Raw genomic sequence first — 51,941 nt, 5'->3', positions numbered from 1 at the left:
CTCCCTTTTTGAAAAACACGGCCTCGTGTTTTATACCTCTGCGCCGAGAATAAATGCATGCGGAAAACCGGAATATTCCTCGCCCCCTCATAACTACCCAGGCAGGCAGAACGTGAAATCAGTGCATATGAAAAAAAACAGACGTATGGGTCAATCGCTTTCGTGAAACCGACGGGACGAAACACGCACATTACCAAACAACGAACGGGGGCCCGAACCAAAAAGACCAAGTCGGTGCAATGCCTCAATTTCAGTAGCGCTGAAGGCTTAATCCTTTTGCTTCAGGAAAATTGAGGGCAATCAACATGAACAGGGGAATCAAAACCCACACTAGTGCAGCAGAGCCTCTGTGCCTTATAATGGAATGTCTGCATGGACAAACAGCCGGTGCATGCAACATTGTGGGTTTCAAAGCCCCTTAAAACACGCAGAAGAATGTAGAGACAACATACGTGAGAGTGCCTGCGCATTACTCTGTCTACAGGAACCTTCCACATCAGAAAGTGGTGATTTCCAAGCAGCGTCCACACCTAATTTAGCTGTTTGAGGCAAGGCATGCATAGAGAAAGAACAATCATCGCGAGGAATACCATGCCTGGTGACTAGCGTAAACGAAACAGAGCGGCGAGTCCTCCCACATGCAAGGAAGCCCACATATGCTGTTACGTCAAACAGTGCGGTAAGCCTTTCTCACCCTATTGCACTAGATAAACCCATACATTGTATCCTCGGGGCTCACTAATCCTACAACCCAGCACCTCTGCAGTTCCCTATGGGTCCTCCGCCTCCACATGGGTCACCTGTGCAGGTTGGAAGAGTCTCGAAACGGCTTTAGCAGTCCAATATTCATAGTTCTGTGGAACCCCCAACTTCTGAGGGCAGAAAATAGAGTAAGGAAGAGCACTGATTTGTGCAAGGATAAAAAATGACCCAAGTCACTTGGCAGTAACATGTCCTCGTCTGGTCACTTTCTGCACACCTTACAAAGACGGCCGGTCAACCAGGACCACGTCTCCCAGCTCAAACCATACCGCCGACCGCCGCTTATTAAGATCTCGTGATTGCCTTCCTCGACCTCGGCACAGACATTCACATGCATTTACCATCTACATTTCAAACAACCTCCGCTGCTGCAGGTGGCTGCTGACCCTGGACCATCAAGTCTACGCCCGGACCGGAGGGGAACTTCTAACTGTCAAACACGTATGCGGAAGAGCAGCAAGTACACGAATGTACGACTGTATTGTCAACCCATGCTGCACACGAAACAAGCAATTATATTGTTGTGAGCACGGAAACTAAATGCCGCAGAAGAGTGTGGCTGGTTCGTTGTGTTTGTTCATCTGCCTCAGGGTGGTTCGCAGGGGGCACATTGTGGCAATGTGTAGGGGAGTCACGAAGGCACGCCAGAACGCATCAACAAATTTCAGCTTAATATTTGCAAGAATACTTCTGACCACCCCCTTAAGCTTACGCGCATAAGACAAGAGTTATTGAGCGAATTTCTGAGCCGTGACAGAGCGGGAGGAAGGAATGAAGTGGGCATGTTTTCTGAGTCGATCAGCAACGTTGCACTTGCTGTTCTGACTCTTCACCGCTGCAGTCAACTAAAGAAGTCCATAGTCAAATTAGTAAAATCGTTCAAGAGCCCGGAAGGCTACGCAGAAGCTTCAGGTTTAGGAGAATTGCGTGATTTGAGCTGCTAACAATATCTGCTTGACACTGCATACTCCTCTCCCGCAGGACGCATCCCAGGCCACCGGATAAACCATGAAATGTCTCCAGTGTACAGTGGACTCTGTCATGGCACGAAAGTTGAATGCAAAGGCATTTTGTGCCAAACAGAACTGCAGAGCGAAGTCAGTATGCACAAGCGACGAGGTCGTCGCTATTTGAGCCATAAGCTGCCAGTTTTCACGGGGTAGAGCTTTACGTTTTGGCGTTCTGGCTTTTTACAATAGTTATGGATATGTGGTGCACAAAGCACTAGTGTTACACAATTCCGATAGAAGACGTGAGTCATTACATGCCAGAGCTGTTGCACTGCACAATAGTTAATTCATGTACCTTCGCTAGAGTGCCTTGGAGACCGTTGGGAATGCTCTTGACAGTTCACTACACAGAGTGCTGCAGGGAGCACCTGAGGCGGCGAACCACTAGGTTTATCAAAGTCTTAAAAACGTTTTGTAAAGTACATCAAAGACTGGTCGGTGTGGACAGTGCCGTAGCCCCCCTGTAAATAGTGACATATTCCGTGCCCCGCCACAGCGCGCACAGTTCCTTTTTCCGCACTGTATACCCCTGCTCGGTTTAGGTGAAGCAGTGAGAAAAAAATCAACAACTGGGTATTTTGAACATTTGGTAGCCTGTAAAGAAAAAATACCTCTGACTGGTGCGCCAATAAGTTTGGTTGAAAGGAAGAAACGACACTGATGAAAACGGGCAGCGCAAGTACTAAAGGAGTTGTGGGGTGGCCGTTAAGCGTGTTTGTTGCAGCATCAGCCTCCTCTGCCAAGGTCATTAACTGCATTTTATAACGTGGATTAGCCAGAAGAACAGCGATGCAAACAAATAATCGGATAATTTTTGTGTTTTATGGAGCTTTGATGTGTCCGTGGGGCCGTGTAAAGGTGAAAGCCCCGCCTTGTTTTGGTTTCTGCCGGATTTGGCTCATTTCATGCATCCGAAAAACGAGTCCCGGAGACACAATTGTTCTGACTAGAGGTACACTTGCGTTCCCTCGCGCACCACTGCTTGGCCCTTAGCAGCTGAAGCCCGCGGCATATTTAATGTTGCTGCTCGCGAGCGTTTCGGCTGAATACTAAGACGTCTTCCATGTACACAGCCATCTACCCACCCTTGATAGGTGCATACGGATTTCTTTGAACAAAGCGTTATAGTGTATCTGGGTTGTTAAACGTCTAAACGGCATAAAGGTGAGCTAGAGAGCTAGAGTTTGAAAGTGCGAATACTAAACGCTGTTTTATACCTGCAGTCAAGGTGAATAGGGAAATGCAAGAAAGTGTCTGTGAAATCAAATGCCGAGAAAACATTTTATCCGTGTAATTTTTCGGATATTTCGCTGATATGAGGCACCTAGAGCGCTTGATTTGGGGTAATCTTGTGCAGTGGCGTAACGATAACCCATGCGCCATTTTTCTTCCTTTTTCGGCACGGACGCCGGCCTGTGCCCAAAAGAGGCGTTGCTCAATTCCTGCACTTCGTCTTTCTTTAGAAAACCAGCCAACTGCCGCTCAGTTTCCTCTTTATGCAGTGGAAGCTTTTGATATCGCGAAACACAGCTCTGTTCTGACCCGGGAACCAGCTTAACACGAAATACTGCGCGCCCAGCAGCTGGCCAACTTGCTGGCAGCTCGTCATTATTTAGCGCAGTGGCGAATTCATACCGGACATTTGCCCATTCCTGCCGTTTTTGCCTGTAGGCCCTATCAAATATATGTATTTAAAAATCAGTTATAGAGCCAGTATGACGGGATACGTGCTCGAAAAATCTTGTTGTAATTTGCTGCTAAGCTACCCGCATAAAGACGCTGCCTCATCTTGTTAGGGCACCGGCTCTACGCCCCTCGCCATATATTAGAAGTGCACTGCTGACAGGACCAGCAATTCTCTTTCTAGCACTTAGCGGAACACTAACCTCCACGGAGCGCAGTGATACCTGCATGAGTGCCTTCCATTGGGCCACATATGGCGTACCTTAGATTACGCCATGGTGCTGGGGTCCACCACAGACATCACAAACCATTTTGCTTAAACCCAAATCCGGTTCAACGCTGTAGATAAATGAAGATGCTAGTTCATCATTGTGTTCAGCCGCCCGTCAGGAAGCCTGAGTCTTAGGGATCGCGCTGGCAAACGAAAAGGCAGACTGCAGTTCTGCGCCGTCTGCTCGGACAGCTGATCCACTTTGCATTCAAAGCCAAGTCCTCGCTAGCGATTCATGGCAATAAATACGAACTTTTATCGCTGCATATTCGTTCAGTAGTGGGTTTCCAACTGGCGCTTCGTCTTCTGTAGTCCTCTTTCCTGAGCCGCAGCCTGCGTGGGGAGCTTGCTGTTTCCTTGATGATCCTTCGTTGCTCGCCATTTAGCCTACTTCTGCTGGGTTATCTGCTTTTGAAGCACCAAGTACAACAACGCATGTCGAAGGCCCGCCGGTTGATTGCTTACTTGCTGAGTCACCGCCAACCCTGTGACCACCTGACGTGACACTTCAAGTAGACTTCAACCCCGCTAAAGCGGCTGCTCGTGTAGGTTGTGCCATTTGTAAACTAAAGTTTTATATTTCACAGTATACCAATCAATCGAGTGTATACCTTCAGCCCCACTGATCCTCTCAAAACTTGTTTTTTGAGATATTCCAGCTGTAAGGTATTGAGTGACGGCTTGTATTAACGCTTGAACTGTAGTAATCCATCCAGGCAGAAGCCTTCTCCTACTTTAGTGAATCCAGCATTGAATTACTTATTCCCCCAACATATACATGCCGTAAAGAGCATGCTTCTCTCTTCGATTCCGGGGTAGTCAGGGAAGTACAAAGCGATGAGTCAGAGCTTGCATGCAGGCTTAAACAATAACGATCCCTTCATGCAGGAGATTCTTTCTAATTCAGCATGATTTCCATCGATCTCTATTTAACATATATGCCTTAAGGAGTATTCTTCTCTCTTTATTTGCAGGGCACAAAGAAAGATCCATCTGCAGGGGGCTGTTAAAATCCTTGAGTACTTCCCTATCTTCACGGCCATCATACTTTTATGCTTGGCATAACTTCATCAACGCGTATGTAGGCATTTTATTGGCTAAGAAGGCATGCCTTTCAACCAGCTGAGGGGTGGATGTGTTAAATCTACTGCCAAGCCGGCCTCCGCTGCCTCATGAAACCTTGTGCCACCTTTTACGTCCATCGTCACATATTTTCCTTCAGGCTGATGCCCCAAAACAATCCGTTTGTTGACGATTGAAGCCATTTATTTCTTTTGCGAAGCCATGACATGAAACCGCACACAGTGGCAGTGCGTGAGCGGGGAGCAGCATCCCCAACAAGGTCTCCGACGCATTCTAGCAATGCCCCAGCAATTCACTATTGTGCAGTGCAGCAGCTCTTGCATGTGATGACTCACGACTTTTATCGAAATTCAGTCAGGCCAGTGCCTTGTACGCCACACACCGGTGACTATTTCCAAGACACAAAACACCAAAAATGTGAAGCTTTACCTCGTGGAGGATGTCCTCCTCTGGCAAAAAGAGCGACGAATCCGTCGCTTGTGCTTTCTGACTGCGTTTCGCAGTTCCTCAAGCCATGCGATTCTCCCAAACCCAACCCTTTTGCAAAGCCTCCCAGGCTCTGGGACGATTTTGACTAATTCGACCATGGACTTTCTTGTTTGACTGCCAGCGGTCAAGAGTCAGGAGAGCATGCACATCGCTGTTGATCGACTCAGACAAGATGGCCATAACATTCCTTCCTCCAGCTCTGTCACGGCTTAGAATGTCGGACTTCACTGCCTGTGGTTAGAATGTTTTGGTTTGAATGCTTCACGCTAGGCGCCAGGCATGGCATGCCTGGCAGTGATTGTTCTTCCTCTATGCATGTCCTGCCTCAAACAGCTGCATTCTACCGTGGATCTTGCTTGGAAATTAAAATTTTCTAATGTGAAAGTTTCCACTAGATAGATAATGCGCAAAAAATCTCAGGTATGTTGTCCCTACATTCTTCCGCGTGTTTCTTTTGGGGGCTTGGAAACCGACGACGTTGCATGCTCCACTACAAGGCACACAGGCTCCGCTACACTAGTGTGGGTTTTGATTCCCTTGTTCGTGTTGCTTGTCCTCGGGTTACGTGTAGCAAAGGGATTAGACACTCAGCACTCCTACACACTGAGGCATCGCATCGACTCGATCGTTTTGGTTCGGGCCCTTGTTCGTTGTTTGATAGTATACGCGTTTCGTCCCGTCGGTTTCACAAAAATGACTGACCCATACGTTTGTTTTTCTCATGTGCACAGCTTTTACGTTCTACCTGCCTGGGTAGTGGTGATAGGGCGAGGAATTTTCCGCTTTCCTGCATGCATTTATTCTCGACGCAGAGATACGAAACATGAGGGCATGTGTTATGAAAAGGAAGAAGATATAGATGGCCAAGCTACAGTTTAATACTCTATCTTGCATTAGCTAGTCTAGCTGAGAACTAGCAAAATATTGACTAATTGGCCTGTACCGAGTGGCAGAATATTGTTTGCTTGAGGCAAAGAGGCGCTACGTTGCGTGCGTGAGCGCTAAATCCTCTGTGCAACTAGCTGTGGATGCTCGAAGTGCTTAGAGGGTGCGGCAACGCGGGCACTAGCTGTCCCTCCCCCGTCACGTCGGCAATGCTGCAGGGCACGGGTAGGGAAACGACGGACACCTTTCCTGAAAACACCTCAACATTCCAGTAAGTTTACATTGAGATTAGGGTAAAGAGTCGTCCTATGTGGAGCTTATTCGACGTGGACTGTCAGAACCGTGAATTTAGTGAATCTTTCTACAGCACTGGCCTCGAGAGTTAATCGCTGGCAAGGGCCTGAAGCAATGCATGCATGAGTAAGATATGGCTTGGGATAGCCACGCAAAGAAAGGATGGACGAGACCAAAAGCATTGGCTGCAGCCAGGAAGGCGGTATACGTACGGTTTCTCACTGTGTACCTTCGGCTAGTCATACGTGCCTTATTTTGCAGCTTCCACTAATGGATCCTCACACACAGAGCGCTGGCTGGAATGCTCGACAAGCGATGGCTGAATGAGCAGCCGATAGTCTGTAAAAGATGAAGCGCCGAGTGCTGTCTGCAATAGTCGAATGCTTCCGATAGACCTTCGGTTTTGCTTGACTTATTTGTGAGCGGGGCTTCTAGGCTTCCGCCTCCTCTGCACACTGAAGAATGACTCGAGACACTTCAAAAATGTTACGGCACTATCTCGTTCTACCATATATCGTTGGCATGTATGGGTGGGTCGGTATTTTAGGTGCTTTTCTACCCGCAAGGTTTAAATGCTTGCGCTCAAGAATCCTGCGGAAACGGGAGACACAAGCAGACTAAGAAGTCTCCCCACTGCTAGGGGACTGCCGATTGACCGCTTGCACGTCGCTAAATGGTCCTCCAGCGCTGCATTTTATTGGACTTTTTCTAGGAAAATGTAATTGCCTTTCTAAATAGCTAATTCTTTCCACAGGAGTACCACAGTAACAATTGCAGTGATAGACACTACTACAGCCACGCCCAAATAATGACGCGCATATCCATTGTAGTGCTCGAAGTTAAGACGGAGGTATGGCAAGTAATTCATGAGTTCCTTTTATACCAGGACTACACTAATGTATGGAGCCTAGATAGTCCTGTTGGTGCACTCCCGTACAGCTCCCCAATGATACCTCCTGTTGCTATGCTTGAAACCACAATTCTTACATGAGTTGGCTGTGGAATCAAATACACCAGCAAACCCACGAATTGACACAAAAGCAACTAAGCACTTGGCATCTACAGAATAGCGTAATTTGAGAAGACACGCTGCCTCCTCTGTGCGCACGATAGCGACTCGGACCCGTTTAGCTCACGTACATTCTAACATAGCGCTTTTTAAGACAGGCAGGTAGAGCTGCTCTGCTATAATACTCGCGAGCCGCACTCATTAGTTTGATTGCCCAGAGGCACCTGAACGTGCTACTTTATCGCTGCAAAACTTGAAGTGTTATTTGTGGTGTCTGGTAGCCAGTGTCACCCGGCTCTACCAAGCTGAAATACGCTAGCAAAGCAACTGACACTACACAGGCCTTGAGCATCACGCCCTAAACTTTCCGTCTGCCTGTTTCTCCACCTCCCCAGAAAAAGCAGACGCCGAATGCATCATGACACCGAACAACACTCCGTCAGAATAAGGTGAAAAAGCCGGAGATCGAGGATATGCGCAGAGCATTCACAGTTCGGTGGTGAGGGCAGGATGGGGGGTTCGGGGAGAGAAAAGGGGGAAGCAAGGAAAGCACGCGCAACGGTCAGTGAATGGTGAGCTGCAAAGAGGAAGCGCTGGCCAACATGTACGTTAGACACCAGCGAATTGCATTTCTATATACTTGAGCTTCATTTTTCGTAATTCGCATGCACCAGCTGGATAAGCAGGCGGCGTTAAAAATGAAGCAAGGCGAAGATAGCCGGCCAAGCGAACCAAAGCCAGAATCGTAACCACATTGTAAGTACATAAACAGACGACGGACTTTACACGCTGTGACTTCAGTTACTGCCCTTATGTTCGAGTACATCTCAAACTATCCATACTTCAGAGTACGGCCAATGTGTATCCTTATGAACATTCTTATAAACGCCCTTACCACGACTACCAACGAAAGGGGAAAGAAAATAAACGAATTGAGTCTAATTCACCGCGGTGCCTGGACGGTCTCGGGCGGCTACTGAACTGCTGCGCCGAAACATAAAGTCAATGGGTCCACGAAGTCCTAGGGGGCCACTGAACAACTATATATCCGCTGCTGTGGTGCCAACTCCTGAGCTTTGCAAGGGAGATGAGCATTGACCAAAGCGCTGCAACAAGTGCTCCTCTTTCTAACACTGCGCTTGGAGGAAACTGCACACTGATCGGGCCTTCCAGCATCAACGCCGCCTTGCTATTCCGGGCCATGCGCAGAAACCTCCAAAAGGAAAGCAAATACTGGGGGGAAAGAATACATCGTATCGACAGCAGCATCTCAACGCAAACTTTCCAGGCGATCGGAAGGACTGCAAAGAAACAACAAAAAGGGCGCACCGGCGACTCGCAGCAATGGGCTCTGAGTTTCCGCAAAACCTGTCAGTATGTGTCATATCGATATCCTTACATAATCAGTCAATCACAGTCGTACGTATAGAGAGTACAAAACTTGCAGGAACCCCACCCCGTGTCCACCAGACCTTTTGTTGTAGAGGATAGCTGCTCAATATAATCCCCCACTCGAGACACCGGTAAGCTCCACTTTTCGAAGTCAACTTCCCGCATAAGCTTTACTGTCTACACTTGTATTCATATAAAGCCCCCAGCCGAACCCTCCCCACAAGCTCGTCTCTCCCGTGAAATCTTCACCTGGTATGTACAACCATTACTGCTAGACCGTGCCAAAGCAAAATAAGCCCTTTACCCTGACAATTGTCGGCTAAAGGCAACAGTGAGGGCACGGGACCAGAGATGAGAAACGGAGATAGAGGAGGCCAGGAGTCTCACCTACGTCAATACAAAGTTGCTCGCTTTCAGCATGCGGGTTGCAAACCCAGAAGCCGATCCTGTCCATGCGATATTACTGCAAAAAATATCATCCAGTTACACAATAAGAAAATAAGCGATTTAAAGCTCACGGTCAAATGCGAATTATCGTCGCAAGTATACTGAAGACGCAGTACCCGAAGATGCATGCGCATTGCCATCACGTGAAAATCAGCGGCGGCCACGACTAAATACATCGGAGAGACGTATTAGAACATACTAGTGCTTCAGTATTTGTACAGAAAATCGCTCCACCGTAGAGGGAAGAAGCTTTGCAGACATATTTCTGGTAATGGCCGCAGGTATCCAACCGCCTGAATCGGATTCGTTCACCAGTGTCACTTCGCTCCACACTGCGCACAAAAGCACACGAACAAAGCCGAAAGGGAATGAAAATGCAGCCATGTAAGGCGACAGTGAAGTCAAGGTGGGACCATGAAAGCGAAAAGCGCTCATACACACAAGCAATGCTCCATTTTCTGGAGGCGACCCTCTCCTTGTCAGCTCTTACAGAAACACGGAAAACAGCTAGTCGTCAATGATTTCTAATAGACGCTTACGGCCAAAAGGAGTCCGCACGGGCCTCGCGAGGTAGGCGTTGATTCGAATATCCATCCGAACTCGGCCAGGGCTGCTCGCAACAAGAAAGGATGTAATTTGAGAAATCGGATTTGTAACGCTTAGGATACAACGCTTTAAGCACAGAAAATTCAAGAAACACGTCTTTCCTCTGATGCATTCAAGAATGTGGATCGAGCCTGACTAGGGGGATGTGCAATTCCTTTGAGTATATATATATATATATGCGCCGAAACGCTTGCATTGCTGCGCACGTTTCGGGTACATCGGGGTGGTGAATCGAGCAGCTCATCGAGGTGTATGCTATTTTGTCCTCTTCGGATGGAAGCACTTTCTCCGTCATGCAATCATCGGAAATAAAGTCCTCATGGCTGTTCCTCGTTGCCATAGGCGCTGTTTCCGCAACAAGCGGGTGCAGGTGCAGTCTGCACTTAGCGCGCAGCGTTACGACGTCTCGCGGATACACCGTGGCGATCCGTCTAAATGCAACATAGCAGATGTCGTGGCCGACGTCAAGCTGCTCAACCACATGCTGTTCAGTCATGTTCTTGTCCCACAAAGAGCGAAGCTCTGCGTTGCTCGCGAACATCGCATAACGGCGCGGCTCCAGCGGCAAAAGGAACGAAGCTGCGTAGCACATGCACACCCCACCCACGCAGGGCATTCCTGCATCCGCCAACCAAGCTAGCCAACCCCGCAATATAAAATCGCCATCAACTCTGCATGCATCCTGCGCATAGCGCACAGTAGTCGAGCTAGAAACCCGCCATTGCCTCCACAGGGCCAAGCAGTCGAGAGGCCCACCGGTTTCCCACTACGCAGCAGCGCCACATGACCACCGTACACCGCTAGGTTGCATGTGCGAATTCAATCATCTATTGCGCGCATGCACACTTGGTGATGACTAGGGCCAGTTTCAAGCCGTGCAAACACTTCTGCCCGGCCCATAAGGGTGCAGCTCCTGCTCACCGCGGCATGCGAAGTTTCCGACTCCCGTTTCGCCTTTCCAGACCTGAATGCCGTCGTTCGAGTGTACACATGGCATCTGACAATCTGCACTCAGCATTGAATGAATGGAAGCTCTGATCAAGAGGCCTGACAGTTCTTCCACTTCACCTCGGCGATCCCACACATGGCCTTCACGCGGGGGTCCAGCAGCCTGGCGCTGCAGCCTGTTGAACCGCATGCGCTGCTCTTCGAGGCTGTCCAGGAGCACGCCGAGCTTGTTTACGCCGATCGGCTCCAAAGACACCAGGGGCCACATGCCAACTTGAATGGCGAAAGGCAGTGCAGCAGGATCGCACGCGGCTCCAGGAACTGTTGCCAGCGATTCTGCTGCTTCTAAAGCTTCGGGTGTATCCGCGTCCGCCATGAGAAGCGACGGATCGGTCTGCGCCCTCGAATACTGTCCCTTGTCCGATGCTTCCCTCCCACCAGCTTCACATGCCAAGGAGCTGCTGATGGCAGCTCGTTCAGCCACACCATCGGAGGCAACATCCTGCGCATCCGGCACTGGCCCCTCTGCGTCCGCTGCATCCCCGAGCGAACGCGAATGGATAATGCACAACGGCTCGGAAAGGACCCCGCCGATCGCAGAAACACTTGTAGTTCTGAAGGGAGAGGCGCCATTCAAAGGAACTGCGCTGTTTCGTTCAGTTTCCCCCCCTCTCGAAACAGGAAGCTCTGCCGCTCGGGGAGCCACCCCTGCCGAGGATCTCCCTTCTGGTCTGCCATGCCACTGTTTGCCAATCGGTTCGTCCTGCGAAGCGCGCCTACGGTGTCTCAGAGGCATGCGACGACGCCGACCAGAGTGAATGGTCCCTTGGGAAGTGGAACGTGACTCACGAACGCGATGCTCATCGCGCACATATATGCACCGAAGGCGTCGCACTAGGAAACGAATCCATTTGAACTTCCGCGTGCGGACCAGAACTTGTGAAGGCTGCCCCTCGGAGGAGCACCCTGCAGATTCTGCAGCGGTGTTGCCTGCACTGATGTGGGGTGCTAGGCCGGTCGGAAGTACCCTGCTGTCCCTCATCGAGCTGCGGGGAGAGAAGGGCCCCTGATTCCACGATGTTGGTAGTTTGATGCCGGGGAAATATCGTTTCCAGCTGCTGCTGCTAATTGCCAGGAGTGACACTGCCTGGGATGCGGATAAGGCCCAGGCGTCGTGTGTTGGAGACCTCGCTGGAGTTCAATCCATGTGCACTTTTGACCAAAAGACGCATTCGGCTTCTTGAAACCTGAAGACTTTGCTGCAGTGTAGACACCTAAGGCTGCCAACTCGCTTTCGCGCGGGCTGGACCAGCGTAGCCTCTGCGTAGTCAGTTGCTGGAGAGTCGCCACGTTCTGTGTGTCCTACAGTTCCTTCTTCAGCACATTTTCTGCGCGCCTCCACGGAGTCGAGTGAGTCGTTCAGCTGCTGGCCCGACTTTGGAAGATCCGAGAAGGCTAGAGGGCAAAAAGGCGCAAAAATACCCGTACTTATGCACAACCAGAGGCGCGGCTGAAGCGGTGCTGTTTGGCTGTGTTGCGGACAAAAAACCGTTTTCTCGCAACGCTGCCTTCCCTCGCAACACGCAGAGCGCTGGCACATAGAACCGGACCACAAAACTCGAAATACGGCAATTAGTGTGGGAGTGGAAGACACACTGCATATCAAGGCGCAGCCAGGCGGCAACGCAAAGAAGCGTAGGGGCCCCAAGGACTGCGACAACAACTAGCGACAGGGACTCGCTGTAGGCTTCATCGGATAGGTGGAGCAACCATTAATGAACGGTGGAATGGTCGAAACTTTGGAAGCACAGATGCATCCTGCAGCAAGGAATGCAAGAAATCACCATTCGCATCTGTACGCGCGCTCGCCAATAGTGCGTAAGTAAAATGCGCACTATTTTAATAAAGCGCCCTCAAAATGGAAAGAGCTATACGGATCAAGAGGCGCCGCTTTCGCCATATTATTTGTGCGAGGTTGTGTGCAGGCCTAATGAGCAGACGTGCCAAGCGGTTGCTGAAGGACTTCAGCGCATGCACAGAGTACCAGGCAAGCAGTACGAAAATACGAAAGGGCTCTACCTGCTCAGCATTCTGACATGAAAGACGCAAAATTCAAAGAGTAGGTGAACATATGGCTAATGTCGCTGCAATAGGGCGAACCATGTAGCCGCCAAAATCCCCTGTGTGCCTGCTCTCGAAGTGGCACATGGTGATCCTGATGCAGCCCCAGTGATACTTGGCGAAGCTTTCTGTTAAGGCGCAATTGACGCTGTCTGTCTTCCAGTTTTCCAGTTGTTTGGAGTTTATTCACGGAGCGCTCCATTGTTAGCGGGCAGCGCCGTGGGGTGGAATCCGCTGCTTCTTGGCCGCAGATTCTGCAGCGCGGCACATCGGCCAGTTATTAGGGCTTCAAAGTCGCAGAGGCTTCTCTTCATACCCTTGGCTGACCAGTCTGCGGCACCTTGTGGATTTCAGCAGAGCCACGCAATCTTCTTGGATAGCCCTGCGCCATCCTACTTGCCGTATCCTGCATGTGTACTCTAGCTGGGGTGCGTCAAAATCCTGTTAGTCCTCATTTTTCATCTTCCGTTTCATTGAAGTGTGTATCTGGGGATTGGAAGCTACGAAGAGCACGCGAGAGCACTTACAAGCCGCCCCTGCTGACTCCACTTTGCGACGGGCGTGCCAAGCGTTTATAGGTTTCTGACAAATATTTAATCGTATGACCGTAATCTAGACCCGAATCTGCCTTGTCGAATGCATGCTGTTCGCGTAAGCGTGTACAGGCTCTTCCGTTGATGAGTCTTCCCTTGGTAACTTTTAGCTTTAGGCAATGAGAAACAGTGGTCGTGCAGCGGCATTTCGGCACTCCTGCCCCTGAGTGGATGCTGCGGGCTAAAGATGGAGTTCCTGCATTCGGCAATTCTTTTGTTGGTGGCCTTATTTGTTCCGCTCGTGAGGGTTGCAGCGGCGCTGGTGGAAGGGCATAACAAAACGACTGGGTCGCATTCGCGAGAAAAAGAGTGGGCAGGATGGCCAAACAAGCTACCAGGGCAGGAGCCTTCGCAGCTTGGTTTTGAGCCATCAAGGATAGCGGCCTTAGGTTCCGAGTCAAGGAAGGGCGACTTATCAGAGGCCTCTACGCAGCCACCCAATAATCCCGTGCCGCCTCCTCTCGTTGATTCCTCGCCGATCCAGGGGAACTCAGGCCCCCGCGAGACGCCCTCTGAAAGCATCTCAATAGATCAAGCAGGAGATGGTGGCATCTGTTTGAATGGTGAGACGGATAGCTCCTAGCTCGAGCAGTGTACTTGTGTTTGCTTGTGCAGCGGTGGATTATTTTGACGGGGTCATTCATTTATTTGATAGCCGGCGCTCGTATGTGCTCGTCTGCTGCGCAGGACTAAGGCTTGCCTTTGACTGCGCATTAAGAAGGGTCATAGCTTTTGGCGTGCGAGACCACTTGATTGAGAAGTACAAGCTGCCGATGGTGCCGCTGGACATCTGTCAGGGAGACACCTTGATTGATGTGGAGCAGTGCATTCCTGGCGATTTCGTAGACTCATTCCCGTCCGATGCTTTGCTCGAGGTATACGTGTATACATATATAGATATATATGTTAGCATGGAAGTCTTTAATCTTGCCTGTTTATCTCATGGGTGCTGCCTCGTGGCACCTTCTTGGTTCCGGTATTTCTCGTGGCTGGCATTGTTGCGAGCCGGGTGTGTTAACTCTCTGTGGTTGGAATCTGCGAGATGTTTTTGCAGGTGGTTCGAACAAAGCAGCTCATAGTGGGAACCATGGATCTGAGTGCATTCCCACAACTGGCATCGGACCAAGGCTACACAACCGGTTTCTACCCAGAGCTTCTCCAGGCTGTGGCGCGGGAGCTTACGGTGATTGTGCTGCAGAATCCTGGGTTGCGTCACGAGCTTGTAGGTGATCGTCAACTGGATATCGACATCCTTGACCAGCCGTTCCACAAGCGCCTCCACGATATAAAGGCCGCTGTTGCGCAGGAGTGGCTGTACGGAGCCACCTGCGGGGGAGAAACAGGCGTGGCCGCAGGGGGCTTACGCCGTTTGTCAGAAGTTCACGATGCTGGAGCGCCTGTCACGTATCCCAATGATATGATGCTCGGTCAAGGGGGTCCGGTATGGCATGATGGCGTACTGTGCGGAGATGCATCTGCCGGGGCTTCCACATGCGAGTTGTATGGCTGCTTATCGCCATGGAAACAGATTCCGAAGGACATTTTTATTGGAATCACGCATGTTACATTCAGCACCCCAATGAACTTGGTTGCGGCGGTTTATCGCGGAGAAGTCCATATGACGGACGTTGGTACCATTGCATCAGCCTATCTTCCGGAAAAATACAATTTTCTGCCGTTGCGAGAGATATTGGAGCCGTCTTGTACTATTGGCGCATGGAAGAGCTTTTTTCTATTGCGGGAAATGTCTTCGGGCCGGCGTAAGCGCGAACGCAAGACTTCAAGTCGGTTGTCAACATCTCTTGACAACAACGCTGCGAATCTCTCGTCAGCCCCCGGGTTGCCCGGAAGCCGTTCAGGCGGCGGAGATAATAACAGGGGCCTTCCCGCGGAGGGCGTCTCTCGGCCATTGGCAGGAAAAGACCTCCCACAAGAACGAACACACGCTGCCGCTTACGAGCTAGGGAAGCTGGAGCAGTTGGAGAGCTGGGAAACGCGCATGAGCCAGACACGAAAGCTCTTCTTCAAGCTGTATGGCGTCCAAGAGGAAGCCGAGTCGGCAGCAGGCGGTCAGAGCCAGCAGCCAACAGCATCACAGTCTGCAGGTGGGAGTAACGGTCATGGTTCCGGCCGCAGCTCAGATGCTGAAGCGCCCTACGAAGAGAAAACGCTCGTGAAACTCCATCATGTTGACCATTTCACGTTTTCTTACTTGTTTCCTGAGGATTTCAGGATCTGCAGCGTGAGAAGGTGCGTTAGGATTGTGGTGGGCTCTGCAGTTCTTGTATGTTTGGCGCATGAGCCGTGGCCTTACACATGCATTTCACACGTTTTAGGAAGGGGGGTCTACAGGAAGGTGGCTGGCGGCCCGTTTGAGCGTGGGCAGAGTGTTTTCCGTTGCAAACGATTGTATGAAAAGTTGGCTGCTGTGGGCTTGTGCTGCCGTTTCAGGCTAACAGACTTATCTTCAGTACTGAGTGTCGGTGAGCCAATAGGCGCATTTGGCTATGGATTGGCAGGACGAGGCGGACGGCGGCGAATACCGTCGAACTCAGCATGGCGTTGCCCTCCACAGCAAAGGCGTGGCCAGCGCATTCTCGGGTTTGGAATGCGAAGAGCAGAAATGGCGCCTATAGTGGATTCAATTACGCGGCGGAGGTTGTGCGGCTTGCACTCGACGCCTTGGCGTGCCGTCCGGGACGGCGACAGGCAGTCAAACATCATGGAATTCCCCGGACCACTTGTGCCGCTAGCGGCATTCTTTATGAAGCGCAGGGATGGAGCCTGCAAAGTATTTCATTCGCGGGCGGAGGCAACGATGATGGAGAAGCAGGCGCCAATGAGCTCTGCGGCAAAGTCATCGTTTGTGTTTCACCGTGCAGCTCTGGTTGTCTCGCTTGTCATGATTCTGCTTCAACTTTCGTGAAGCATGATCCACTCCGTTGTGGGGGGCATTTCCTTGCATCCGCTGGTGCAGATGGCACTTCGAGCTCGCCTGCGGTCCTTGGGGCAGTTAGTGATCGGCAGTTTCCTCATGAGGAGATCTTTTAGCAGTTTAAGCACCAAGACAGCACGTTGTTATGTGGCGTTGTAGCGGGGAGCAGAATTCTTTATATGCTCAGTGCCTTCGCCTTGCAGCACCGCGTATAGTCTATGTGGCAGGCTTTTAAGCACCCAGTAGCAGGCAGGAAGAGCAAATGCTGTACTTTGTAGTGTAATGCCTATTCAGTGGGGCCAGGAACCTTGCCCTCGGTGGCATGAGGCAACCCTTTCCTTTTCAGGGTGGCGCAATGGCCAGAGGGGTAGGCCTACATGGTCCACCTCTCAAATGATTGCACGGACAGCGTGAAGGCTCTAGAGATTACTACAGCTCTGGTGGGCTTTTCAACGAAGTTTAATACCGTGGGTTGTTTGCAGTAACAACTATACAACGAACGGAATTTGGATGCTAAAAATGTGAGATTGAAACAAGAGAAACGAAGCCGTGTGACATTGTCACTGGCCTAGCAAATGCGCAGTGAATTATGAAAATGCGTGCTAAAAGCGAAGAGGTCTGCACGGAGCGAAAGGCTTCCGTGCCCTCAAGCTTTCATCCACGGTCTAGTCACCTCACTCGGTACAGCTCGACAAACTCTTTCTCTATTTCATGGAGTTCAGGGGCGCACAATACCTGAAAAGGGGAAATCAGGCAGCAGCAACGCATTTATAGAAGCTGTGGCAGCGGGGCGCATCGCTGGAGACTAAAATGCAGCCGGCGAAGGGCTGGCTCACCAAACTCTGAAGCGGACCGCCAAGTTCAGCTTCTGCAAGTTCTTCAAGGCTCCCTGTTCAGTCACAATATTCATATCATAATCCCTAGAGGTTCTACAGAGACACTGCACTATTGCCAGTTGGAATGTGTCTCTTGTGTTTTCTGCTGGATTTTAGACAATACCGGGAGTGACTGAAAAGACGAGGGTCGGTTTCCCTACCTGAGACGATTGTCTGGTCATCAGCGCCAATGCGTGCTAACCCAAATGCCAGGATATCTCCAATCTTTTCTGAAAATGTACGCAGTGCGGAAGGCAAATACTACAGGCCTTCGGAACCGTAAGGCGGAAAGGTCTAGTAGCCAAAAGCGGCCTGAAGAAAGCTTTGTTTGCAAAAGGCCTATAGCAAGTAAGAGACAAATAAGCGCGGGCACTAGAGTGGACAGGAATATAAGCTGCAGTCCCACACCTCCGTTCTGCATCTCAGAAGCCTCAATAAGCTGCTTGATAGCTGTACTGACAGTCATGAACCTGAGACATCGCAGTGTTAGAGTGACAGAAGGTTTTAGGCAAAGCCGTAAGCAACGCTACATAGTGGATGCAAGAGGCAAAAGTAGCATATGCGGCCACGATGAAAAATGTGGCAAGCTCTTTTACCTTGGAGGTTCAAATATGTTGTTCCCTTTCATCATGTTTTCGATCGATTGTTCCTTGACTTTGATATCTGCGTGGCAGAACCAGTAATGTGGAGCGCTGAGCAGGAGCTCCCATCTCCCCCTGGTACGTCTACAACAAGGCAAAGGCTAAAAGTGTGTTGCTTACCAAGAAGGCATAAAGTGTGCATGTTGTTCGCCCTGTTCTTCTTGATTTTGTCGTAAAAGCTCACGGGTTTCCAGTTGCCATCGAAGAAGGGAATTGAGACTGTTTCTCCAAAGCGATACAACTGAACCACGAGACACACAAGCAAAATGATTATGGCCCTTCGCTCTCAGGCACCATAAATTATGAACACACTCTACTGCGTCTGTTTCCATGGGCTTGGAGCGAACCTGTAGGCCGCACGTAGCCACAGCGTTCATTATGGAAGCATTATGAACAACCTTGACTGTCACGCCTTTCTGCCGTGCTCGTAGGAAGAGGTCAGTGTGGGTCGTCGCACTGATCAGAACAAAATCCGCAAACGTATCATTCATGCTTATTCATGTGCTCATTGGGTGTGCATCAAGCTGGAACTCTACTGAAAATGCTTGTATGCCTCACCAAAATGGGTCTCCAACGACAAGACAAACAACGTGTTTTGATTTTGCTGCATCAACCATTGCTTCAGAATACTTCTCTACAAAGTCTCTGTCAGCAAGAATGACAGGCTTCTCAAAAAAACGCTCCTGCATGGCAAAACAATAGCTACCTAGCAGTTCGTGGGGAGTGCGCAAATGACCAGCTTCTCTACAAGCGACTCACCAGCCACAAAATCTGCCGCATGCATGTAGACACTTGTAAACGTACCAGTCGTTCGGCATTCACATTGAGTGTTGCTGTATAATTCTCTAAATATACAATGTCGCCCTCCCGAATCGCCTCGAGACCTCGGAGAGAGGCGTCGCGCTCGTCGTTTAGGCCGAGTCCCACGAGTGTCAGCACCATTTTTAGGCAATGAATGATTTATTCGTCTATTTGATAATGCGAAAATTGGTGGGGTGCGCCTCTCCCGACAAGGAACTCACTAGCCGTTCCCAGGGGAATCGAGCCTGGAACTGAGCAGAAGTTTTTGGAAGAACCCTGCATTCAGCTAATCGGACGTGGCTGCGATGGCTTTTTTACTACGAAACATAGAGTGACTTGTTTGAATCTGTTGTTAATATGAACAGCAGGTTACCAGCAACCCACTTCGGAAACTGCTGGACGAATATCAATAAGAGCATAATTGCAGAAACGAACCGAGATCCAAAAATAGGTGCCAACTGGACAAAACTATAGCTGAAATGACTCATTTTTCTATTGAAGCTGCATTAGTGACAACACTCAATTAGTTTTATGAAAAAGCCCTAGAGACCCTGCATGTCGAACACTGTACACAGCCCCGCACTGATTGACCTGCTAAGCGTTCTTTATAAAAGTGTTGCCTTGTTTTATCCTACTGTGGCGTGTTCTGCCTTTTGTTTAGGGTGTTCTTCGTCCCTCTCTTGTGCCTCTCCACGGCACGGTATGTTGGGGTCCCCCTTTCGTTGTATTGTGAATGACTTAATGACACCGCTGGCCTGTTGCTTGCCAGCCAGTAGAAGGGCGGGGACCGCGGGAAGAACCTGGATTTGACGCAGTGGTTGGTCAGCGTCTCCAATAACAGCGTCATCTCGTTGGAAACCAGCATTCGCAGTTTACGGTCGTGCCGACGCTCCGCGTGTACATGTGAAGATGTCGACATTTGCGGCAAGTTATTTGTTTTGCAGTTTTCACCACCAGCAGCTCCCCTTGGCAGCTCGCTAACCAGCGCTCTTGTCTTGACTCTTGACGAAGCGCACTCGCGTTGCAGCTGGCTACCGCTTAACCACCTAAAGTGACGTGAATTGGCACAGTAAAATTTAAGTGTTATGGCCCTTTCTGACTACAGCTGTCGCCTTTTCAGCATTCAGAGTTAGACTTTCCCGTGCAGGCTGTTGAGTTATCCTGTGCCACTGCGTCTGTGTCTCCTTGTACACAACAGCGCAGAAGAATAGTACAAGACATCTCGCGTATAACGCGTGATCCCCCACATGGCGTAAAAGCGTCACCGTTTTCAGACAACATGATGTATTGTCATGCAATCATAAACGGGTGAGTCCTGACACTTTAATCTCGTGCTTCATAGGGCTTGTGTAAACTGTCTCCTTATAAGTATCAGGCCATCATAACACCCTTGTACGCGCTTTACGCTTGTGCAATTGGACCTCAGACCAGAAGACACAATGTGGGAGAGTGGCACGTTTCACCTGCTTATTAAGTTCACGGAAGACTATCCGACGTCGCCTCCTCATGTTAGATTCCTTACACGCATGTACCATCCAAACATATATTCTGATGGGAAAATATGCTTGGACATCCTTCAAAACCAGTGGAGCGCGATGTATGATATTTCAGCAGTCTTGACATCAATTCAGAGCCTTCTGAATGACCCCAACCCGGACTCTCCCGCCAATCCCCAGGCGGCTAAAACGCTCGTCAACAACAAGGTTGAGTACGACCGACTTGTACTGGTATGTGCATTGCGTGGCTTCTGTGTGAAACCCTCCTGTATTGGAGTTCAATTAGTGACTCGCTTTTGAAACCTTTTGAGGTTGTTCGGTAAGGGTTTTCTGGGACAATCAAGTGTAACGCCAAGCTACAAGGTGCTGCACTATGGTAATTTCTCAGGAATGCGTTGAGGACAGCTGGTTCATTCCATCCCTGCCTGAGGGGACGTTTGACGAGGATTAAGTCTATTTTTCTGGCTTGGAGCACCACCAGATCCTCGCAATTCTCCTATTTTCCATACAGGTTCCGCGCTTACAAGTCCGGAAGTTCAAGGAAGTGACGCGAAGAAACCGCAGCCCCCTTGTGTAGAAGACCTGGTCATAGTGTTTTGTACGCTCATGTTGGATTTGCGCTTTATTAGCATTTTTCAATACCCGTCGTGATGTGTGATCGTCGCATCCACTGTTCGGCTGGTTGTGGCGGGTCCAAAGGCAGTTGGCTGATAAGTATTGGTCCTATGGGGTGTTCGCTGTGTCTCTTAAGTGCGCATTGTGGACGGCACCAGGTAAGATCAACTGAACAGCGTTAATCAATTGTTCGAGGGTCTCGACGAAGTTTTAAGTGTATATCTCCGCAGTTGAATCATCGAATGGATTTGTTTTACAAATCCTACGAGCACTTTGCTGACGGCGTAAGCATACCACATGATGGCTAAGCGCCGTGTGAAGCAACGATGCATGATAGTTTTTTTTGTTTGTGCTACTCTCTGGGTCATGACAAACTGCTGCCTGCAGAGGCGGTAGCAAGTCACCAATGCGATCATAGTAGAGGTTGCGGTTTCTTTTAGCATCGCTTTCAAGAAAAAAGACTACAAAACAACAGCTCTACAGATGGTGAAATCTGGAGTTGCCCACTAGGCTACAGAATTATTCAATTGGTAGTGGAATGTGAGCTGACTGATTGCTCCTTGTCTACCGAATGCAGCTTGAAATATTCTTCTAAACGAGGAATCTGCACAAACGCATAAAATAAGGCACTGGTGCTAGAATGTTGATGCGTGGTAGTGTACGAAAAAATGCTTTTGAGCGCGACTCGAGTACTACTCACTAGTTTTTCAAATTCGGCAAGCTCTTCACCATCCATCCACATCAGTCGTTTTCCTTGGCTGCACTTCATAGTTCACAAGCATATCGAATTCATATGGTCTGAAACGAAGGAATTCTAAAGAAGCAAGTGCTGCTCTGCGTAGTTCCCATCACGTAGAGTTAGCTGTACGCACCTATCGACAAAGCAGAGAACCGGCTCTAGTTCGCCGTCCTGATCCCTTTTCACATTAAGAACATAACACTTCTTTCCTGACGGAAGCTGAGGCAAGCACGCATGAACTGGTCCTATCAATCACTAAGAAGTCCCGAAACTCTAGGTATCCCGCCAGCCGTCTTGTTGGTGCTCCACATATGTTATTACTGCCCCACAGGAGCACCGTAACACACTGGTACTCGCAGATGTCTCGAAAGCAAGGGCGAACAATATTCTAACTCAGTCGTGAGCCATACAAAAGTCATGTACCTCGATGCTTGGGGATTTGGAGACCGTGTTGAACCAGTAGCCGCGCTGCGGCTTGTCGGAACGAGATGTTCGGTTGTCCTGGACAACTGTTGATACGAACTTACGCACAGGCCGCGCAACTGATGAGTCGAAATGCAGTAACTGGCCTGTATGTCGTCCTATGACGACGACGCTGTGACCTTTGCACTGAAGGGTAACAGCACTTGGGGTGATGAGCCGATGAATACCGAGCATTTTGCTTTGTGAAAAGTGCTTCAGCGTTCTCCGCTTAAGATTCCGCGTTGTATGATGTGTGGTAGAAGGCACCACTTAAAGCTTTTAGCAGGCACTCGACATATCGTCACATCAAAGTTCCAAGAAGACATGGCACGCGAAACGGTTTTGTAGACTACTGTGTCCCTGGAAGTATAGAGCCCTGTATGGTCTTTTAAACAGAAGGGAATGACTGAATCGTACGCCAAAACCGCAATGAAGAAAAGTTCTGAGCTGAAGACCGACTGTCGGGCTTCAGGTGTACATGCATCGCAGTGGTGGTAAGCGGCGAAGTCGGTGAGGAAAGCATTGGTTTACCATCTGTTTTCGATGTGGTCCATATTTCTTTCACACTGCTGCGCACAGTTCCAGCTGTGCTTCTACTCAGGAACGCCCTGAAATGTCGGATATCGAGTCACAGCGAGACCTCGGGGCTGGGCTTCCGAGGACCAACAGGATAATAGACGTTGGTAAGACACAACATGTGTAACTCGAAATAACTCTAAGTTCAGACAGTTCCTGCTCAGCCTTCCCTGGTCTTTCAATGGACAAGCAAGTCTGACCTTCAGCATTCAACTAGCAAAGTGTTCATGAGCTGCCCTGCAGATCAATTGTCTTGATTTCACTGGCACAGCTTGGTTTCTACGTCCTTTCATGTGCAATGTCATCGGCGTTTAAGGTCAGCCCTCTTCAACCTTCTGATACAGACAATTTGGTGAACGTCAAAAACAGCCATCTGGACGTGTCCTCTACCAACTCGGAGCCACATACGGACCTGCGATACGGTAGCAGATAACGCTTTGCGTTGCCGCGAGCCCATTGACAAGTGGTGTTATTTCAGTCACTTCCAAGCATGGAGACTGTTAATGCCAGTTTTTCTCCATGCCGGAATCGTGCATTTCTTGTTCAACACCCTCTTCATTTTGGTTAGTTAGCCGATTGTATCCTCTTTGCACGCATGGCGAATCTTTTTGTAAATCACAGCACATGGGGCTTGACAAGGAAGCAAAGTACGGCAGGAGAAACCTCCTAATTCTCTACTTCTCCTCTGGTGCGTCGGTAATGCTTTGCTTAAACATGAGACGAACCGCACAATACCATTGGAATCTCAGCACTAATTGGAAACATGTTTACTGTATTGATGCACCCATGTTCGCTGGTACAGCGTTATCGGCTTAGATATAGCCCTGGACGCTCCTGAATTCTGCTTCTTCAGGCTGTTGGTGCGAGTACCGCTGGGTTTGGTGAGTTCGCCTTTTCCGTCCGTGACTTGCAAGCAGCCAAAATCCCTCATTATAGGCCTTGTTGGTTCAATACTCGCGGAAATATTGATTGTGTGGCACAAGCTTGACGATATTACGCGGAACTCGTACATGCTGGATGTAACGGTGTTTGGAGCTCTCATGATTTTGCTTTCGTACGGACAATCTGGTAGGGGACTTTGCCTGCCGACGAAGTTCGAGCAGTGAGCTATCCAATTTACAGTTGACTTCTGGGGCCACTTGGGAGGCTTCGTTTGTGGAATTGCATTGACTTGCGAGTTCAACAAACATATTCGAGACCTGCCGTCGTAAGTGGTTACGGGGATTTCGCCCTGTACTGACGTATCTCATGCACGCGGTGCTGCTTAGCTGGTTTGGCCTAGTGCTAAACGGGGCGCGGACGATATGCCTTGGTATTGCCATCCTTACCGTGTCTAGGGTATTCTTTGGCATACCATTGCCGATGGTGAGAAAACTCAGCCCCTCTTTATGCGCCCATTCTTACATCTTTGCTTCAGGGTTGCGCCTAATTGGCGGCATTTGACCCCTACACACGGTGGTGGCAACCTTACAATTTCCAAATGCGTGGCCCTATAAACTCAGATTAGCATCGGAAATATTGTTTGGTTTGATGAAAAAGCTTATCCAGAGTGGAATTGTTATCAAGTACAATATCCGCCAGTGACACTTTTTCTTTCAGAGGAAGTTGGCACCTGATCATTGACTGCAGTGTATGCTTGGGTGAAGACGTATCTCGAGCAACCAGTCGCCTTAACTGCACCTCCTCTGTAGCCGCCACCACTGTCACTGGGCCGCAAAGGAGATTTAAATGCGTTTCAAATAGTAAGGGGATGTCAAGCACAACGTGTTGACGCCACAGACACAATCTAAACTTGACAACTTCCCACAGAATAGTTACAAGAATCCATGGATGTGTAATCCTATTAAGTAGCCGTCGCTTGCTAGTGTCGTGGAATACAACTTCTCGAAGGCGAACCCTATCAATATCTCCGCTTGATGGATCGATAATGACATCGCCGAAGACGTTCACCACTTGGCGAAAAGCTGGTGTACCGCGCTTTAGGACACCTTTTGCTATTGCATCCGCGTCAATTACGGTCCATCCGTTACGTTTTAGATACGATGCTACTGTAGACTTCCCGGTTGCCAAGCCTCCGGTGAGGCCAGGAACGAGTAGTCGAGCCCCAGCATATGTGGAGAGTAGTCCTACGAAGAAATGTAAAGTAGAAGCTGTGTAAAGAGAGCACAGCGAAAACATGAGAAGCAACACGAATGCAACTTTGTGTACTGGGCGGGGCTGGCGCATTGTAGAGTACTTCGCGAGAACGAACCCGGTCACGAAGTTGACGAGAAAAAGGGAACATCCCAGCAGGGAGCGAAAGATATTTGAATGTAGCATGGTTGACGGTCGCGGATATTGGGAAGTCAAATTAGTTCGTGGATTCCCAATTCAAATTTCCTGAGGGATAACCTCTCTCCTGAATGGCATGCCGCAGCAGAATACATATAATAAGTGCCGGTATGAATTACCATATCAGGCATCTTATGGTCCCTCGGTGATGTTCTTAACACTCAACAAGCAAAGCTTGTAAGTTTGCTAAATGATGGTGTTGAGGAGAGCTTCCACTAGAAGTTCCACGCCTTTCCAGCACCCGTGAAGCGGTAATGGGAGCTTCATCTGGAGATTACACCATAGCCTCCGACGGAATACGTGATGGGATATCCGTAGGGTGTATAGAGTTGCAATTTATTGATTTTAGATAAACATCACCCAATCCGCTGGTGCATGGGACTATCTGCTTGGTACGGAAAGGTTATGCGTCTCAAACAGAAAAAGGCTCATGCATTTCACTATTACTGACAAGTAACAGTGAAATTTGCGTCACACTTGGTACACATGCATGGCATTTGGAACAAACGCCAAGGACAGCCCTACACGGCTACCATTCTCACATGCGGTCTGGTCATGTTGAGGCAAATATCGAGGCATAATTAAAAATGTCATGCTGTACTAACTTGTTTATTAAGGGAATAATGCCTGCATTATGGGACATTCGTACGTCTTGATCCCTGATGGGATTGACGCGTCCGATGACGCCGCTACTCATATCCAACGCTTGCTCCATCTCTCAACCCCAAAGGAGGCAGATCGTGGCGGTCTCGTGAGTATTCCCCCAGACATATTTCAACTGCTGGTGGCTCCTAATGTGCATCACACACAGTGGTGTCAGCTAAAGTGAGTGCCGGAGTCGTAGTAAGGGGGATTTGTGGCCTCAGACGATAGCTCGTATTATTGTATTAGCGTACCTTTTTCTGTGGCTCCCCATTGTGCAGATCTTTTGCCTTCAGGTTTCGCTTCTTCTCCTGGTGCTTCTCGTTCTACTGATTCTGGTTGCCTGGGAAACATACGGGGGACTGCTTCGGGATTTTTATGATGCTCACGGCGCCCCCTTGGAATTTCGTTCATCCCCAAAGCGCCATTAACATATTTGTTACGGCTTTGTTTTACTCCTTTTCCACCTCGTAGGGCTAGTTTTGTTTCCAGCTCTCTTTCAGGGCCCCCCATGATGCCTTGTGAACTTTCTGTAGAGTCATCGCCAGCTGTTGCAGCTTAGGCAGAAAGCAGGAATCTTTGCCTTCCATTGTCGTACAGAGCGATTGCGCTAGGCTGGATCGCGTGACCTTCCTCGGCGGCGGGCGTCCTCGCGTTTGCACACATATGTTCTGGAGTTTTACTGGCTCGCATTCATGATGCTGGCATCCCAGCACGAGGCAGCCCCCGTTTCACCAGACACTAGATGTAAATCTGCCAGCGTGGACTTCGACGCCTCAGAGCGCCTTCAACTCATGCAGAGCGGCTTGCCCCTGTGCATTTTTTTGGAGTCTTCCGAGGTGGTGGCGATCAAACCGCCTGCTCCCCTATACATATTCGTCCCGCGCGTTTCCTACTTGCCAACGCTGATCGACAAGTGCCACGAGCACTTCAAACCGTATATTCAGCCGTCTTTTGGCCAGCCAACGTCGCCGTTCTTCGATTTCGGCGGAATCCCCATTGATTGGCGTCTACCGATAGGAATCGCCTTCGATATTTTGAGCTCGTTGAAAGGAGGGCTTTCAAAGGGCCCGGGGGTTTCTGAAATGCGGAACTCTCCAGCCGATACCGAGATCTCCGAGCTTGCGGCATGTGGCTGCGACGTGCAGCTTCCTTGGTGCCTAACTATTCATTTTCATGGTTCAGCGTCCAGCTATCTGGGTGGAGGGGCAACTAAAGTGTTCTCTTTTCAAGAATTTCTTGGTTGGGCAAGCTTCGAAAGCTTTTTCATGAACTCTCTCAAGCAGGCAACCTATATCATCAACGGCTCCGCGGTTCCGTTTCAGCGACTCCCCAAAGCAGTGGAGATGCAGCTGCTTACCGCATCTCGAACAGGGGCAATTGCGCAGTTTCTGGATAGTTGCCAGCAACTCCTACCAACTATCTCGCCGATGCATTACAAGCGTATCCCTGTGCGTTTGTATGTTTGTGGGCCACCCTGTTTCCAACTATCGCTAAGCTTCCCTTGCTTCAAGACAAATAAGGCATGTTCCCCAGCAACAACTTTGGACGATGGCCACTCCCTGCGTTCCAGCAGCGAGCGCTTGGACAGTGCTAGTGGGGTTTGTCGTGCTGGAAGCGCATCGTCCGCTACGTGTTCCGGTACTGGACCTGGATGGGATGCTTCTGAGGGAGATGCCAAAGCTCTTTCGACCCTCGGTGACTTGATGCATCATGTACTTCCCCAACTGTTTCCTAAGTTGACGCGGCTTAAGGAGTGTGCTGCACAAGGCTTGCTTAATAAGACCGACGAATGTCCGGAAGCCGTGGAAAACGACTGTATAGATACAATGCCGGTGAATTTGGAGCCTGGGTGCGAAATCGGGAGGAGATCATGTTATGTGGTTGTTCATGGCATACAGCCCCTTCTGCAAACACCGCTGTTTTGGCTGGCTACCACGGCCCCGCAGTTGGACATGTTCCTTTACATTGTAGTAATCGTTGAAGAGGCTCTAATGGGAGCTGCTTAGCCCAAATGTGCAAGCCATTAACTATATGGGTCATGCATATTCGTACACTGATGTTGATTGGGTGGTTTGAGTCGATGCCGGTACAAAGTGGCAATTCCTATGAATGTAAAATAAACCGACACCACCAGTGGAGTCATCTGCTGAGCGAACATTTCACTGAAGAGCGGGTTTTCGCCTTTCCCGCTGGGCCCGCGTATGGCTGTATAACTGCAAATCCTGAAACATTCTTTTGATAATTCAGAGGACTCCAGCAGGAATAGTTCCTGTTGCAGTCATTGCAGCTACTTGCTGTCGCTCAAGACAAAAGCAGGAAGGGCCACCAGCCCCTCGTTGTCAGTTGGGTAACCAAGCGCTGAACTCCTTCGCTTTCCTATATGAGCGGCGTGGCTAGCTGGATCAGAAACTTGTCGCTCCTCGCGCTGCACAAGAAAAACCATAAGCACCACACAAGATAAGTGGATCACCCGCTTGGGCACATTATCACTGCGAAGGGAAAAGGCAAATGGTGACTTCTGCCGTTACAGCTGCTTTTTTCACAACTGCATGCAAGTCTGAGTAAATAAGTCCTGTAAGGAGTAAGCCACGCGGTAGCTGAGCATGCTGCTGTACTCACAAAAAGACAACAACAGATCTCACCATTTTTTCTGCAAATTCCACCTGGGAAAATTGTGGTAAAGGAATGAGGTCGCCCCTATCGGGGGGTTTTGTAGGTTGTGTTGAGAATGCGGGGAGAGCCCTGGTGGACTTGTAGGACAAAGGATATGCGCTGACCAATCGTGAGTCGACTGTTTCGCCGCATCTCAAACACACAGCGTCTCCTCCAGCGATTTGGTACGCACAAGTGGGGTGCTGGGCGTATTGGGTGGGAGAGACGATGTCCATGTCGCAGTTGCAGGCCCGACTAATGGCTGTAAACAGCGTGTCGAGGCAGGGAAGCACCCATCTCTCACAAATTCCTCGGTTTCTTCCCATGAACGCACTTCTCCTTTTCTTCAGCTTTCCCTTGGCTGGTAGGTAGTACTGCAATTTGACAGGAGGCGCAGGACTATGAAGTAGTATTGGTGATCAATATGTCTGCAATACGGCACACGTCATCTTTGAGCATTGTATACAGTCCCGAGGCATGCATCTAAACATATGGACTGCGTCGGCGTCCAAATGACGCATGAAAAGACTTACCGTCGTCAGAGAGGGCTGGATTCCGGGTGGTTGGTGACTCCCATGCAGACTTGAACAATACTCGACTTCCTTTATGGGAAGCAGCACTTTCGAGGAAACTGAGGGCGGTAGGCGGTATCGAGTAACGGTCGTCTTCGCCGCATCATAAGCAGGCGTAATAATCCGATACTCCGAGGTTGTGGCACTTGGGAACGCCAGAGGACAGGGGGTGGAGAGGGGTGGCCCCTCCACACTTGATGTCCATGATGTGGCGTGAGTTGGAAACAAGTGGCTCTGTGAACTCTGTGCCCCTGCGCCTGTGTGTGCGCTTTTGACAAGTTTGGGAGCGCCGTAAATACTGGCTTGGGGGTCCAGAGAAGGGTGTGTCAAAGTTGTACGCACAGTATGGGACGAGCCCAACGCCGACAGTTGAGCTGTTACGGGGCCTGGAGGAGTGTAGCTGACATACCTGCCTCCCGACAGTGTGGCAGGAAGAGTTGCTGAGACCGGGCAGTTACTGGAGAGAAGAGGCGGGCCGAAGGGTGTATGCATTGCGGGCTGCTGAAGACGAGGCGTATCCACGAACTCTGCGGGGATACGCTTGCGTGCTTCTGGGCGCCCGCTTATTGCATCTTTCTGGTAAATTTTTGAAGCACAGCTCTTCTCACATCCATAGTCTGATGAAAGCCCAGCTTCTGCAGCAGTTCCCTTCGAGTCAGTTGCCATTGTAGCGCTCCGCTATCGGAGCACGGCAACACCCGACGGACGAAAGCGACACTGGCCAATAGTTGAGCCCGATGAACGTAGGCCTCTTGAATCGTCGCTGAATGTAGCTGCGATTCTAAGGTAGCTTCACCGCATTCTCATTTCTCCTCACGCACCTTCGTCAGTGTAGGCTGTACTGGGTGCTCTCGCGTGAGCGGAGCCCTGTTGTTGGCAGCAGCTCCTGATTTCAAATCATGCGAACCTGAATGCCTTCGTTATGGGACGGACACAAAAGTCAATTTAATTGGACTTTTGAATCGTGAGCTTGGGCCAGGCGCGCTTCAATGCATGGCAAACAGTGTCCGCCATGGGGCGATTTTGACCGCTAGCCAGGCGCCTCATGCAAGGCACACTTCGAAATGAACCAAACCGGCTTTTTCACAAGCCATTACCAAACAGAAGGAGTAAAGGAAAGCCATCAAAGTCTTTGCGAGCCAGTGGAAGGAGCATGAGCACCGTGCACATTGGGGGCCCTGTCTACTGCCAGAAGATTTGATGCTGCCATGCGTAGCTGCTCGACCATTCCCCAGATCACCTTGTATCCCCGAAGCTCTGACTCTATCCTATTGGGTGACAAAGTCTGTCTGCTCATGTCTGAGCGTGTTGTTAATCGCGTGCGTTTTGTTGCAAACACCGCGTATTGCCAGGAGCGCGATAGCCTAGGATCGTCTTCGCCTGAAAACTCTGCAAAACAGCGAGTAAGAAGTACTGGACGCAACTGTTACCACAGGAGTGCAATACAATGCGAAATATAGAGTCAGCAAATGACAGAATGCGTTGACTCGAATATAGTGTAGATAATTGGATCCGCGGCGGTGGTGGCAGTCGAGAAAAAACTATGTTCTTGCGCTAGTTTTTATGAGGGACCCATCAGGTAAACTCTAGGGACTTCCTCTGAGATAAGCCTCTCAGAGTTGTCTGTAGCAGTCACTCTCAAAGGCTATCAAAGAAAGCGGGCCCCAAATGCCACGACGAGCAACTCAATCGTAAGGGATATCAAGACCAAAGTGAGTGCAACCAACTTTCCTGGGTTCCACTTACTTATGGTAAGGCATTTCGCACACCATGCCTCCATTTGATTACTTCCTCGATGTGCGCCTTCTTAGGAAGCCTTGTGCACCAGCGCAGGAAGGGCGCTCCGTTAGAATCGGCTGACCCCTCTCGATAATTGTTCCTCCTATTTCATGATTGCACCTCCGTTACCTGCCTTGCCTGTGTAAAAGTAAAGGCACGGTTTCAGTCGACGATGGTACAAAAAGGCATTGTTTGTCTACAACCACAGCCGATGCGAGAGGTCCAAATGCCAGTCAACTCCAGTTGCCAGCCTGCATTCATTTGTATTACGTACTACGGGAATGCTTGGAGCAGTTGGCACACCTAAACTAGCATACTTTAGCATTGCCTTCTAATGTTTCCTAGCTGTCTCATCCTGTAATCGTATCCACGTGATGTTCCGGTTCGTTCTCCTACCTTCGGCGCACCTTGGGTTAAGATCATACGACACGATGCAGGACCACTACAGTCCACGTCGAGAGCGCCATTTGACCGCGACTAGGGATCCGGCGGTATTTGCCCACCCCACATCTATGATTGGTTTTGTTATATTTGGGCTCAACAGCTAGCTCTAAACAGAATCTATCAAAACGCCAGACACCTGATGCACATCCCATTTCCCCATAAACTCAGCGTCTGAACCATGAGCCAAGACCTTTTGCTTCCAAACCAGCGTCACCGTACTATATCCTACTGCCTACATTAAAGAGTCCCCTCTGTATTCGACCTGAATTTACATGGTAATTTCCTTTTGCTTGCCTTTCCTCTAGAGATTCTAGCGCTCAAACATAACAAAGCGTAGAGTGGGTGAAGCGCATTTTCGCTCAAATCGCGCTATATCTGTCCTCTTAGACAGAAATGGCACCGCAGTCCACCCAACGGTTATGGTAAACGCACTGTACTGGTGGCCCACCATGCGACAACCTATTTTCCACTTCCAGTACAGCAAGCGGGAATCGGGCTCCTCAAATTACGCGGAGCTCCTGCCAACCTTTGTTCTCCGTGTAGAAGTGCTCCTGAGCGAATTCGCGTCCGTACGCTACTGCAAGAAGAGGAAGTCCTGCGCAGTCAAGAACTCGCAAAAGAGGATTTAATGCGGTAAACCGAATAACATGGTCTGTTATAATGTGTGCCGGTTTGCAAGGCAAGTGCACACCGTGCGACCCTCAAAAATAATGTTCACGTGGGTTGCAAATACACAGCAACCAAGGCCACAGTAACTTACCCAGTAACATGCAGGCCCAGAATATTGCATTTGCCAGGCAGCGGTTGTGAGCGTAGTATCGGCCCAAGGCAACAAGCGGTATTTGAAACAACATCAAAAGTAGCAGGTAAAACCGGATAAACCGAAAGCAAACAGCCTGCAGCCGCAAGGGCGGAATACGCAGAGCCCTGATTTAATTCTTCTTCTCTGTATCGGTCTAACCACATCAACCAGCACCTACAGGAGCACTCTCAGGCATGCAGTCAGCGGCGTCGTGGTGTTGGTGTCTGTGGCTCACCACTATCATTTCATGAAGAAGCGCAGAAAACAAAAATGTGGCGACAACGGCGCTTTGTTGACTAAACTGAGAAAGCGAATTGGAGCAAAGATGCACGCAAGAAAAATGTCGCAAGTTGTGCGATGGTCACCATGGCACCGCCCCATGCCGCTTCATATTCCTGATATCCTGCGATGCCAACGGACTCGCGGCTATTCTCGATCCAAAAAAAATGTAGCTCTCAGCCTCTTGATGCGTGACGCATGACAAAGATCGTCATTTTTGCGGCTTACTCGGTACTTTTGTCGGGTTTCCATGTAGACGTGCCTCAGTAGGAACTTGTGCACTGGGCGGTTCCACTTGCGGGAGTACTCATCCCAGTTCGTGCTGTTCCACCAGTCCTGCACTCGCCATACGCGCGCCGCAGTGTAGCGAGTTGCATTGCTCACCATTCAAAGTGTTCTCGGGGCCGCCTGTGGGCGGTCCCGAGGGCGAGCTGTTTATCACTCCGGAAGCGGGAATTGCGCAACACGAGCATCACACACAGCCTAGTACTGGATGTTCGGCTGTGGTTTGTTCTGTGAATACACAGACTATACTGGAAGGACGCTCCCGTCAGCAGAAAACGCAATTGTGTCAGCCAACTCACATGGTAGAAATCACGGTTCCCAAAGTTGGTGACCTCAGCGAGGAGGTTGCAGATGCACTCGAAGAGGATAAAGAAGATCAACAGGTCCAAGAAGAGAAACGGAAAAATCAAGTTTGACATGGCTTCCATCAGAGACACCGAGGGTGAGCGGCTAATGGTTGGAATTAGGTACGAAGTGCATGCCAAGTACATCACCGTCTGAAAAGGCAAGCAGGAACCGCAACAAGCCATGTACGAAGGGACAACACGAAGCCGGCCACAAACCTGGAGGCATCCGGTACATTCAGCGGCAATCGATGTTTGACCATCAAATTGCGTGTCGCACAGACTTGTCCATACTCAGGGTGATGCCTCGAGGCTACTACTCCGTCAGCAGGGCCTCTATAAGCCCTAACCGGGTTCGTTTAACTCACCATTGCGCTGACAAGAGACACAAGTTTCCACACGAAATAAGCTGGACGGAAGCCGTTCCCCCGAGGAAAATAGGGCTCATACACTAGGGAGGGAACCACCATGTAGTAGCAGAAGTTTCGGAGATTAACCTGCATACCGCAAACAAAGGCGACAAACAAGCAAGCGAAAATCACGAAACGCAACGCTTTTAAACAGGGGGAAAGGCTATTTCGTCAAATTACTTAATTGAGCAGCAGCCAACGCCAAGCGCACATTTTGTGGATAGTACACGCAAGCGTCCGGCGTATCTTTCTTGAGGTAAAACTCAAGGTTGATCTCCGTATACGAATGCATCTGCGGGAAAACGTGCAACAATTCGATTCGTCTTTCAAACTATACATGACGATCTTGAAAAAAATGACAGGTTCCACCGCTTTATACCAAAGCAGCAAAAAGCGAATCCTAGCACGACAAAGTTTCGCAAGGTTGCAACTTCTTCAGCCGCAAATTAATGCCTTCAAAGGGCTTGTTGTGCTCCATTTATCGGTATATCAGGGATACATGTGAACAATGTAAACATATTCTATCTGGCTAAATGGGTAATTCACACCTCATGCGCGTAGTTCACCTCACCTTCATGAAGTTGCAGACTGCAGCAACCTGCACGAACGCAGCTGGAATTATCGGCCACCTGCACACGGAAAGCAGCCACGCAAATGCTTGGCTCAATGGAAGTATTCGTGCTAGGGCAGCGGGCCAAACAATGACACACTGTGGAGTTCGAGCCACCTAGAAAGGCTCCTTGTGGTTTATAGTCTTCTGCGCTTCCAAGGGCGGAAGGAAATAGGAAAAGTGGAATATCAAAAGCGCATGGTCGGCTGATGAGAGGGGTGAACCTCACTTGTTGTACAAGCAGTGGCCGACCGCATAAGCGATTGTCGTGAATTGTGTCAGATGCTGCAGTACGAACAGTGTGCGTCTTCCAATATAACCCTTCATGAGAAAAAAGTGGAGGCCAAAGGCCCTGATAAGAGCATGCAATCGCACAACACGAGCGGAATGCTTGCAAATGCTCGTGTAGGGCAGATTTAGACAACCTATGCCCGAGACTGAAGTGCGAGGACTCGAGCCGGTAGCTAAGAGGCGACCGATGGGGAAGCGGACGGCAGGATAATGCAAAAAGGCGACAGGGATCGTAAAAGAGTAAACAGAGAGGGTGTCTGAGTTGTGAAGGAGTCTTGGCCCATGCACAGACAGACAAGGCTGTTTTGCCAACTCCTGCTGCAGCTTACGTCAGCGACCACACGGTAAGCTTGAACCACATGAACATCTGAACACACCGCCACATACAGCATACGCGCTTCAAATTAATCTTTCCCCATGAAGGCTATCGTCTAGCACATCAGATCCATTGCTCGATGGACGTCAGGCGAGGACAGCAGCCTGTCAACTGGTTACCAAATAGAAGAAGTCGTAGAACATGGCGACTGCTAGCTGCGCAGACCACCACATAGCAAATCTTATTTATACGCATGCTTCGGGAAACCTTCCCTCGCACTCCTTGGGAATCCCTGAAGCCAGCGTCAGGAGAAGAATCTGCAATGCTGCAGTAACCTCCGAGAAGAATCTCCAGTATCGTATGCACAGATGCGAGAAAGCTATACATCTATGAAAGACAGAGGCATTGAGAGCATTGAACATGAAACACCTTTTGGCTAGACTGCTCTAGGCCTTACCGACGGATCCACGAATTCCCCCTTCTCATACCACCGCATAATGGGATTGGCCACAAGATAGAAGCCGGAACAGATGACTGGAATCGCAAACAGTGTTGTGAAGAGATAATGCGATTTGCCGATTATGTACTCAAGGGGTAAGTCGCAAATCCTGGGGTGTCGGATTTCTTTGGCAGGAGGGCTACAGCCCTCATCTATTTGAATTTGAAGTGTTTCAGAACGCATTAAAAAAGATATAGAGGGGCCAAGTACAATCACTTACATAATAGCGTTGCAAATCCTCTGTACGGAGACCTCGCCAACTCGGAATGGGGGTCAAAAAAATCAAGTTTTGAGGGAGTACAGCAGCCTTCCGCCTGTGCTTGTCTGTTAATATCGGACTGGGAAGGACTCACGGGCCGTGAGTCACCCAGGTCTGGACAATGGTCCGATTGCCCTTGACTATCATTACACAGTGGTGGCGCAGCTGCATTTGCTGAGCTGCCGAAGCAGGATAAGGGCGCTCGGCGATTTGTGGAGCAGGCAGATGAAGCGGGTCGGTCTGTTGCAGCAAGCACATCCTCCGAAGGGCTTACGCTCTCAGAGCTCCTCGGGGCCGCTACAGCGCAGCCTGATGCGGAGGCAGTTCTGTTCTTCATGTGCGCGGCTTCACCTTCGAGGATCCGTAGCCACGGAAAGACAACACTGTTCCATCGGAGTCTACGGCTTAGACAGCGCTCACCCCGTGTACTACACCACTTTAACAAACTAAAACTTGAAAAAGCTTAGACAGACACGCGAGTTAGCACCAATTCGTTAACTACAGTTCAGGGTAACAATGTAGGAATCTGCATGGAGTGTGTTTAAAAAACTCGTCCAATAGCATCCGAAGTTTTTACATATATATCAATGATAGTGTATGCGCTCATTCCTCTGGTCAATAGTGTTAGAAAAGTCCACCATACTGTGGAGAACCGGAATTTGTACTGCTGATGCCACCGCATGCACGACACGCTGCAGTACCTCCGTGCTAGGAAATGCAGATAGTTGTTATCAATGCTGGTACCGCCAACATTGATGTCCATTCGTCCCCTTTTGATGCTTTCTACTATTAAATCCAAGGATCTACACAGCACCCCCTTATCGAGAGTTCCTTGCGCAAATACCAACAGCCGAAGCCGCACCGGCGACGACCGAGGCCAGGCAACGGTTTTTCCAATAGACTCGGCGCGCTGCATATTTTCTCAGATGATTAACAAAAAAATAGTACGCAATCTCAACGAATTACTACTGTGAGCAGCTTTTAGGCTTATAGATACCGTGGAGGTATGCGGCAACGTAGAAAGAGAGGAGCTGTACACTCGTATGGGTGGTGCTGCATCTGCAGTTATTCCTTTGAGAATCTACTCGGGCTATCTTAGAGCCCACATACAGCTTTTCTTAGAGCTAGTCGATGCAGGAAAAAATTTGCCGAGTTGTTTTCCCTCACATCGGGATTTCACGTCTTTGCTTCAGCCGGCCCTCACAACTGAAGTATGTTAATTCATAGAAACATAACCTTTTCTCTGTATGCTCTAGTCTTCACCAGCAATTGTTAGTCTCAGGTGAGGCCTACTGTGTGCACCCTGATTTTAAAAAACACACCTGCTAGACTCGGGGGAACCTGCAGCTTCCTTTCAAATTATGTGTAGCCAGAGAGATGATTCAGAGCTTTATGAATGCCACAATAAACACAATGGATCTGCTACAGGAGAGGAAGGCGTCAGCAAGGTAAAATTGTCTGCTACAGCTGACCCTTGTGCGCAACGTCAGCAACGGAAAATGAAGACCATACCCGCTGAACCCAAAGAACTAGAGAATCAAAAGACCTGCCTTGATATTATCCGTGATAGCTTTGCTGCAAGGGTATTCGTGTTCCCTACTTCCTAGCCATCCTGTAAAGACCTTAACCGAAGCATAAGTCACCAGGACGGATGTGGCTTACTTGCTCATATATTTTGGCCATAAATTTTTGTTACAGAAGCGCTACCTCTGGGAGCACGTAAAAGAAAATGTTCATCTGAATACATTAGATCCTTAGCATAGAGAAGCGCTTCTTGGTGCAGCTACCGAGGCATAATAACGCAAATGCCATACCGGTAACTACCGTGCGATATTAGGGTTAAAAGAATCATCCACCCACACCAATTGAAAGCATGTGTGGCCTCTGCAGCCCATTAGCGTGCGAATCCTCATCGTCCTGACTTTGGACCAATCGAACCCCAACTTTGAGACAGTCGAAGGTCAGGCTCTTGTGGCAAGGGTAGACGGTCACAGCACCACTGACACTATCACTACACTTCATTCACACAACCCTCTGTTATTTTGATTTAGACACTTGCTGGGTGTACCTCTGATCAATGTCCCTGCGTGCATGCTGATTTATCCGTGCAATTCCAACTCAATCCGGGTGTTGCTTTGGCGTGCTCTTTCAGAAGGTCTTCAATTGCGAGCAGATGAGTCTCCGAAGGAGGCAATAACCGGCATAGGAATGTTTGTGGCCCACTTCGCAGTTCTTCTGCTCGAAGTCCTTCCTACACAATTATTTTTGTCCAATGGGCCTGCCGATCATGTGTTGTATCGTCGGCAATGCTTCACTGCAGACATTGAAAGGCATACGCACTGCTAACTAAAGATGGCGTGCATTTAAACATATGCAGCAGCACAAGCATACCTGTGCATACACGCACACGTGCCTGCATGCATACTTCCGGATACATAATTTGCATAAGACCGCACAGCTATGTGGAAGAAGACGATTCACGGTTTCCAAAGTTTGAAGCGCTTTTGATGTGGCGTTCAGGGGGCTTACCGTCCAGTAATGGACTGTGTCCGTTGGCTGGACCAGCTGGAGGCAACACGACAGATTTTGGATGGCACAGTGATATTTTTCTCGGATTATGTAAGACCTCCACTACTCTAAGATCTAGGGCTGATTAGATCTTATACAGCTCTCATGCTTGAATGTTCATTCGGTCCAGGCCGCGGTATATTTAGCGTAGCAATGCCATGCCTATTTCCACCAGCAACCATCGGACAACAGAGACAGTAATCGAGCACCACACCAATAAATTACCTTACAGTTCCATATTGAGAAACGTACAAAAAGGTCAAAAATTCTCAAGGCCATACAACGATTGACCTTGCTAAGATAGGACCCGTACGTGACTCTTATGGAAACTTAAAGTTGCTATCCGCAACATTGTTGAATGGTTTGATCAACAGTTCTGGACTTATCCAAAAAGACAGGTCCATGCGTGCTAGCATAGGTGTTACATATATAAATGCATGTATTTGTGTATGCACGTGCGTATGCATGGACGCACGCACACAACGGCACCGTGAATCTGCCAACATGTTTCTTCATTGTCATTGCGCAGAAGGGAGTGATATTATCTTTCGTGGCTGCTTCAGCGAACGTATAAATTGATGCCCAGTTACTGGAGCTTCAGGCCAAAAGACTTCCTGGACATGCGATTCGACGAAGGTGATATTGAACTGACTGAGGAAGCGGTTGCGCAACAGGTAGCTAGCACCAAGGGCCCGTGTAATACCTCTTAGTTCAAGCCTAACCACACCGAGATACGTGCATATATATATAAAGCAGCAAAAACCAGGTCAAATGCGTCAAATGCCTTTTGAAATGCGCTTCGATCTACAATACCAAGCGTAATGTATACAAAGCTCCCCTTGACTTCACAAGAATTTCTACTGGATAATCCAGCTGAAAGCAGCTCCACTAGCAATACAACTGTAAATCACAGCGAGAAGAGAATATGCTCCGTAAGGTGGCTGTTGGCTGATCAATGTGTTAAAGGCCACCAGTCTTTATGAAAAAATGGTGCTTTTGATACACGAACTGCGATCCACAAATCTGGAGGCAAGAGTAAGCAGAGGCCTTCTGGATACCCCTAGTACAAGTCAGTGCGTTTGCCGAAAGCTGAACTGACATTTGCGTAGCTCCGCCATCCTCGTTCATACACTCCCACCCTTATTGAAAAGTCTTACGCTGGAAGAACCCATGCGATTTGCGTTTTAAATGCTCTGACTCCCAGCTGGATCCTACTGGGCTCCTTGCCAAGGAGTTTGTGAAGTTTGCGCCTGACCCCCGAGTTGTTCATGCCCTGTTGAGCGCATCTATCACCAAGAATTTGCTGTTTTCGCTGGGAGGTAAGGAAGAGTTGGCTTGTTGTGTGGAGGCCGTTCTCTTGGTGTTATTCTCTTCTGAACTTCCGAAGGTTCTTCTTTATAGTTATACATCGGACTAACTCCTCATCTAACTTGATTCTAAAGGTCCCCAATAAAATTCGCACTAACCCCATAGATTTCCAAGATGCGTACAATTCTGTTTCTTGTGAAAGGGGCCATAGCAAAGCTCATTCAACTGCAGCTCTCCAGTGGGCCATTTTGACTTAGGAACAGGGGTTTTTGTGCTTAAGCGTTGCAGAGTTCAAAGCGTACTTCCTCGACGATTTTCTTGCCACTCTCCCAAGAGACATGTGCATTTGAGGACGCGTACCCCGTGGGTGCATTTCTTGTGAGGGAGCAAATTTTCTTTGTCGCTATGTCTGTATACAAGAATGCAAGTTTTACCGGCTATTGTGTTCCATTCCGTATTTGCCCATCTTGGACTCCCACATTTCAGCGGGATACCGCCGTTGAATGCGATGGGCTTGAAAAGGTGGATAGCAGCATCAGTGCCAACAAACGCCTCGGGACAAACAGAGGCGGAATTTTTCTTGTTGACTGAATTGCATACAATCTCGAGGTTTGAAGATTGCTCTCTTCCGATAAGACTCTCTCTTATAAAGAGCTTAAATAAATCGAGATCTGATGCATGTTTGTGAGAAAAAGCTGCACGCACTGGACGCAGAGAGAGAGATAGAGAGAGAGACAGACCCCCTGGGTTCCTCTGCTTACGGGGACCGGGAGCCTTCTCCCTTGTACACTACCGCACGAACCCTTCATTTGGCCAGAATTATTGCCTAAACAACGAAAGTAGACCTTTATCCTATTTTATTCTATCGTTCTGTACCGGCGTCAGGCTTGTGTACCCGGGGTGTGCAATCACACGACAGGTCACCGAGTCTATTCTGGTCACCGCAGACGAGTCATTGATCTGCAGTAACGCATCTGCCCGCCACAATGGCACTGAACTTGTGTCATTTTCACGTTCCGCAGCCCATTATTCTTGAGTATTCCCTTTAACCGTTGATTTGCACAGAATCAGGCTTCCTCTTCTCCCTATATCCTGCGTTCGCCAACACTGTGCTCGTTCATGATGACGCGCCTTTTCGCCCTTCTCATCGCTTGCTTCGGGTTTGCACAGTCCGCGCCGACGGAGCCTAGTGCACCTCCAGCTCCGATAACTGATGAAGCGGTGGAACCCGAAATCTCCCCACGGTTGTTCTTCGCCATGGACACCATTCTTTATCCGCTTTTCCTGGAAAAAAGAGGCCCAGTTTTGGACCCAGGATACTAAGGCTTCCTTTTCACAATTAACGTGTATCCTTCTAAAGCACATTCCACCTCTAGCCACCAACACCGACCAACCAAGGGTTTAAGGAAGAAGGTTTTCTTTGCGGTTCCGCCGTCAGGTTAGTCATTGGGCATTCCGTAGCCGATGGAGGGCTTCCGCAGAGAGTGTGGGGGGCACCTGAAGGCGATATACCACGCAGATCCCTTTGTATATGCAGGGTGAGCGCATAAGGCGTGTAACAGGTCTACTGGCCAATCGGGCTATCCCGCCTCGTGTGCAGCGGCTGCTCGGAAGGCTTTTTCCTAAACAGACGCAAAGCATGCAGGTCACTTGTTTACTCCGCAGGCGCATATAGCTTGAGCCTACCAAGAGGCAAAATTAGCATTTGTAGTCGACATGGTGTACTTGGAGTAGGTTCTTTCGGTCAAACGCGCTTGGTGTTGAAAGCTTTCACTTAGAAGGCAGCAGGCTGTAGCACAGGATTCTGGACTCTTTTAGAGGGTTCAGTTCCTATGTTTTTCTTCACGCCCTTAGAGGTTGTTAGCGCTCCTCCCACCTTGCATACTAGGGCCTAGGCGGGCACCACACCAGCAGGTAACACCCACATCATTGCTCTAGAGTGCGCAGCACAATCTTGTTTTCGTTATATCTTCTGCATTGCTCTAGTCCTGCCTCATGCTCTAGATTTGCCTTGTGCTCTAGAAGGACCACCTCGAACTACGGCTGGTATACAGGCCGCGCAAAGTCACACACACTCATCCCCGTAGCTAACAAATAGACAGCTGATTTATTCCGATTTTTACCCGAGGCGCCTAGCCAACTAGAACAAAGCAAGAGAGTAATATGGCGGACAAGCCAAACAAACTCGTCGAGTAGCGTGCAGTTCGCTGCAGAGGCCTCCTCTGCGGCACTGAAGTACGCCGCCGAAAACGGAGCTGCTGAGATGGCAGCAGTGAGAATACCTGTGTGAGTCCTTTTATATATTTTATATTGGGACCACCCTTCCAATGACATTCAAAATCATTGGCGTGTCGCGCTGAAAGACAGCCCCTGAGAGTCGGAATACCAGTAGCAACCACACGCCGGACAAATGGGGCGAGAAGGGTCCTGAAGGCCTCGCAGCCAATTAACACATGAGTATACATATAGATGATTTAGATACGACCTGGGGACACCTAGACACACGGACTCTGTTGCTTGCCGATGGCCGTGCAAACCGTCAGCACCTGTGAAAAGGCAGCATCCGTGCTCCCAGCAGCACCCCTCCCCGTGAACGAAAAACTGTCTTTCCGAAGAGTATTCAACAGTATCAACTCGCAGACCCACTCCCCCCTCCGCATCTCGATTTGCGTCAAATTTAGGCCATCGTCGGCCGTGCTTCCTCTAAACCTAAGTATTTTCTCCCGAAGAACATTATTCGTCAACACCACGCCGCGGATCTGTCCCCAAATTTGCTCTTCCATCGCGTTTTGGGGGCCCGCACAGCACATTGTTTTCCCTTCACTGTCGCCTGTGTGACTCTTCTCCCCATCACGCCTAAGCTTAGTAGGTTCATGAGGAGAGCAGATAACCTGCATCACTGTGTACAGGACGGGAGGTGACCATATATGGTCCATCGTCCATTTGCGGTAAAGATGTTTGCTTCCACTTGCAGTGGCGTCTTCGTCAAGCCGAACCATTCGGGCGGCACCATCACGGCAGCACCCTAAGCCCAAATGCTACTTCACTACTGCCACAAATCCCTCGGCAAGGAAAAATTGCACCCCGTGGCAGGTTCCCACATCCTCGTGTTGTCACTTGCCACACGGCATCGTCTACTAGACAAACGCAGCCGACACCACCACCACCCTTCGGCAAAGCGAACACCGATGCCGGGGGTCATACAGTCCCTGTGAAAAAGACCAGAGTATGCAGAATCTTCATTAGCATCATCTCCGTAATATGGACGAAGCATCAAATACCAAGAACAAATAAAAGAAGACGAAAAGAAAGGTCTTCCGCCATTGTCAGCGAAGCCTCGCGGTGTCGACGCACTTTGTTCGCTGCAGCTATCTTGGCCATCAGTTCATTGGCTACAGGTTCCCCGACGCGAGTCCTTCCGCCGGTGGCAGCGGCTGCCACAAAGAGGAGAGCAGCAGCAGCCTCTCCCCCCCAAGGGAGTCGGGTGTGGTGCAAGCAGAAGACGAGGACGTGCCGGAGCAGCAGGAAGAGGCAGCTGCAGAGTCATAGCCATCGAGAGGAGACTCTGGCGCTGAGCAGCTTATAGCGGACTGCTTGCTGAGGTCCCCCTTGCACCTTGATGTCTCCACTCCCTGCGACGCTGGCGTCTTACGTGCGCTGCTGCTCGTCTCTGTCAACGCTGCCTCCGAGGAAACACTTCCCACGGGCCGTCTGGCAGCCAACAGCTCCAAAGCGGAAACCTTTTGCTCCAAGTCCTTAAGGATCGACACCTGAGAGGCAGTAACTCCTGAGTCAGCCGCCGCACCCTGCTGCGATAGCGTCGGCTTCTCAAGGGCTGTTTCCGCGCCGAGTCGCAGAAGGAGCTGCTGGTTCAACAGAGACTGACTGTCCAGCTTGCCTGGGAGAAGGCCAAGCACAGAACCCGCCGATCCTAGGAGACCCTCTGAGGTATGGGCAGGCGTCTGCTCTTCAGCTCCTGCTCCTGCTGCTGCTGCTGCTGCTCTTGCTACGGTTCCCGAACCCTCGCGCGGCGGCGCATTCTTGCTCAAACTCTGCGTCAGCTCCATGATTTGACGCTGGACTGCCAGCAGCTCGATGACCTGCAGATATTGCGCTGCAATGGTGTAGTTCGTCGTCAGCAACTGGAGGCTCAGCTGGGAGCCTGCGGCCCCTTCTCCCGGTGCAGCGGAGACGGCAGCGCCTGCGGCTTCGCCGCTTTTTGCATGCTCCCTCCGAGGCACCTGAGCACTGAAAGGTGGTGGCAAGTGGTGGAGAGCCTTGCTAGACACAGCAACAGCTGGGGAGCTCAGGCTGTCGCTAGCCACACCCACCGGAACCTTCGGCCTGCGGAAGCACTTCCGCTGTTGTGCTTGCTGCTGCTGCTGCTGCCCGCCGAACCCCGTGCTGTTGCTGCTGCCGCCAGCGTTGCCGCCGCTCAAGCACGACGCTCTGTGCGGCTGTCTCGCCACGTCGGCTGTCGTCTCTTCGTACGACGACCCAGGAAGCTCGGCGGAGAAGTACACACGCCCTCGCGGACTCGCCAGCGCCTCATCAACGGGCGTGTGCTGATGCCGCTGCTGCTGCTGCTGCTCCAGCCTCCTGCCCTGAGGCTCCTGCTGCAGCAAGGCTCTGAGATCGCGCAGCTCGCCCTGCTCCAAGGGACTCCCCAGGGAGCCGCCCAAGGCACCTCCCAGAAGAGAGAGCTGCAGGCTGTCGTCTGCGCCGTCTCGGTGCGCAAGGGAACCCCAGTCCCACAGCGTGTCGAGGATATCGCCTCCTCGGCTGGCTTGCCCGACGCCGCAAGGCGCAGAGGAGACTCCAGATGCTCCTTCTCCCCCCACGAAGCCTAGGCCTCCCGCTGCAGACGCCGTCGCATGCCCCTCCGCAGCCGCAAGAAGGAGCGACCGCTGCAAGTCTGCCCCCCCGTCCCGCCTTCCGAAGGCAGCAGCAGCCGCCGCGGCGAGCACTTCGTGCTGCTGCTGAAGCTCCTGCTGCTGCTGGGAAGTCGCGCCAGCACCCCCCGAGCTGCAACCACCCCAGTTAAAAAGGCCGCTGGACGCCGCTGCAAGATCCGCGGCAGCCGAGGAGGCCCCTGTCGCTGCCAATGCAGTCAAATTCGAAACGCTGGCTGCTACCCGGCCCTTCTTTGGGGGGGGCGGAGCGGGAAGCCTGAGGGGTTCGCCCAGCGTCTCGTAATCGCGTAAATACGCAGGACTGTTGCGTCGCGTCCGCTTAGGTCTAGAAGAGAGAAACTGCCCCACATCGTCGCCGCTAATGTACGAAGGAGGCTTCCGACTTCGTTTGCGGTCCCCCTGAAGCAAACGACTGCTTCCTGGTGCTGCAGCATCCTCGCCAGCTGCCTCAGCGCCCTCCGCTCCCTTGCCACCGGTCGCCGCTTGTGCGCTTTGCTGCTGTTGCTGCTGCTGTTGCTGAGTCGATACACCCGCACCAGCAGCACGTGTTGGGCGCCGCTTCCTGTGGGAGCCCCCACCGGCAGCATCGCTGCCATACTCCTCAGAGCACTTGACTGCAAAGTCGAAAACCCCCAAAAGATGCGCCAAATGAAACAACTCGATAACCGTGGCGTACGGCATTCTGCTGAAGACGATGCGGTGTCGCGACAGCTCCTCATCCCACTTGGCAGGATTCGCATGGTAAGCCTTCCTCAACCGACGCAGCAAGATCTGCCTTCCCTCAGCTCCTAGAGGCATCCGAAACCCCTTGCACCACTGCAGCCGCTGCCCTGAGGCTCCTGGTCGCACGTGCGACTCTATACGCTCCACTACAGCATCCAGGGGATGCCAGTCGCCGCTTCTGTCGGTTGCACGACGCACGGGGGCTCCCCCAGCGGGAGATCCCTCGCTCTTCGCTGCTAGACTCCTCATATTCTCAGCAATGGTGATGTGCGATTCTGGCAAGACGGAGGGATCTGACGATTGACTGGCTTCATTTCCTGCAGCCCCCTCCTTCGGAGGCGGCGACTGCGTGTCCTCTTCCGCTTCTGCTCCCTCTGATGCCTGCTGGAGGTGCTCCTCATGAGGAGGCACTGCATGTGCCTGGGGATCTTCAGACTGCGCCTGTTCAAGAGGAGGCTGAGGCTCGGGCTGGCGCGAGGCAGCTCCTCCTTCCTTTGCCAGAACCTCCGACTTCACGGACTCCACGGAGGAGGCTGCGGAGGCGACAGGCAAGGCTGCTTCCTTGACGCACTGCGCGTCGAACGCATATTCTGCTTTCTCGCTGGTGGTGTTGAAGGCGGAGTCTTTCGTGTTCAGGGAAGCAGAGGCAGCAGCAGCAGCGGCAGCATCAACCGCGCAGCCCTCGTCTTTGTGGACCGTTTCCAGTTGGGGATACGGTTGCTGCTGGTGCCACTTTCTTGACTCTTTAGGTGTCTCGGCATTGAGGAGCAGTGGTGACACATCGCTTGCCAAGAGCGCAGCCAGCGAAGGCAGAGCAGGGGCTGAGCTGGACATGGTCGCCTGTGGGATCAGGGTGACGTAGTTCCTGGAGAAGCGTCCAAAAACGGCCAAAAAAGAGAAAAAGGAAAAGCAACAGACACCACGAAGGGAACCGATCCCCAAGCCAGCTAGCCGTCAAAGGGGCGCCTCTGCTGCCGCTGCTGCTCCTGCGCTGGCGTGTCCGCCTTTAGGAATGGGCGCTTGCCGAAGAAGACCATTAAATAAAATCGTGCGGAACGTGTCTGTACCCAAAAGTAGAAAGGATACTCCTCCAGAGACGGCCTATAGCCAGAGGTCGTGGGGAGCGTTGCCGCTGGCTGTGTTCGGACGTATGTATTTGGGGAGCTTTCGAATGTCTGCTGCTGCAAGGTAAGTAAAACGAAGATGAAGGTGTCCAGAAGGAGAAAAGCGCCTCAAACACCCCAGGATACCCGCTGCAGCGCCTCTCAGGAGCCACGCTGACCAAGAAGCGGAACCGAGAGCAAAGAGCAAGGGGCAGAAGCGCATATGCAGCAAATGTCGTTCTCGTTTCCAGTCCTGAGGCTCCAGAAGGCCCTAATACGCAAAAAGGAGCAGAAGAAAGAGGAGGAAAGCGCAGCGGAGTCCGCAGAGAAACAGCGTGTCTGTGTATATGGCCAGTCTCGATGCTCAAGGGAGCAGCCGATCCCTGTGCAGTCCTGCACAAAATATACAACGCCAAACCCTGAGCCTTCAAATCCTCTTCACACACCCCAAATGCCTTACGGTACTTGGACGCTGCTCACAGACAATCAGCAACAACTGCTTTAAACGAAGTGCCGCAACAGAGCACTGCAGCAGCAGCAGCGCACGCGGCGGGGAGCCTCATTGGCTGCACCGGTGCTCCCTCATTGCTGCAAGCTGCTCTGCTGTCTCCCCGATCCGCTGAACGCGAAGCATCCGATCTCCTTTTAATAATTTTGAGCGTTTTCTTCATTATCCATGCTCAATCGTAGCAAAGAATGCGCGCCGACGCAGCACAGCCCGTCAATCCATCAACTCCGCCGGATACATGGGCAGTACGAGGACTCAGCTACGCAAACTCCCATCCAGTTGCAGGAGAAGGCGCCTTATAGGCCTGTCTCTGTAGCCCCACACGTTTCTTGCATCCCTTGTTCGAGTTGTCTAGCCGATTTTTCGTGGATGCAGGCACCAACAGAGGGCCATTGTACTGCGAACAGCGGCCGTACTGCCCAGGTGCCGAAGGAGCATAAAAGCGAGAAAAAAGTGCTCGATCCGCAAGAATACGCGAAGAGATGCGTGCAGATCCAGAAATACCGGATTTCTTGTTGACACTGCGACACTGAGGTCCCCCCATCGCCCCCCCCACCAGGGGAGTAGTCAGTCGCACCCTCGTAACGGCTGCAGTACAATAGCACACGGTCCGAAGGAGCAGCGATTGGACAGTTGCCTGTAGACTAATTGCGTTGATTTGCGGTCAAACGAAGCGTGATTTGCAGGCTTCGGCTTATTTCAATGACAGACGTCGATTAGCAGGGGACTAAGTGCCAGGTTGATTTCCTGTGCGCGATTATCGAGTTTTGTGCACCAAGCTGCACTGTGTACTCGAACGCTTGTGAATGTCTGTAGTGCTCTAAGGAGGCAGCTACTTCAATATTCTCCATTTTACTGCTGTCTGGGGAAGCTAAACTTTGTGAAGAGGGGCCAACGCGAGTGGACTGGTAACGGTATCGCTCCATTGAAGGTCCGTAGGGGGGAGACATTGAAATGCAGACTCTTTACAAATTTCATTGAATGCTGTTGAGTGGTTCTCAGAAATACCTCGTCTTTTTCCCTCCCGCGCCCCTCAGAAATTCGATATGCGGGGGAATAGACAGCTAGGATGCGCGTAGCTGATCCCTCGAGCCACTCTGAGCATGCACAGCAAGTTGCGCCTGGAATGCAGTGTGCAAATGCACTAAGCTGATTTTTCTTGTCCCGAGACAACGCTACTCTGCAGTATGCTTCATATACGAGCAAACAAACCAGTTACGCGATTTGCATTTAAAAATATACTTAGGTATTACTGGCCGAGTAGACACTGTCTAAGTGTGACTTGGCCTGGCACATCACTCGCCCCTTATTTCAAACACACCTTCGTATTCCATGTCTGTACGTCGAGCCAGCTGCATGCAGAAAAGTGGATAAGTTACCGCATATTTGTCACTTTCAACAGGGCGGAAACGCAAAAACAGTGCAAATGAGGAAAGCAAATGTGTGCATAAACCAGCAAAGTGAAATTCACCGAAACAAAGCCAGACGGGCTAGCCAGAAAGGAGGAGAACCGAACCAGCAGGATAGTCGCGGCGCGATGCCCCGCCGTCGTCAAAGAGTTAAAATAAGTGCATCCTCTGCTACGAGAAACCAGAAAACAAGTAAATTGTCTGGAAGAAAACAAAGTGCACACTAGTTCAGAAGTGCCTTCGCGCGTTATAGAGCAATGCTTGCATGGAAATTCAGCCGGTGCGTGCAGCATAGTTAATTGTGAAGCCCCAAAACAGGCATCAGGAAGAATAATATAAACAGCTTACCTGAGAGTGCCCGCGCATAATTCTGGGTGTAGAGAATTCCTTAACCACATTAGCCAAAAACTTCCGGAACAATACCAAGGGCTAAAGGCGGCTCTTTCAGGCAACGCACGTAAAGAAGAAGGACAATTATCATGAAACGTGCGAAATGCCATTGCAAGGAATACCGTACATGGCAATTGTCCTAATTGAACAGGACCACATATTCTCTCGTATGGAACGAAGCCCACGACTGCTCCACCATCAAACAGTGAGCACCACGTTCCCAACAGCCTTTTAGTAGAAAGTCGTGTCTAGTGTGTCCTCGACCCTCGAGAGTCTCAGGATCCACCAAATTGACTCCCCGTAAATCCTACACCTCCACACGGGTCATTTGTCACCATCGCAAAGTCCGCGAATAGGTCCAGGTGTTTCGCAACCTTCTTTGGAGACTCTCCAGCTTTACCCGCATCAATAGAGTAGGGACGAACAGTGGTTCTTGGCAGAGTGGCAAATCGTCCCACGTACCGGACCACGACTTGGTCTGGTCACGTGTTGGACCCCGTGTAGGCTGCCTATCCACCAATATCAGACCTGTGGGCTTAGAAAAACAGCCAACTAGCGCTTTGAAGAGGCATGTGCTCTTCGCTCTTGAGCTTTGTGCATACAGTCCCGTGCACTAGCTAGCTGCTCTCAGAATCCTTTCACTGCTAAGTGTGTCTACTGATCTCGGACTATTAGGTTCAGGCCTGAATTTCAGAGGGTCCTTGAGTGCGAACCAGTGATATTGAAGAAGAGCAGGTAGACGAGTGTACTGTTCTATGATTAGCCTACTTAGCTCAAGGAAGAAAACAAGTCAAGCAGGTGGGTAGTTGTGAACATAGAGTAGCAAATAGTGCAGCAGTGTGCGGTTGGTGCGGTTTCTCTGTAAAGGTCTTATGGTGGTTCGTTGTGTTCATATTATGGTGAATGCGTAGGCCGGTCTTGAAGGCGTGCAATAAAACACTAGCGAACTTCGGATACTTGTCCCCAATGATACTCCTGGGTAAGTTGTGAACCTTCAGACATTAGTTTAAAATAAGTGAGAGAACTTCCCAAGCCGTCACAAGTAGAGCTGTAGCAAGGGATGAAAAGGGCGAAGCTGCTGACTCTTTTGGCAACGACGCAGATGCTATCCTGAACCTTTACCTCCAGAAGGCCAACCAGGCCTTGCATGGTCAGATCAGTCCAAACCCTTTCAGAAACGGGGAGGCTTTGCTCAAGGCCTGGCTTAGAAAAGTTGCGTAGCTTTATGGCAACACATCGTATGCTCCTTCGCCGTGAGTAGCATCCCACGCCACCTAAAGCACGGTGAGAACTTTCCACTCTGGTGTGAATTTCATCAAGGCCCAGAAGAGCACGTTCAGATGCTTTGTGGAAAACGAAACAACGGAGTGAAGTAGGAATATGCAAGTGGCTGAGACCGCAAATTTTCGGCAAGCGTCGAGAGACATGCGCGTTAATAGCACACGATTTACGCAGTTTCGATATCAACCATGAATTATCACATACAAGAATAGTTCCGTCACGCAGTAGTGAAGCGCTGGGGCATCGCCACAAAGACCACGTCGGTGACGTCTTTCCTAGAGTTCACATGTAAAAGTCGGACTGGAGGCATCTAAGCCCGCAAGCAACTGTTGGCGTATGAATGTCACGAAAATCCTTCTCAAGCTAGATTAAGAACTGAAGACCGGTCTAAGAGGTTGGTTTCGGCGAAACGCAAAGAACCGCCTAAAAGAACTTATTTTTGAAGAACCCGTAGCTTGTTGAGAAAGATTGGCACCTATTTCTACATCGCTAGCGTCGGGTGCTAGAAATAATGGACACTGATACGCGAGCAGCGCTCTTACCGGAGGAGTTGGTTGGTGGCCACTAAGTGTCACTGCTCCTGCCTGAGCCTCCTCTGACCAGCTTACAGATTTACAGACTGCATTTTAACTAGAACGATGAAAGGAACAACGGTGTGGACAAATCCAGTAATCGAATTCCGATTGCAAAAGATTAAAGGCCGTAGAATTGGAAGCCTCCTTGGTAGCGCGCAAGGCTAAAGCCGCGCCTTGAATGCTTATATATTGGCCCGATCTGGCTCATTTCCTGTGTCAAAAACACAAAGTCCCTGGAACACAATCGTTATCAAGAAAGATGATTACTTGATTGCCTTCGCATGCCACTGCTTACCCCTAACGCCTTAAGCAGACACCGCCGGTGGCGTTGGTGATCTTGAGCATCTTGGCTTAACACTTAGACGCTATCCATTTAGAATGCTGTCCACCCCTCCCTGATGCCCTTGAAAAGATCTCGACTAACATGCTACCTCAGCTCAGGTGGGTCAGTCCATTGCACTTTAACTGGGGTGCTTACCGGACCGGGTGGCATACAAGCACTCTCATGCTTTCAACCCTGAGGCTTACTTAGGGATTAGCTCAATACGGTGCACTGGACGTCGAGCAGGTGGTCAGACTGCTGGCAGCTCGTCATTATTTAGCACATCCCGCAAGCTCCAATTTTAGAGTTGCCGATCCTGCTGTTTCTTGACCAAACAAATTTAATGAAAATCTTTGATAACGAATTAGCTGAAAAGCCAGGAAAACGATATGCATCCTCAGAACCGTCTTCTCGTACCCCGCTGCTGAGCGGTCCCCATAGAGTCTCCGCCTCAACTTGTTGAGGGAGTGATTCTATGCCGCTGCCGTGGATGAAGTGTGCGTTACCGATGAGGCAGAGGCTTGATCTCTCCAGTGCTTTAGGGGCCAACAACCTCAACAGCGCGCACCTGGAGAGTCATTTGCACTTTCCTGCTTGGCCATCCCCTGCACACTTAGCATCATGCCGTGGACGAGTTTAAGCTGAAGATCACGGACCACGCTGATAAAACCAGTCCATATTTGAAGCGATATCGAGCTTCCCTTCCTTCCTGCGGAGAGACAGAAAAGGAAAGGGCAGGGCGGGGTAGAAAACCTCTTGCAAACACTCGATAGATTTCAGTAAGGTTTACGCGGAGTCCGTAGTTGCGCAAGTTCCTGCGGAGCCTCTTGAGGAAGCATCACAGCCGGGCACGTCTTTTCACCAAAGTGTAGCAAGCGCGCATTAGGTACACTGAGGTAGGGGCTGTCTAGCCGTTTTGTAGGCATGTCGAGGCCGTGCTTGGAAGAACGTGTTTTCAGGGAGTGCGAAAGTGCAAAGGGTTTTTCCGACACACAGAATCGGGCAGGACCTCTTTGGAGATGTGCTGTACGTCAGACAAGGGATGATACAATAACTTCAATGTGCCTCCTCTACAAAAAGCTCCTCTACAAACGAGCCGGAGCAGCAGGTGCAGCCCTGCACCTAGCTCCTTGAGCTTCAAAAAGCCAACAGAACGTTGCGTTTCGGTTTTGCGCATTGTGTCGTTTTTGTTCCTCCTTGCTACCTACGACCCTCAGAGGCTACCGGACCGTCCGTACAGGGTCCAGCCTCCGGCAGACATGATCACCCAACGCCGTTTCTCCGAAGAAGCAGAGACTCCTTGCCAGTGCTGCCCTAGCGGCTCAGGCCTCCCGCAGCAGCGGGAGCCACTGTGAAACGAGAGACGATGCAGAAAAAGCGGGCAAAACTGCTCCTGGACGCGTGGCTCTACGTCAGCTCGTGCTGTGAGAAGGTCGTGCCTGAGGAGACCTCTATGATAACAGTGAAGCCTAGGCCAAAGGCAGAGAAGGCGGCACGCTAGTTACGCAAGAATCGCGTGGCAGCAGGCAGCCAGCCAGCGGGAAAACGAAGCGGATACAGGCACAAAACAGCCAAATACTAAAGGGTTCT

The 51,941-nt window shown here is 50.4% G+C and overlaps 11 protein-coding genes across 11 annotated transcripts; 5 read left to right on the top strand and 6 right to left on the bottom strand.

The window, feature by feature from the left end:
• Nucleotides 1-9,265: 9,265 nt before the first annotated feature.
• Nucleotides 9,266-12,839, bottom strand: LOC34619664. The gene is made up of 7 exons (XM_026334123.1): nt 12,791-12,839; nt 12,172-12,334; nt 10,853-12,066; nt 10,120-10,510; nt 9,865-9,938; nt 9,525-9,657; nt 9,266-9,341 (listed from the first exon to the last, which is right to left on the bottom strand). Exons 1-7 carry the CDS (start codon nt 12,837-12,839, stop codon nt 9,266-9,268), a joined length of 2,100 nt encoding a protein of 699 aa, XP_026189908.1.
• A 941-nt stretch (nt 12,840-13,780) lies between these two features.
• LOC34619663 lies at nt 13,781-16,519 on the top strand. Its single transcript, XM_026334114.1, has 4 exons — nt 13,781-14,156; nt 14,281-14,468; nt 14,648-15,843; nt 16,045-16,519. The coding sequence occupies exons 1-4, from the start codon at nt 13,781-13,783 to the stop codon at nt 16,517-16,519; spliced, it is 2,235 nt and encodes a 744-aa protein (XP_026189899.1).
• Nucleotides 16,520-16,814: 295 nt separating this feature from the next.
• Nucleotides 16,815-18,986, bottom strand: LOC34619662 (diphthine methyl ester synthase). Its single transcript, XM_022732942.2, has 11 exons — nt 18,849-18,986; nt 18,603-18,727; nt 18,392-18,500; nt 18,165-18,285; nt 18,000-18,066; nt 17,812-17,873; nt 17,565-17,633; nt 17,365-17,417; nt 17,207-17,263; nt 16,995-17,041; nt 16,815-16,866 (listed from the first exon to the last, which is right to left on the bottom strand). Exons 1-11 carry the CDS (start codon nt 18,984-18,986, stop codon nt 16,815-16,817), a joined length of 900 nt encoding a protein of 299 aa, XP_022590150.2.
• Nucleotides 18,987-19,754: 768 nt separating this feature from the next.
• On the top strand, nt 19,755-20,792 carry LOC113146542 (ubiquitin-conjugating enzyme E2 3-like). Its single transcript, XM_026334201.1, has 4 exons — nt 19,755-19,769; nt 20,044-20,153; nt 20,272-20,572; nt 20,730-20,792. The coding sequence occupies exons 1-4, from the start codon at nt 19,755-19,757 to the stop codon at nt 20,790-20,792; spliced, it is 489 nt and encodes a 162-aa protein (XP_026189986.1).
• Nucleotides 20,793-22,770: 1,978 nt separating this feature from the next.
• Nucleotides 22,771-24,162, top strand: LOC113146525 (rhomboid-like protease 3). Its single transcript, XM_026334096.1, has 12 exons — nt 22,771-22,840; nt 22,898-22,922; nt 22,977-23,049; nt 23,103-23,155; nt 23,212-23,296; nt 23,355-23,421; nt 23,483-23,529; nt 23,587-23,614; nt 23,670-23,801; nt 23,856-23,940; nt 24,002-24,098; nt 24,151-24,162. The coding sequence occupies exons 1-12, from the start codon at nt 22,771-22,773 to the stop codon at nt 24,160-24,162; spliced, it is 774 nt and encodes a 257-aa protein (XP_026189881.1).
• Nucleotides 24,163-24,236: 74 nt separating this feature from the next.
• On the bottom strand, nt 24,237-25,052 carry LOC113146523 (dephospho-CoA kinase-like). Its single transcript, XM_026334085.1, has one exon. It carries the CDS (start codon nt 25,050-25,052, stop codon nt 24,237-24,239), a length of 816 nt encoding a protein of 271 aa, XP_026189870.1.
• A 1,349-nt stretch (nt 25,053-26,401) lies between these two features.
• LOC34619660 (autophagy protein 5) lies at nt 26,402-27,715 on the top strand. Its single transcript, XM_022732940.1, has one exon. It carries the CDS (start codon nt 26,402-26,404, stop codon nt 27,713-27,715), a length of 1,314 nt encoding a protein of 437 aa, XP_022590148.1.
• Nucleotides 27,716-27,996: 281 nt separating this feature from the next.
• Nucleotides 27,997-29,599, bottom strand: LOC113146520. Its single transcript, XM_026334076.1, has 3 exons — nt 28,895-29,599; nt 28,352-28,735; nt 27,997-28,134 (listed from the first exon to the last, which is right to left on the bottom strand). Exons 1-3 carry the CDS (start codon nt 29,597-29,599, stop codon nt 27,997-27,999), a joined length of 1,227 nt encoding a protein of 408 aa, XP_026189861.1.
• Nucleotides 29,600-30,056: 457 nt separating this feature from the next.
• Nucleotides 30,057-35,588, bottom strand: LOC34619659. Its single transcript, XM_026334068.1, has 12 exons — nt 35,213-35,588; nt 34,951-35,027; nt 34,673-34,708; nt 33,843-34,238; nt 33,235-33,363; nt 32,822-33,019; nt 32,194-32,259; nt 31,917-32,052; nt 31,666-31,751; nt 31,293-31,388; nt 31,109-31,189; nt 30,057-30,356 (listed from the first exon to the last, which is right to left on the bottom strand). Exons 1-12 carry the CDS (start codon nt 35,586-35,588, stop codon nt 30,057-30,059), a joined length of 1,977 nt encoding a protein of 658 aa, XP_026189853.1.
• A 1,024-nt stretch (nt 35,589-36,612) lies between these two features.
• On the top strand, nt 36,613-39,236 carry LOC34619658. Its single transcript, XM_026334059.1, has 7 exons — nt 36,613-36,834; nt 37,142-37,211; nt 37,404-37,495; nt 37,772-37,870; nt 38,383-38,493; nt 38,786-38,854; nt 39,024-39,236. Exons 1-7 carry the CDS (start codon nt 36,613-36,615, stop codon nt 39,234-39,236), a joined length of 876 nt encoding a protein of 291 aa, XP_026189844.1.
• A 3,283-nt stretch (nt 39,237-42,519) lies between these two features.
• LOC34619657 lies at nt 42,520-45,597 on the bottom strand. The gene is made up of 4 exons (XM_026334049.1): nt 45,175-45,597; nt 44,139-45,135; nt 43,539-43,973; nt 42,520-43,424 (listed from the first exon to the last, which is right to left on the bottom strand). The coding sequence occupies exons 1-4, from the start codon at nt 45,595-45,597 to the stop codon at nt 42,520-42,522; spliced, it is 2,760 nt and encodes a 919-aa protein (XP_026189834.1).
• Between the last annotated feature and the right edge of the window lie 6,344 nt (nt 45,598-51,941).

The sequence above is a fragment of the Cyclospora cayetanensis genome, unplaced genomic scaffold (genome assembly GCF_002999335.1).
Source record: "Cyclospora cayetanensis isolate NF1_C8 unplaced genomic scaffold, CcayRef3 CcayRef3_contig_108, whole genome shotgun sequence".
NCBI lineage: Eukaryota > Apicomplexa > Conoidasida > Eucoccidiorida > Eimeriidae > Cyclospora > Cyclospora cayetanensis.
The sequence above is the reverse complement of the archived record's forward strand: the minus strand, read 5'-3'. Positions and strand labels throughout refer to the sequence as shown.

Coding starts and splice junctions, on each gene's coding strand:
- LOC34619664 (XM_026334123.1), bottom strand. CDS start 12,839: ATGGCGAAAGCGGCGCCTCTTGATCCGTATAGCTCTTTCCATTTTGAG. Junction 12,067..12,171: donor CTGGTCCAGCCCGCGCGAAA/GCGAGTTGGCAG, acceptor AACTCCAGCGAG/GTCTCCAACACACGACGCCT. Junction 9,342..9,524: donor GTACAAATACTGAAGCACTA/GTATGTTCTAAT, acceptor TATTTTTTGCAG/TAATATCGCATGGACAGGAT.
- LOC34619663 (XM_026334114.1), top strand. CDS start 13,781: ATGGAGTTCCTGCATTCGGCAATTCTTTTGTTGGTGGCCTTATTTGTT. Junction 14,157..14,280: donor TGGTGGCATCTGTTTGAATG/GTGAGACGGATA, acceptor TCTGCTGCGCAG/GACTAAGGCTTGCCTTTGAC. Junction 14,469..14,647: donor CGTCCGATGCTTTGCTCGAG/GTATACGTGTAT, acceptor ATGTTTTTGCAG/GTGGTTCGAACAAAGCAGCT.
- LOC34619662 (XM_022732942.2), bottom strand. CDS start 18,986: ATGGTGCTGACACTCGTGGGACTCGGCCTAAACGACGAGCGCGACGCC. Junction 18,067..18,164: donor GCACACTTTATGCCTTCTTG/GTAAGCAACACA, acceptor TCTGCCACGCAG/ATATCAAAGTCAAGGAACAA. Junction 16,867..16,994: donor GTTACTGCAAACAACCCACG/GTATTAAACTTC, acceptor CACCCTGAAAAG/GAAAGGGTTGCCTCATGCCA.
- LOC113146542 (XM_026334201.1), top strand. Junction 20,154..20,271: donor TGTCATGCAATCATAAACGG/GTGAGTCCTGAC, acceptor ATTGGACCTCAG/ACCAGAAGACACAATGTGGG. Junction 20,573..20,729: donor AGTACGACCGACTTGTACTG/GTATGTGCATTG, acceptor GTAATTTCTCAG/GAATGCGTTGAGGACAGCTG.
- LOC113146525 (XM_026334096.1), top strand. CDS start 22,771: ATGTCGGATATCGAGTCACAGCGAGACCTCGGGGCTGGGCTTCCGAGG. Junction 22,841..22,897: donor CAACAGGATAATAGACGTTG/GTAAGACACAAC, acceptor GTTCCTGCTCAG/CCTTCCCTGGTCTTTCAATG. Junction 23,802..23,855: donor GCTTTCGTACGGACAATCTG/GTAGGGGACTTT, acceptor TCCAATTTACAG/TTGACTTCTGGGGCCACTTG.
- LOC113146523 (XM_026334085.1), bottom strand. CDS start 25,052: ATGCTACATTCAAATATCTTTCGCTCCCTGCTGGGATGTTCCCTTTTT.
- LOC34619660 (XM_022732940.1), top strand. CDS start 26,402: ATGATGCTGGCATCCCAGCACGAGGCAGCCCCCGTTTCACCAGACACT.
- LOC113146520 (XM_026334076.1), bottom strand. CDS start 29,599: ATGGCAACTGACTCGAAGGGAACTGCTGCAGAAGCTGGGCTTTCATCA. Junction 28,736..28,894: donor TCCAGCCCTCTCTGACGACG/GTAAGTCTTTTC, acceptor GTCAAATTGCAG/TACTACCTACCAGCCAAGGG. Junction 28,135..28,351: donor TGGAATTTGCAGAAAAAATG/GTGAGATCTGTT, acceptor TTTCTTGTGCAG/CGCGAGGAGCGACAAGTTTC.
- LOC34619659 (XM_026334068.1), bottom strand. CDS start 35,588: ATGAAGAACAGAACTGCCTCCGCATCAGGCTGCGCTGTAGCGGCCCCG. Junction 33,364..33,842: donor TGCAACTTCATGAAGGTGAG/GTGAACTACGCG, acceptor TGCGGTATGCAG/GTTAATCTCCGAAACTTCTG. Junction 32,053..32,193: donor TTCTTCATGAAATGATAGTG/GTGAGCCACAGA, acceptor TTGCGGCTGCAG/GCTGTTTGCTTTCGGTTTAT.
- LOC34619658 (XM_026334059.1), top strand. CDS start 36,613: ATGTGTAGCCAGAGAGATGATTCAGAGCTTTATGAATGCCACAATAAA. Junction 37,496..37,771: donor TCGCAGTTCTTCTGCTCGAA/GTCCTTCCTACA, acceptor TGTGGCGTTCAG/GGGGCTTACCGTCCAGTAAT. Junction 38,494..38,785: donor AGGAAGCGGTTGCGCAACAG/GTAGCTAGCACC, acceptor AATGTGTTAAAG/GCCACCAGTCTTTATGAAAA.
- LOC34619657 (XM_026334049.1), bottom strand. CDS start 45,597: ATGTCCAGCTCAGCCCCTGCTCTGCCTTCGCTGGCTGCGCTCTTGGCA. Junction 45,136..45,174: donor AAGATCCCCAGGCACATGCA/GTGCCTCCTCAT, acceptor CAGGCATCAGAG/GGAGCAGAAGCGGAAGAGGA. Junction 43,974..44,138: donor TTGCAGCTCGGGGGGTGCTG/GCGCGACTTCCC, acceptor CGGGAGGCCTAG/GCTTCGTGGGGGGAGAAGGA.